This window comes from Mustela erminea, chromosome 6, assembly GCF_009829155.1.
Source record: "Mustela erminea isolate mMusErm1 chromosome 6, mMusErm1.Pri, whole genome shotgun sequence".
Lineage (NCBI taxonomy): Eukaryota > Metazoa > Chordata > Mammalia > Carnivora > Mustelidae > Mustela > Mustela erminea.
In genome coordinates this window covers 89,414,535-89,473,194 of record NC_045619.1, presented here as the reverse complement: position 1 = coordinate 89,473,194, position 58,660 = coordinate 89,414,535, and the positions used below count along the sequence as shown (strand labels likewise).

Here is a 58,660-nt window from a genome sequence, read left to right as displayed (position 1 = left end):
AATTAGCGAACTGAAATTTGAATTCAAGACTTTGTAACAGGGCTAGCCTCCTCCATCCGGCTGAATCCTACCTAGGATTCTGGCAGGAACCACCTTAGGATCCCTTAGAATTGTTCTCTTCCTTGATAACCACCTACCTTAGTGTTGTGGGGAAATCCTATGTAAACAGAAAGTGGAGCTGTATTCACTAACAGCCAGATCCCGAACAGGCCACTAATCCAGAATCCCAGAATGTGAGTTTTCATTTCAAGAACTCTGGAGGTTGGAAGGAGGGATGATCAGGAGAAGATATTTACTCCATTCTCAATATTGGGGTGAGGCTCCCCACCCCCTTCCCAGGCAATGGAGGAGAAAAGAGCAGAAGGGAAGTGGAAGGGTAGAGACTTCCAGCGCAAAAGAATGGCCTTTCAGGTAATGAGGTTAGGTCGGTCCTTGAGACCTGGCTGGACAGAGAGGTATCAGCAGAACCAGCTCCCAGCAAGCACCCAGGAAGAAGGAGACAGCAGAGTCAGAGATGGACAGAAAGCGGAAAGAGTGTGGGACCCCCCTGTCTCTGTCCACCTAGCTTCTGCTTCCCCTTCCCCTCCATGCCTAAGGAAGAACCCCAGCCAAGACAAAGCTGCAGCCAGACCCCAATCAGACTCCTACACAATCCCAGGTCTCAAACTCTTGAGAGCAACCACCTCCCTTAACAACTGAGAAAGAAAGGGCTGGAAACTACAAAAGAATTGCAAATTAGAATCAGAGCTAAGGAGCTGCCCAAATTAGGTAGGCATTTAAACAAAAAGAGGTGGAAAAGAGGCGGGAGCTGTACTTCCAGAGGGATCTCGACAGGTCTTGTCAACACGGTGGCATATCCCACCCTAATCTCCCAGGCCCCCAACTCCTTACCCATTTTAAGGGAAGGAAAATTCACCAAAACAAAAGTTATTCATGAATGATACTTCGGAGTCCCTCTAGTCTGACCCTCTCCATTTAACGAGTGGGAAAACTAAGCCCAGAAAAACGATGTGGTCCCCGCAGAGAATAAGCAGCAAAGCCAGAGCCAAGCCTCCTAACCTTTTTCTTGTGCTTTTCCATCCTGTGGCTCTCTTTCTCCTTCTTTAGTCACCAGTCCTGGTGTTTAACCTCAACCTCATCCTTCTTGCGGCAATTTAATCCCGTGTCTGCCTTTCCCTACCTCTACACAGATAAAAACCAGATATGTCTGCTCCATCCATAGGCTCAAAAGACCGCAATTTTTCTCTCCCTGTCCTCTGGTCCCAACCCCCACCCCTCTTCCAGGCAGCTTCTGCCAGCCTCGTTGGTCTCCTTTTCGCCTTCCAAACTGCCCCTACCCCTTGGAGACCCTTCCGTCTTCACTCCCCCAACCCCACAATTCCTCCCAACTAGCTTTTGAGTTTGATAGGGACCAAAAATGATGCTTTGGCAGCAGTGACGGATGGATGTGATGTGCCTCCCACGGGAATGCTATTTAAAGGGGCGGCCTCACAATCCTCTCCTTCCAAAGTGACAAGAGAAAAAGCCTGCTCCTCAATCTCTCCAGAGCTGCAAACTCAGCTCAAGTTAACTTCTGACTTCCTCAACCCGCAGCCTGGCCTGTGCTCCCGCTTCCTATTCAGGTGGGAGGGAGAGGACTTGACAACTCACTGAGGTGTGGGGGCTGAGGGGGGATTCATCTTCGTTTCTTTTGATGACAGGTACTTAGGAAGAGCAGGAGGCCCTGTGGGGGGAGAACTGGAAGAACACTCCTCCCCCAACCTCGTGAGTGCTTTTCAGCCATGTGCCTGCTGCTTCTCAGAGTCGAACTTTGTTGGAGAAGAACAGAGAGGCACAAGGACCTACGTGAGGGAAGTCTTAGCCCTAGCTGGGACCTCCTTCCCTCTTGGGCCCCAGGGCTCAATTTGTAGCTGTTCTAGTCCTCCCAGGCAAAGGGTCACCGGGTAAGATCCCCTGGGCGCTGCCCAGCCCGACCTGCCCACGGAACTGAACACCATCCTAAGAGGAGCAGACTTTGCATTGCCTGAAGGAAAGGGAGCTCCTGGGCAAGCATCTCACCCCAGGCCTGGTGGGAGGGATAATTCCAGCTCATTGCCGCAAACAAGTTAATGGAGATTTTAATGAAAACACTGCACTAATGAAAATGCTGAGGCTAGAACTTACTCTCTGCCTGCAAGACAAAACAATTGGAGTCAGAATTTCTCCCTGATAGTCATTCCTCATTTCCTTTTAAGGCCTGAATTAAACAAGCTGGGGATCTGAGAGCCTGTTTATGGGTGATTGTGTCCCCAGCTCTCAGGGGTCAGAGATCAGGGAAGCCTACTGCTGAAAATCCTGATGGGTCCCATCACCACATCTGTCCCTTCAGCTGGAGACATTCACCTTTTATTTCAGGTGGTAATGAAGCAGGAGAACTAAGGTTCTTGTCTCACGGAGTTGAAAAATGAGTTGAAAAATGAATCTCGCCTGACCAAGGAGAGGGAGTAAAGTGATAGGTTTTATTGAGTGAGGATACAGAGAGCTCTCAGGAGTGAGAAGTGTCCAGACCCGGGGCCGCTGAGGGCTTTTAGGGTTGATCTTTTATTGAAGGCTAACCAGGGAACTTCAATCCTTTTAACATCTCTACTGATAGCACCACCAAGTAAGGATTAGTGATAACACCTTCAATGGCTTACTTCCTTTTTAGGGTCTGGTAATTCTTTGTTGGTCACAAGTAGTTGTTATAAGAAGACCCCACCTCTGACACCTGGGACAGGATGGTCTGGTTTGTTCCCTTTAGTTTCCTTACAACTTCCACATTTGGGGGATTTTTTTGTAAGCCTGATTCCGTAGACTGCTACCTATCTCTCCCTGCCTAGCCCTGCCTGTCCCTTACTCAGTGAAGCCACCATGCCCTCACCTTCTGTTTGCTCATTTTAGAGTCTCTGGATTCTAACGACCAAGTCTTCCCAGATGAAGAGGCAGTCTGGTCAGGTAGAAAATGTATAGGATTGAAATCAGGCTTCAGTCCCGGTTCTCGATGTACTGCTAAACATGTGACCTTCATTAAATCATTAAACATCTCTGAATCTATTTACTGGCCTAAAATAGGGAAGCCTTCCCCAGCTATCTTGCAGAATTGTCATAAAGGATGCGAGAGCACTTTGAAAAAGTATACATAACAGAAATGTGTGTGTGATTACATATTTGTAAAAAGGTATCAGGTCCAATGACAACATCTTAGAAAAGGAGAACAGATTTCTACTGCCAAGAGTTAGGGAAGGGGAAGAGGAAGTGATTGTAAAAAAGCAACATGAGGGATCCTTGTGGATCTTGACCGTGTTAATGACAGATGCACAAACCTACATGGGAAAAGCTGTACAGGGATACCTGGGTGGCTAAGCCAGTTAAGCATCTGTTTTCGGCTTGGGTCATGATCTCCGGGTCCTGGGATCGAACCCCACAATCAAGTCCCATATCCCCCACACATTGGTGTCCCTGCTCTACCTCTCTCTCCCTCTCTGTCCCTCTCACTCTGTGCTCTCGCTCTCACTCATTCTCTCTCAAATAAATAAATAAAATCTTTTTAAAAAGAGAAGAAAAAAAGAAAAAGCTGTACAGAACTAAATACATACACACAGAGGAATGAGTATAAGTAAAGCTGGGAAAATCTGGATTAGTTCATGAATTGTATCAAAGTCAATATCCTGTTTATGATAGTATACTATAGTTATCCAAGAGGTTAACTACAGGAGAAACTGGTAAAGGTACATAAGATCTCTCTGTGTTCTTTTTCTTTTCTTTTCTTTTTATGTTGAAGTATGGTTGACAACACAGTGTTTCTGTGTTATTTCTTACAAGTGCCTGTGGGTTAGCCACCTCAATTTTAAAAAAATAAATGTTTTGAAGTAAGCTTTATGCCCAACGTGGGGCTTGAACTCACAACCTTGAGATCAAGAGTCACAGGCACTATCCACTGAGCCAGCCAGGTACCCCCTCTCGATAAAAATTTTAATTAAAAAAAAAGTATCTGGGGCACATGGGTGGCTCAGTGGGTTAAAGCCTCTGCCTTGGGCTCAGGTCATGGTCTCAGGGTCCTGGGATGGAGCCCCGCATCGCATCGGGCTCTCTGCTCAGCGGGGAGCCTGCTTCCTCCTCTCTCTCTCTCTCTCTCTCTCTCTCTGCCTGCCTCTCTGCCTTCTTGTGATCTCTATCTGTCAAATAAATAAATAAAAATCTTAAAAAAAAAAAAAAAAAGGATCATGTCTACCCTCTAGCCCCTGCAGAAACTTACGCTATCCCCTGGGAGGCTCCTCTCAAGTAGCTTTTCACATGCATGGAACAGAGGTCTCCATTTCCTCAAGAACAAGATCCCAGAAGAGAGGGGAGGGTCTAGGAGGAGTCATTCAGATGCTTCTGAGCCTTTCCTTGCTCATCAACTTTGCCCTCAGTCTCAAAAGGCCTGACCCTGAATCACTCCTTTAGAACATAACAGCCCTTCCATAGCAAAGAAGGCCAACCAGCTGATGTCATGAAGCTGGATGCTCTGTTGCTTCTATCCTAAAGAGCAGACAATCGTTGTTAAGAAAAGCTTGTGTATCAGTTATGAGTCCCAAGTTTAAAAAGTATTGACTGAGCCTGGGTCTTGAGAAATAAAGATCAAACATGCATACAAAGTCCCAAAACAGCTATCAAATGGCTTTAATGAGCCCCAGATGGTTTTGCTAAAAACCAACAATTGCTTCCTTTTTTATCATGCAAATATGGACATGACCCTAATTAATCAGCTAGTTAATTATATTTGCACACTTCAACAACTCTCAACCTGTGACACAAGATCTGTTGCTCCAGTCCTCCCTGGCCATGGGTGCACCAAAATGATGGATGGGGCCACTGTTTCCTGCCATGGAGTTAACTAAATCAGCTTTAGTGCTATCTTGAACGCCCCAGGCATTGTGACACTTGAAATTCTAATTAGTGCAGAAAAGGCCCAAGTTGAAACAGCTTGTACTCCCTCAAGTATACCCACTTTCAGGGCCCTATAATCTAATGAGGTCTATGAAGTTTAAGATCTAGAAGAGAAATCCCTGCCTGGAGCAACAGCTGTACCCAGGATGACAAGGGGATTTGGGTTAAATTAGTGGCTCCAGATAGGAGGGAGAGTACCCCCAAATGATCTGGGAGGGAGACCCACATGACTCTGATCCAATTAGTTGTCATGTGACCTCATATCAGCTAGACTGACCCTCTGCTCTGGGTTGTAGTGATGGCAAAGAAAAAGCAGGCGGGGTTCCAGCGAAACAGATGGAAGAACTTACTGGTTCCCCACAAGGTGTGGGAGAGCAGGTGAGGGGGGCTGGGGCCAGTGATAACCTCTCACTGCCCATGGACGCAGTAGAGCTGGGGGCAGAGGACAAGACCTACGACTCCTGAGAGAGCCCCACAAAGGAAAAAGGGAGTTCCTTTGCTGCTGCTTTGCAGTAGGAGCAAGCTGAATGTTTGCTGAACACATTTGGAAAAGGAAGAGAGGAGATAATCGTCCTAATGAATGTGCAGGAGACAATAGCAGCTCCAGTGGGAGGATTATAAGCTCATTATGGTTTAATATGATGATTGATCATCTCTGCCCGCCAGCATTAGCCTAGAATCATGATGAAGGTCGAGAGACCCATGCCAGTCAGAGCTCAAGTGCTAGTCACAAAAGAAAACATACTTGCGTGTCACTCGTGCTTTTCATGGTAAAAATTCACACACGTGGTCCCCAATTCCCTCACTTTTCCAATAAACTGTCCTTCACCCCCACCCCCAACCCCACCCCCAGCCAGCCTGACCCATTTCTCTATGATTTCTCAGCCCTGGACTATTCCTCCATATGTTTGTTCATCAGCTCTGACTCCTGAGCCCATCTCTTGAGAAAACAGCTGTAGCTTCATGGGTCTAGGTAGGTCCAAAGGGTCCTTCAGTGGGTACTGGCTGCCACTCGGTTCAGGTGGAAGGCCCGGGATACTTCCCGGTAGGCATTTCGAAGCAGGACATAAGGGAAACAGGACTCCAACATGTCCAGGGTCAGGAAGGAGGACTCCTCCACTACCTGGAAAAGAACAGGTCAAGAGATGAGAACCACAGCTAGCATATAACTCTGTGATACCCTGTTCCTTCACTCAGTTCCCTAGGCCCTTGGAGGCCCTTAGAGTTATGAGTGAACAACGTTCCAAATCATACACCCCCTTCTTCCCACACTTGGTTTAGCTTTAGGAAAGCAATGTGGCCTCTTCGGCTTCATTATAATGGTCCCTGGGCCCCTTATCAGGGTTATATGAAGGACTCAGGAGCAGAAGGAAGGAAAGAATCACTTCTCTGCTGGCAGAAAGACTCCCATTCTCTCCCATTCTGGATGCCAAACCAAATGTGGCGGGCAGCATGGAAGCAAGTAAGGTTGGATTAAAGTGCTAATGACAAAGCTTTGCAGAGAAGGAAACAATCACCATGGCAGGCCAAGAAAGAAGGGCCTGGAATCCACATGGGTCCTCTTGTGCTGGGTCTCAGTATCCTCCCTCCCTCAGTACAGTGCTTGGGGAGCAGTAAGGATGCTGCATAAAGGAGCAGGCATGATTAATTAGTTTAATTAGAAGCCTGTGTGCTGTGGTAATCCCAGCAGCCCCCACAGCCAAGCAGAAAGATAGCTCGAGATGCCTGGATAAGACTGAGGGTAGCAGTGGAGGGCAGGGGGCAGGGGGCATATTAGCAAAGAGCCCCACAACCTAGCATTGTGCTAGAGGGTCCCATCCCTGAGGAAGGAACAGGGCGTGGTGCTTCCCTCAGTGCCCTCCTCATCCACGCAGTTGTGGGACTAAAAAACACACACTGGAGAGAAGTGTCCCATATCCTCTGGCAATTCACACAGATGGGCCCTCCCCAAAATGTCTGGTGTTTCAAATCCTGAAAATTCACTCAAGAAAGAGAATTAACCTTATGGACTCTAACATGGTTGTCTCTCTTTCAAGTTTTAAAATGTCGGAGATTCTGTTATTCTCAAATACAGGCACACACGATACACACATCAGCCTCAGAGGAACAGGCACTGCAGGCTGAAGGAAAAGTCGGCCAGGATGGGTAGCTCGGATCTTAGGCTGGTTAACAGAAGGAATTTCTGGCCAGGCAAGACTTTCAAACCTTAAGCCAGGAGAGAAATAAGGTCTCTTTTCTGGGATATGACCCTCAGGTACAAGGAAATGAGTGATAGCTTCAAGAAGGATCCACAGGCCCAAGACTTCCTAGTGTTTGCTCCATTAAGCACGGAAAATCACAAGGCTCCTAACTGGAGGAAATTCAAGGCAGTGGAAACAGCCCTACAGCAAAGGCTGAGCAACTTAGGTTCTCGGCCCAAATCTGCCCACAGATTTTGGGGGAGACCTTGAATGTCGTCTTTCCTTCCCTCTCCTCAGTTCCTTCACCTATCAGTTGTAAGGACTGGACTAACAGCCAGGATCTGATCTCATCCTGACATCTAGGATTCCACAATTCTCAGAGAATCATCTCCTCTCCCGATGTAACCATGCCAAGAAGTAGCCGGCTGCCCGGGGGGCATGGGCACTGCCCAGGCTTCACAGCCAAGACAGAAAGACCCCAGGGAGAGAAGGGCCTGGCCAGGAGCTGGTACTACATGAGTCGCCTCTTAACTCAAAATACAGTTCCTTCTCCTGTATTTCTGTAAGAAAATATTTGCATTTAAATTGCTTTACAGCAGCTAGTCCCCTGGTCTCTCCCTTTCACAGAAAGTGCCTGGTCCTAGCTCTGTCCCAGCTACTCTGCAGCCTCACCATGATGCCACCAGGGGCAGAAACCTTCCCACATGGGAGGGTGGAGGAGAGCGACAAAGCAGGAGGAGGCACGCCTGAGCGGCAACACAGAATCGCCACCTCCAACCTTACAGAGGTGAAAACTGCCCAAGGATAGGAAGGAGCACAACTAAATCATCCAGAAACTAAAACAAGCAGCAGAGAGAGAGGACTAACATTCACTGAGCATCTATTACATCCTAGGCACTTTCACATATATTTTCTTATGAATCCTAACCACTTCGTCAAAAGGATTATTGCCCACTTTGATGGATAAAAAACCAGAGTCTCAGGAAAGTTAATTAGATTGCCCAAGGCCATGCTGCTCCAAAGATTGTGCCCTTTCTAGCATACTCCTGGCATTTGGCCTCATCTGTCTCTACTGAGCTCTCTCCCCTCACCGCACACCCCCACACAGCCCTCACATCCGTTCTCCTCTTGTTTCCATCATAATCCTTAGTCCAATCGAGGCCTTTCTCCAGCTGTGTCTAGCTGAGACAGCTCCTACTTGATGCCTGTGCACTTACAGGAGACCCAGAGGGAGGCCCAGGCTTGTCTGCGCCTAACATCTGTGGGCCTGGCAGAGAGTGCAAAAGGAAGCCTACGTAGCATGGGACTAAATAAATCAAACAAACTAGTTTGTTCTTTTTCTTCACAATCTCCCTTTATAATTTCATGAAAGGCCAGGTTTGAATTCAGAATTCTTAGGACTCTTCAGAGTTCTCCGAGAACAAGGTGGAGTGGACCAGCCCGGTTTGCGGGGCATTTGTGGACACATTCGGAATTCCCATCTGTGCCTCTGAACTCCAGCCATAGGTCCCTTGGCACTAGGGGTACAGGCACCAGCAGCACTGCCTGCCTTGGCAGGATGGACTCGGGGAAGAAGCTCGGCACCAACTCTGCGTAAGCCCTGCAGATAGGCTGCAGCCACTTAGTGGAGAATTCCGAGGTCCTAGAAATCTTTAGCGTGGACTTCCGGGTGGAGCACTGGCCTGTCCCCGCAGGCCGGAGGCCTCTGAAACACAAGGGCGGGAGTCCTCCTGACTGTATCTCAGTGCCGCACGAACCTGGAGACTCAGACTTTTAGAGCGAAAGAGTGAGTAAGCATGTTGAAGAGGAAAACAGGGTCATGAGGAAAAGATTTTTTTAAGTTAACTGAGTCAGAGTTCCCAGAACTTTCTGCCAAAGTAGCGAAAAGCCCACAGCTTGGGAGGAAAGAGATAGGAGCTGCCTGATTCACGGCCCACCTGGCTCTCTGTCTTGCAGCTCTTCATTGAAAATTCCTTCCCTCTTCTGAGCCCCCATCTCCCCTCCCCCCATTCCTCTCTGTGTTATTCAGCACCCTCTCTCCACAGTACTTTTTAAGGACAAGACATGCAGCAGTAGGGAGTGGTCAAGTAAAATCAAACAGGAAGTGAACCAGCAGTAACCAATGAGGGACACAGCTGCCCCAGCAGGTCAGATTTGAGAAAAAAGGGCCCAGTCAGCCAGCGGCCAGGAAGGCCCTGTGCTACAGAGGAAGTCATCGAAGACTCTACCTTGGGAGTACAGGACAAGTCTGGAATGTTAACCAGAATGTGAGGCCTAGATCCAGAGAGTCAGGTAGATTTCAGTTCTGAGTTCGTGCTTTTGAGTGATGACAATGGCAGAGACCCAGAAACCCTCAAAAGGGGTCCCCCGTCTGGCCTTTGCTCTCTCTGTGCCCAGACCAACTTAAACCAGATACATACCAAGCGCATGAGCAGAGAAATGGATTCCCGATTTCGTGTTTTAAGCTTGTCAGTCTCCTGGCCAAGCTGCAAGAGGCTGACAGAGGCCACCTGTAGGGGAAGAATTTGTAAGAAAGCAGATTTTTATGGAGGTCAGAGTAGGATAGCCTCGGGCTACAGGAAGTTAAGAAAAGATCAAGGAGGGGAGTTAAGAAGTGCTGGGATGTTCCTGGAGACTCCCAGTGGAAAAGGAGCAAACCCCTTGGCTTGAGAGCCACACATTGCCTGTAAACCAGGCAGGGCAGACAGCAGCAGGCTGCTTGGGGAGAGATCGAAAGGGCTGAGCACAGAACCTAGAGCAAAGGCAGGAGCTTAATCTCTTTTCCTAGGCAGCCTTCAGACAGCAGTGTCACCAAGCTGTTTACAGCTGACTCCCCACAGGACTAGAGACAGGGCTGGGCCTCTGATTCAGATGCAGAGCTCTTCGAATTCTCCTCCTGTCAACTCCCAAGTGGCTGTTCCCCTCCCGTTCACCTCCAGGCCCCCAACAGATCAAATAAGGAGGAGGAAGAGACATGATTAACTGTACCCCAGGCCCAGGTTACTCTCATTTTGCAAACAAACAGGGCAAATGGGAAAAAGGAGAAGCAGGTCCCTTCTCACCCCATCTTAGAGATCTGCTGTGAATATTCTTCATATCTAAGAGGCTCAGAACCCATTCAGATTGGCTGGCTGACCCCATTTAAATGGAGACCCTCTAACTCAGCTTCCAGCATAATGGTATGATTCCAGAGAGAATATGATCTAGTGTGTTTGCTCCTAAAAGGAGACAAAGGAGGCCCTAGTTCTTAAGTCAGTCCCATGCCTTGCAAAGGCGTAAGCTCCCCATTCTGAGAATGCTCAAGCTGGCAGTGGGTAATGGACCATGTATCAAAAGTATATGGATGGAATTCCTCCATGGAGGACTAAGATGGAAAACTCCAGGGCCTCTTTCAACAATGGAAAGAGATTACTTATTCTGTGTTTTTCCAGAGGCAAAACTAAGATCAATGGTGATAGCTACAGGGAGTCAAACTTTGGCTAAAAATGTTTTCTAAAACAATTTTTTTCTTGAATAAATTGGATGTGACCTGCTGTAGAATCAGCTGCCTGGTTAAAAGCTCCAGTCCTAGAAATGGAGACCAGGGATTCTCAAAGTGAAATCCCAGGATGAACAGTATCAGCATCCCCTGGGAACTTGGAAATGCAAATTTTCCAGCCCCACCTCAAGTCTACTGAATCAGAAATTCAGTAGTGATTCTTATTTATGCTCCAATTTGAGAATGTGGAAAAAATTTGACTTTTCTGTCAAGATTAGAGTTAGAAAGGGCCTTAAAGGCTCTAAAACTCAGCATCTCCAACTTGATCGTGCAGCTGATCTCTGGGAGACTTTATTAAAAACAGAGGCCTGGGGCACCTGGGTGGCTCAGTCGGTTAAGCCTCCGACTCTTCATCTTGGCTCAGGATCATGAGCTCGGGTCACGAATTTATTAATAAAAGTAAACAATTATCTATTTTTATTTAAAAATCAATTTATTAATTTTTTAAAAAACAGAGGCCTGGACTCCTTACCCTGGGATATTCTAATTCAGTACATCTGGCATAAGGATCAGGAATCTCTATTTCAACAAGCTCCCTGTGATAGTCTAAGGCACCCCAACGTAGTGAATCATAGATTCAGTTTAACCTCCCTATTTAATAAATGGGCAAAATGAGATCCCAAAAGTTTGGTTCTTCAGAGGTCACACGCATCTTAGTGGCAGATCCGGAACTAGAACTCAGATTCGCTGGCTCAGTCCAATGCTCTTTCCAAGTAGTCCGGCAGAGGCTGAAACACCAGCTCTCAGGGAATTTAGAAGAAACTCCTGCCTTTCACCGAGTGGCCACTCACTCACTGAATGAATTAGGGGAGAGGTTAGACTCCCAAGACCCGCTCAACAAGGACTATCTATGGACTGAAGTCACACCAGTTCCCGCTGGACTTTGCAATCTTCCATTTCATCCCCAAAGACTTTAGAACCTCCCATGCCTTATAGCCTAGGGCCACTTACCACCAGAAACTCCTTGAGGTGAGTTTCAATGTTCTTGTTGTAGAGTGTGAAGAGGGCAGCAGACACCTGGATGATGGCTTTGGTCAAGCAGTGAATATTGTTGTTGTAACCTAGGTTATGATTGACAGGAGAGAGAAACAAAAGGGAATACAGTGAGCTGCCCCAGGTTGAGCCCAGCTGGTCGTCTCTCTGTTTTCCAGGCTAGGCCACCCCTGTTTGACACCAAAAGCACTAGGAGGAGTGTGGGGAATGATATACCTAAGAAATATGAGGACATGGTTAGGATATTAGGAGAAAGATATTCCTAAAAATTTCCACTGGAATTGAATTTTACGGATAGTTCATTCTCATGTATTTCTTGAAACAGAACTTTTTTTTTTTAAAGATTTTATTTATTTATTTGACAGAGAGAAATCACAAGTAGATGGAGAGGCAGGCAGAGAGAGAGAGAGGGAAGCAGGCTCCCTGCTGAGCAGAGAGCCCGATGCGGGACTCGATCCCAGGACCCTGAGATCATGACCTGAGCAGAAGGCAGCGGCTTAACCCACTGAGCCACCCAGGCGCCCGAAACAGAACTTTTTATACCCGAGTCAGAAGCCTGGATTCTCCAGGTAAATGTATCCATCTTCATCTCCCTACCCCAGGAGACTGACCTAAATAGTACTGGTTGCTCAAACTACTCAGAGTAGTCCTTACTTACCATCCGTCTCAATACTGTAGAAGGAAGAGGGGTCAGTGGCCAGGAGTGGGAGGGAAACTGCAAGAAAGATCAAGAGCAGGCAGGCCACCTTATATTCTTCCTCAGGGGATGAAGTATCTGGTAAGATGGAAAATAGTAAAGAGAGAAGTAAGGTCAGCAAACAGGAGTTATCTTCTACAGAGACCCTATTCACAGAACTGTGGGGGTCACATAAGGAAACATCTATGAAACACTTTCAAAAGCACTCCAGGCAAGTCATTGCTGAAGGGGACAGGATTAGCCCCCCACTTGCCATGAGGGGCCCAATCCTAGAGGCCTCCTCTGGTGACTGGAGCAGAGCTCTTAGCGAAGGGCTCTGCAGACAAGTGGTCAGAGTTCACTGTCAGCTGCCAGATGGAATGGAGGGAGAGGCAGGAAGGAGAGGAAAGAGGCTCATGAAACCAAGAGAGAAGGGCTAGTCTAGCAGTTTGGAAAGGGCTTAATGCCAGCCCCTTGGTTTCATCCCATTCTGAGTGCGCGTAAGAAATGTGAAATGTCAGAGACAATGGGAGACCAGGGGAAGAAGTGAGTAGGGTCAGGGTGATTCTGTGGGAAGGGAGGGTACCAGATCACTCTGGGGAACCTAGATGTATACCACACAGCTCAGCCTGAAATCTTATGTGACTGCGGATGGCTTTCTCTTGGTTTCATTTGAATTAACCTGATTTCCCCTACTAGATTATAAGTTCCTCTGAGGCCTTGTCAAGCATCAAAGAGACCCTCATTTAATATTTTTTAGTCAACTGACAGGTCCATTGGTTGGAACCTGGCTAGGGGTCTAAATTGCCTAAGTATTTTCTGGGGGTTAGGGACTACATTTTCAGTCTTTCTTTAGCTCCCAGCTTATGTGCTCAGAATTCAGAATCCTAAATAAAGGCTTCTTTGACATTGACATTTGCCCACCTAGAAATACAGCCCAAGCCCTCCCTTGCCCAGTTCCCCCAATTTTACCAGCTTTCAGATTGGCGATAGCAGCCACCAGGGCTGGGTCAATGTCACAGCCCACTCCTGCAGCAGAAGCCAGCTCAAAGACACTCAGGGTCACCTAGTAGAGAAGAAAACAACATTCTGGACAGGATTCCCAGGAGAGAAGTGTTTGACAGAAGCTAGAGGGAGCTGGGGATTCCTGGATCACAGATCCTAGACTTCTGGTGTGCTATCATTTTATCTAGGTATTCCTTTCATGGCTTTCCATAACCTACAGGGGAAAGGCACAAATGCTTTTGTTCAGCATTGAGATACCCCATAGTACCCATCGACTTGCTATTTTTCCCTCAGGTGCTTCCTACAATCCACCTGGCCCGGGTTACCGATGCACTGTCTTCAAACTACACCTCACTTCCTGACTTCCAGACTTTGGTTCATGTGCGTCCCTCTTCCACAGTGTCCCTTCCTGTCCTCTACTTATAGCTAGGTGACACCTGTCCTTTGAGGCTTAACTCAAATCTCATAGGGTCTGTGAAGCCCTCCTCAAACACCTCAGCCCAAACCCATCTCTCCCTCCTTTAGTAACACCACTGGCTTAGCGTGGCTCACACAGCGGCCTGGTGTGAGCAGTTAGTTTTTCAGAGGGGAGCGAAGACCTATGGCTCGTCTCACCACCTAGAAAACAATCCTTTAAAACCTCATGGCCGGGGCGCCTGGATGGCTCAGTGGGTTAAAGCCTCTGCCTTCCGCTCAGGTCATGATCCCAGGGTCCTGGGATCGAGCCCCACATCGGGCTCTCTGCTCAGCAGGGAGCCTGCTTCCTTCTCTCTCTCTCTCTGCCTGCCTTTCTGCCTACTTGTGATCTGTATTTGTCAAATAAATAAATAAAATCTTAAAAAAAAACAAAAAAACCTCATGGCCTCCAAGGGGAGAAAAAGGCCTTGGAGTGAGAAGCTCTGGGTTCAAATCCCAGAAGGACCACTTTATAAATGTGTGACCTTGACTAAAAATTACTTCACCTCTTTGAGTCTCAATTTTCTCATCTGTAAAACTGGGTTGATAATCCCTCACAGAGTTGTTGTAGAGATTAAACTAGACCACTTGTATAAAACATCTACCCTACACACTCAGAGTCACTAATAGATCAATAAACCTTATTCCTTTCCTCCATCTACACATAGAAGGCAAAGCTTTGCCACGTTCCACACTGCCCTTTATTTTAAATTCCCTTTAGCTAAATGACCGTGCTCATGGTAACCGTGGCTGGGGAGATCAGGGATCTGATCCACAACCTGTGTGATGTTCTGAGAAAGAAAGGGATGACTGAAGGGGCTCCTGTTTTCTCTTTCCCTAATCTTCACATTCCTCTCAGGCATAACAGAATCTCTGATGGACAGGCCACCGTCCCCCCCCTTCTCTGCTCCAACCTGCTTATTTTCACAAGCAGGCAGAGCCTAAAACTCAGTGCTGCCCAGGAGATACGGGTAGACAAGCTCTTGACAGTCTAGATCATTCGTTCCCAGCATCGGCAGCTGCCAGAAAGCCAGGTTCATCATGAAAGAACGGTCAGAAGGAGCAGCCATTCAAACCCACACGGCTCCCATGACTGCTTCACCCTTAACATCGGGCAGAGAGAGGGGGAGATTTCACAGATTTTTTTATCTCAACGTAAGGAAGTTTTCCCCAAATACCTAATTTTTTTAAAAGATTTTATTTCTTTATTTGACAGAGAGATTGAGAGAGAGCACAAGCAGGCAGAGCAGAAGGCAGAGGGAGAGGGAAAAGCAGGCCCTCCACTGAGCAGGGGGCCCAATGTGGGGCTCAATCCCAGGACCCTAGGGTCATGACCTAAGCCAAAGGCAGTCACTTAACCGACTGAGCCACCCAGGCACCCCTCTCAATATCTAATTTTAATTTTTTCTGCTAACCAGTTCCCTCTTAATCATAGGCCTCTCTCTGTTAAAGGAATCAGTTGTAAGAGAAGTGCCCTGTTCTATGCCTTTGAATGCTCTTGTTCCCAGCCTTTGGCTATATATCCTACCTAAGAGACTTGTTTGTTTGAGGTGATTCAAAAGACAAAAAGATGCAGCAGACATGTGGGAGGTGCAGAAAAATGGTTGTTTACTCAGTGTGCCTGCAGAAGCCCTTCCTTCTTACATTTCTGTAGTAAATGGGGGCCTGAGCCAGGTGACCCTGATGTAGAGGAACCAAAAGGTTTTAGAGCAAAGAAAAAGGAAGGGCCAGGAAAAAAGGCAACTCTGAGCGCAGGCAGGGTGGGTGGGGATGGAAGCAATAAATCTTTTTACAAAGAAGTACCTAAGCTCCTGACTGAAGAGGGTATCTAATTTGCACACTTTAGGGGGAAACCTACAGATACTATCCTAGATCTTAGCTTTCCCCAGCAATGTTTCCCCACCTCCCACAGGTCAGCCAGGCTTCCACATTTCACCAACCCCTCATGTGTCCCCAGCTCTGGCCTCTCTCTCCAAGAATATTGTCCGACCAGTGCTCCTCACTCCACAAAATCTCTTCCAGTGCTTTCATATTCAAATGCTGCCTCGTCTCCCTACAGTATTCCTCAGAGCCGCCCCATGCCCTTACAAAAGCCCTGGCTACATCCTTTTCAACAACAAAATCTCCTAAGTGGATCCTACCTCGCACTGTCCCGTACCTTGATGTCTGTGTCTGGAGTGACAAACTCCTTCAGGCACTCGATGGGACCCATAAGAAATGGGCAGTGGGAGGAGAACACCTGGAAGAGAGAGAAGATAAATGAGTCCCCAGGACAGGGCCCATACCTTCAGAGATAGATGGAAACTAACAAAAAAAGGGCCGAGACTTAGGCGAGGACCCCACCAGCCTCCCACACTGTCCCTTTCAGTCTGCCCCTAGGTTTCTGCACTCGTGTATCCCCAGAGATCTTCTAGGACCTCTACCAAATTAAGTTCCTCCTTTCTCCTCAATGCTCACCATACGTTTCCACGACTTGTCATACCAACCCCTCCCTCAGAGGTCCCAGCTCACCTCCCGAAGTCCCTCTTGGGCCATGGCCCTAAAAGTGAGGATAACTCCAATGATGGTCATGCGCTTCAGCACGTTATCAGCCCCTGAGGAGAATGGAGAGCGTTGGAAATGTAGAACTTAGAAGAACAATGATAGCTTTGCTTCTGCGGACCCAGCCCAGCCCCCAGATCTCCTCCCCAGACCCCTGTCATCTAGCAATGCCATTCCACAGTTCCTTCTCCCGTCAGGAAGGTGCTCACCTGTCAGCTGGGGCAGCAGAGAAGCCATCAAATCAGTCTTGCTGAAGTTGGATCTGATCTGAACAAGTACATCCATGTTTTCCACCACCAGCTTCTGCAGCCAGGACACAGGGACATTAAGCAGGGAAAGATGAAACCGTGGTATCTCTTCCCACCCACCACCCACCTCCATCTCCTACTCCTATCCCTTGCCCCAGGCCTGGCTTCCAGAGTACCTTCAGTTCCACAATCTGAGAGGTCACATGCCACATCAGGTTTTCACTCAGGAACTTCATGCCATAGGGGCCCAGGAGTTCAGCCAAGGCCCGCATCTCTGCAAGAGAGTTATAGAGGTCCAGGAGGGGGGCTTTAGGGGGCACTGGGATGTGGACAACACAGGTAGAGAGTATTCTGAACATTGACAATGACTTTCATCCAGGAAAGGAAGTGGGAAGTTGGGGAGCAAAAGTGGCCTGAAGTCCTGCGAAATTATTCTGGTGACAGGTCTGGTCTGCCTGTGAGACGAATCAGCTTCTCCCCTCTGGTACCTCACACAAAGATTTACCACAAGTGATATTTACTTTATATTCTTCCAGAAATCTACACTTTTCCAAGTCCCTTCCTGTGGTACCTGGGTTGCTCTTGCTGGGCTAGCTGTACTAACTTTATGAGCTGTAAGACCTTAAACAAGTCACTGATCCTATCTGAGCCTCAGTTTACTTCTCTGTAAAATGAAGAAGTTAGTATTTGCCCTGAATATTTCACAGAGTTGATATGAGAGTAAATAAGATACCATTATAAAAACCTTAGAAACTTATAGATAGGGTGCCTGGGTGGCTCAGTGGGTTAAGCCGCTGCCATTGGCTCAGGTCATAATCTCAGGGTCCTGGGATCGAGTCCCACATTGGGCTCTCCGCTCAGTGGGGAGCCTGCTTCCTCCTCTCTCTCTGCCTGCCTCTCTGCCTACTTGTGATCTCTCTCTCTGTCAAATAAATAAATAAAATCTTTTTAAAAAAAGAAACATAAATATTTATGATTAAAGGACTGCCATTATGATAATTATTGACAGCCCTCTGAAGTATATGACACATCCTTCTGGTTTAACAGACATGGGAGAGTTAATTAAGTGCTTGTCGAAGGTCACTTACCCAGGTTAAGGGCTGGTACCTGAAACCTACCGTGATGTCCTACTGCCCCTTACTGTAGATACCACAACCAGTTCCTTATCTAAGGTCTGGGGTCTTCGATGTTCCCCACCTCTGCTTCCCTCACTGTCCAGATTTTTCTATCCTTGAGCTACCTTTTCTTTTTTGTAATCAACACACATCCCCAGAATCCCAGTTGTTTCTTCCTCTGAATCCCTCCTCCTCTAGTCTGCCCAGATGCGTTATCTATCCCTACCCACCCTGTCTCTGGCTGTTTGTGAATTAAATGAAACCTGGCTGGGGAAATCCCCTGTTAGAAACACTAGAGGGGCACCTGGATGGCTCAATGGGTTAAGCCTCTGCCTTCGGCTCAGGTCATGATCTCAGAGTCCTGGGATAGAGCCCCGCATTGGGCTTTCTGCTCAGCAGAGAACCTACTTCCCCTTCTCTCCCTGTCTGTCTCTCTGCCTACCTGTGATTTCTCTGTCTCTGTCAAGTAAATAAATAAAATCTTAAAAAAAAGAAAGAAAGAAACACTAGAGACAAATCCAAATAGGAAGGAGCTCGTGGATGATCTTTGGCCGTGGGCCATCCCAGGAGAGAAAACCGTGAGAGACCAAAAGTAACCTCAAGAGACCAGTAGCAGAAAATTGAGTTTAATATAGTTAATAAGAGGTCAGAGGGGAAGACATCAAGGCTCACCCTCTAGTCCTTGAAGTCAGGCCCAGTTGATCTTGGGGTCTACCAAGGACAGAGGAAGTGGAACTGGTGAGAGCCCCTATCTGGATGAAATACTACCCATAGGCCTCTCCTATTTACAGTAGGAAGAACTGAGTTGAGAACTAGAAAAAACACTTCCTACCTGGTCAACTTGCTAATGCTAAAATGGCTGGCAGAGAGAAAGAGGAGCAGAACTGCCTGCTCTAGAGAGAAGACACACCCATCCCCCATCTCAGATCCACCAGTGTTCCTTACTCTAGTCTTCTCAACTCCAGGCTCGCAACCCTGGGGCATCCTTCTCTTTCCATCTATCTATTTTTACAGTAGCATTGCCCCATCACCATGGTAACTCAGGGAAATTGGGGTGGGGGTGGTAGAAGGGGGAACCAGCCTTACCTCCTGCTGCTCATCAGTTGTCAGCAAGACCTAAAGCTGATTTTAGATGCTGCCTACAGTTTGTGGGTGGAGCTGATGAGAGGGGACATCTGAAACCTCCAACGGGCAAAGAGTAGGGTCTGCTTACTGATGGAGTATGACTGAGGGTAAGAAGGGGACGGAGTTGGACAACAGAGCTGTGTGCTCTTCCATAACACCTCCCCTCAACCAAGGAAGGGAAGAATGGAGAAGGCAGGATCATGGAAAGATCCCCCACATGCCCCAGACAACATGCAGGATCCATGATTTATACGGAGGTGAGAGGAAGGTGGAAGCAGTACAATAGTTCATCAATCAGTCGGTAAAACAAATCCATTGAAAGGATCTGTATGGCTGCCAGCCCTCTTTAAAAAAGAGAACTCATTCAGTCCACAATTGTTTCCCACTGGCCTGGAGACACCAAAGCACATCTACACGTTGGGAGGCAGCACTACATATAACTAAGCACCCAGGTTGTAGAACTTGACTGCCTTGAGTTGAAATCCCAGTTCTACCATTTATGAATGGGTGACTTTAAGCAAGCTCCTTCAGCTCTCTGGGTCTCCGTGTCCTCGTCTGTAAAATGACGGTAATGAGAGTACCTATCTCAAAGCCATTGTGAGGATTAAAGGAACTAATACATGTGAACCGTTCAGAACTTAGCCCACAATGAACATCATCTGTTATTTTATCATCATTGTTACACATTAGCAATCCAAGCTCTGGCTAAGTAAGGCCCTAAAATTTATCCCTAAGATAGAAGATGCCATGACATCAGAACTCTATTTAATAATTCCAAATATCAGAATGTCCGCCTTACATTTATCCTTTACACCTCATTATATGCCCCACTCTTTATTCTGTGTAGAAATGGAAAATATTCACCACTCTTCTAAAATTAAACCCTTTCACTGACTTGAGTGCCCTGTCTAGCTCCTACATCTCCCCCCATTTTCCCTCTCCACCTGCCACCCCCAGGCCACTCCTCAATTCTGGGTCTCACTTAGGATTCTCTTTATTGTCCCTAACATGTAATCTCACAGAGATGCCGAGGAGCATACAGAATGAGCCTCTGGGAAGGTAGGAGAATTTAGATGAGTTCTGTAGGCTGAGGTCCTGTACTGAGGGGAAAGGCTCAGCTCCTTGCAAGGAGACCAGGCCCTGGACTCACCAGAGATGTCAGAGAACTCCTCTGCGCTGAAGTTCTGCTCCCCCTCTCTGGGAAGGCTGATGAAGGCCTGCATGGCTGGGGAGAGGATGATGGTCCCACTGCTCGCCTGTCGAAGCAGACTTTCTAGGTACCTACAAGATTGGCCAAGAAAACACACAAGATTAGCATTCAATCCTTTCTCCATTGCTCCCTACCACTGCCACTGGGCTCAGGAAGAGAAACTCTGCCAAAGGCTGGGGTGGGGAGAAGAGACTCAAAGAAGACAGTAAAACACTCTAATTATCACCCCAAGCTATTGGCTCAAAAACAACTGGCAGTAATGTAATTCCGCTTCTCCTCCAATCTACAGGGTATTTCACTGGGCTGTCAAATGTAACAGTGGGCACTCCCTCCCTCAGCCCCTGCTCTTTTTCCAACTGTTCTCGCCCCTCACCCTTGGCCTTTCTCTGTCAGGTAAGACAAGCCCAAACTGACAAGAAAAAAATTCCTACTAATTGGGATCCTTTGAAACATACTTAGCCTCAACCTCCCCAGTGAGAACATTGGACCGATAACCTAGGATTCTGGAAGCAGATCCTAAGTCAGACCTCCCGCACAGACAGAAGCCTCGTGAACACTGGATATCCGGTCTCCAGATATTTCCCCCGACCTCCAGGCAAGCTGGAAAACCCCCCAGGGGCTTGGGGTCATGATCCCAGGGTACTGGGCTCGAGCTCCATATTGGCCTCCCTGCTTCTGCTTCTCCCTCTCCCACTCTCACTGCTTGTGTTCCTCTCTCACTGTGTCTCTCTCTGTCAAATAAATAAATAAAATCTTTAAAAGAAAAAAAAAAAAAAAAAGGAAAGGCCTCCAGCCACTATCAGCAAAGGAGGGCACGGACGCCACTCACCCAGCCACTGGTTTTGGGCCCAGGTCCTACATAAGTCACAAGCTAACCACGGGTGGGCCAAACCCAGCCATCAAAGGTGAGTTTATTTTTTCTTTTAATTTGAATTTGTTGTCAAAATTTTGAACCTGGGAGATTTTACATTACAAATAAGATTTTATTGGGGCAGTGATCAGGTGGAAGTAGGGGGTGGCCACCTGCCAGTCTTTCCCCAGCTCAGGGGGTTATTAGCTGCCAGGCTCCTGCTGAACTGATATTGGAATCAGAGCGCCACCCAGTGGCTTGGGGAGGTAGGACTCCAGCTCCTTTCCATCCTTACAGCCTCAAGGAAATATTGCTAATTCCTACCTCCTCTCATTTTGGAGAGGAGGGTCCCTTCCTATTCAAAGCAATCTGTTAGACTTGACATGCTCATGTCAGAGGTGAGGCAACAGTATTCTGGAGATACGGTGTTAGATAGTTTTCAGGGAAAGAAGCTGAACAAAAAGAGAAATAAAAGAACTTCAGAAAGAGGAAGAGAGAGCATTTGAAATTAAAACAGTGAGAATCCAGAAAAGGAAGATTAAGAACTGGAGCTTAAGAGGAAAAGGGTCAGGGGCGTCTGGGTGGCTCCGTCAGTTAAGCGTCCAGCTGTTGATTTCAGCTCAGGTCTTGATCTCAGGGTCATGTTCTCAGGTCAAGGGATCCAACACTGGATTGGGCCACATGTTCAATGGGGAGTCTGCTTGGGACCCTCTCCCTCTCCCTGAGCCCCTCCCCCCACTTGCACCAAAGTACTAGTGCACGTGCTCTCTCTCTCTCTCTTTCTCTCTCTGTCTGAAATAAATAAATAAATCTTAAAAAAGAGTGGGGGAGGACAAAGTTCAAATTTCTGCAGAGTAGATGAATGGATGTTACACGGAAGGTCCCCTGTGGACAGAAGGGGATCTGGGTTTGCCCTCCCGCTTATGGCTCTAGTCCTCAAGCAGAAAGAAGCCTATATTTGGGGGTCTGTGACCCTGGGAGCTAAAATGCCTGGACCGAGTTCTGACCATGTAATGAAAAAAGTCCTAACAAAGAGGTAAGGAGGTGGAAGAGGATAAGCAACACTGACCAATTTGTGTAGAGAGTGGTAATCGTCTGTTCCCCACAAGAATCCAGTGGCTGTGTCTGCTGGAGGAGGGCATTGCGGATGACTCGGGAAACATCAACACCCACAAACTGGGCCAGTGTCTGTATGAAACTGATATATGCTTTGACTCCTGCCAGCAGCTCAGAAGGCCTTGCGATCTCCTGGGTCGTGGCGTTGTAGCCCGCCAGCCACACAATGGCTCTGGGTGACAAAAATCATAATCACAGTCACAATATCAAACACAGTAATGGCACATTTCTACTGCTTCCAGGCACGGTGCTGTGATTTAACTACAAATAGGATCTCCTTTAAATCTCATAGCAACCCAATAAGGTAGGTACTTTATCATTCCTGCTCTGCTCAAACCCTGCCCAGGTCCCCCCTCCCACTCAGAATAAAAGTCAAAGTGCTTACGATGACACAGAAACACCTACACAGTGTGCCACTCTCCCAACCTCTTTAACCTCACATACGACCCATTTGCCCTGGCTGCTTCTGCTCCAGGCCTGCTGGCCTCCCCTGTGTCCCTGGAACATTCCAGGTAGGCTCCCACCTCAGAGCCTTTGCATTGGCTAGTTCCTCTATCTAGAATGCTCTTTTCCCAGATCGTCACACACTTGGCTTCCTCACTTCCTTCAGGAGTTTACTCAAATGTCACTTTCTCAAGTGGGCATTCCCTGGCAACTTGAGGGAATATACTACATATTTCAAAACAAAACATAGAAGACTAGGGGATTATTCAAAATAATTCTTCCACTCATTTCCCTAATTGCTAACTGTAGTGCTCAAATCCAGTATCAGAAATGTTCCTCCTACCTCACGGGGTAGTGAAAAGAGAGGCACAGTGGAAGGAAGGGAATCTATTTTATCAAAATCTATATATGTCAGGAAATTTATACTCATTATGTATTACCTTTAATTTTATACCAATGCTCAATTACAAGGTAATTCTCATCATAAGGTAAATATCATTATCCTTATTTAAAAGGTTGGAAACTAAGGCTCAAAAAGTCAGAATCCTTGCTCCAGTGTATTTCCCGAGGGCCAGGATGTCAACACAGGTCTGCTGACTGCAAAAACCCCTCTCACTCTACTAAGCCAGTGGTGATCAGTTCTGGTTGTCCCCCAAAACTGCCTGTAGAAAGTCTCAGACGCTTTTCGTTAGTTCGATTTTAATAAAGATACTTGAGGCCTATGCCAGATCAGCCACATCAGAATGACCACCAAGATGAATCGAACAGAATCCAGCTTTCAGAATAATCCTACTAGGCCAGCATAGAAGACAAGGAAAGAATGGTACCTGTTGAGTCTGGCCTCCAGATGGCTGCTGAGATACTCAGAAGGGAAGATGGTATGTTCAAACACAGAGAAGCTGTGTACATGATTCATTGTCAGTGCCAATTCTGTCAAGTTTAAGTGTAGCTTGTCCATGCTGGGAAATTGAGAAAGTAAAATGAGCCTTGATTACCAATCAAAGGCCCGTCAAAATGAGCCTTGATGAGCACCAGGGTCTGGCGCTACCTGCTCATATCTGGGAAGGATATGTGACCCTCAGACCCTTTCATCTTCTAGGACTCCTAGACCAGTACACACTGATGCTGCCTTCAAAGGCAAAGGAGAAAATTCACATGTAAATACTTTCCCCACTCTCTGTCGTTCCTCACCACCATTTCCATGTTCCCTTGCTATACCTCCTTCCCTCTTCCTTGCTCTCCCTTCTTTGAGGAGTGCCACCTTGGCCCTCAAGGGCCCAGATCCTCACTTGGTGACAATGCAGCGATTCTTCCGGTGACTCTCAGCTCCAGGCTTGTCCCTCTCAGGCTCTCCTTTCCTGGGGGTCTGCTTCTGCTTCACTGTTTTCTTATTCTTGGCCTTGCTGATGGTAGTAGCACAGTGCTTAGGCAGGAGCTATAGGAACAGGCACAAGTGAGTAGAGAAATGAGATTCCTTCCTAGAACTGTCAAGAAGCTCATCTAACAGGCCCTCCACTAAGCTCTCTTTTTTCATTTTCTGCCTTTCTCTTTCTTTGCTTCTAGCATCTCTTCCTCCAAGGGGGGCCCACTTGAACTGCACACTCTTCTTTCAGTTTTTCCTAAATATCCCTCATGGTTAGGGCTCAACGGCTCAAAATGGCAGTGTCTTTTATGGATCAGATCATCAAGTCCCTGCCCACATCCTGAGAAAGAGTCCTTCCTTATGAAAAAATTCAAGTAAAAGAATAGGATCTAAGAGCTCCACTCAACTGCACTTTCTTGAATCTTCCAACCTGAGGAGAGAGTTGTTTTTTGCTTGTATGGAATGACCATCTACATTTCCATATATTCCATCCCATGGAGTCAGCTACCCATGCTACCGCAGTTCTCCAGAGACTCAGAGCTCACAACATGACCAGAACTCTTTTTCCATTTTTTTTTTTTTTAACAAGATAGCATATTTCTTGCTAGGTAGTTTTTTTTTTTTTTTAAAGATTTTATTTATTTATTTGACAGAGAAAGAGAGACCACAAGTAGGCAGAGAGGCAGGCAGAGAGAGGGGGGAAACAGGCTCCCTGCTGAGCAGAGAGCCCAATGCGGGGCTCAATTCCAGGACCCTGAGACCATGACCTGAGCCAAAGGCAGAGGCTTAACCTACTGAACCATCCAGGCGCCCCTCTTGCTGGATAGTTTAAACACCAATTCTGTATCCCTTCTCTCAACCAAGATACCCAGTCAGCTGCACAGAAAATGTAAGACAGCATTATATATTCCAGTATCTTCTTCAAGGTAATCATCTTAGAACCCTCTCCATTTAACCCAATGCTGCTGAGCATGTGCAGAACATGTCTGGAAACTCCCCACTCAGGATTACTCTCAGAACAACATAAGAGCCATGAGAAAACTGGTTTTGTTACTTCACAGTCACACTAAAAGATGCGACACTAAAGATATGTCAACCCTGAAATGGTGCCAAAATATCTGCAGTCATTTCTGAATGTAGTAAAAGACATAACCCCATTAGTAATGGCAACATCACCAATTACTTATTGGAAACGATAATTACGGAGGGAGCAACACTCACTTGGTTGCAAAAGTTCTGGTGTGTGAGAAAACAATGACTCATATCATGTTTTCGTCATCCTTGATGGAGCACTGAGCAAATCTCTTTAAGTGTGTCCCTTGCATGTAGTAGGTATTCAAATTGAGTGATGAATATACTCATAATCTTACTTACTTGCCTATCTTCTTTGCATTCCTTATTTAAATTTCTTTCTAATATGTATTTGTATTCCTTTTTCCCTTAAATCAGGACATTCCCCCAAGGGCAGGGATTGTGTCACCTCCTTCTGGGGCCCATCCTAAAACCCAGCACAGAGTTTAGAGCCCAGTAAGTACCAAATAATATTGCAGCTAACATCTACTGAGAGCCGTGTACTAAATATTTAACATGCTCAACTTCATTTCATCGCTAGGATATCTCTATGAAGGAACTATTTTTATGCACATTTTACATATGAGAAGATGGAAAGGTTATGTAAGTAATAATATTAACTGTCCATATGTATACACAACATGCACGCACATGCACACACACACACACACACACACACACACACACACACACACACATCCTGGCTCATCCTTCTCCCAAAGTTGCTACAAAACCTGACTCAAACCCAGGAAGGGTGGGTAGTCTAGGAAACCTAGAAGACTCCAGGGCAACAGCAGAAGAAGCTCCTCATTTTCAAATTTTCTGAGATTTAGATTGAGTTCAGCATGACCAGGTGCTATGTATGAGTCAGTCAAGGAAAGGGAGAGAGGGGAAAACAAGCAGATAAGGACCAGAAAGTAGTCCTGAGGATAAACACAGAGGAGGGGCCTGGAAATGTTCACAGGGCCCCAGATTAGGGTGCAGATGGACAGAAAGGGGAGACAAGATGTGATGTCAGGGACCACTGTCCTAACTATGTGTACACAGAGCAGAGAGAGGAGAGGAACGAAGTCAGAACGTTAACTCATCTCCCAGAAGTCTTCAAATGAGAGCACAGATTTTGCTGGTGTGCAGCTGTTCAAATAAGAGTATTTTTAGACACCTCTATCTAGTCCTGAGGGAGTAAAGGAGTAAAGACTGAAGGGTTACACCAAGAAAAGAAACCTGCCATAAACTCAAGTACACAAAAGCCCTAGCCCTACTTGGGAGACAGGGCTAGAGAACTTGGGTGTTTGAGAGGAAGACAAGGGAAACAGAGGGAAACTGAAATAGAGACAGAACTCTGAGCCTACCTGCTCACTCAGGTTTCGTTGTTCAGCACAGATCTCTAGGACGCAGTTGCTGGTCTGCTTGGCCAGCTCTTCCAGGAAGGAGTTGCAGTGATGAAGGCCGTGGTTCTTCAGGTGGGGGTACTTTGGGGAAAAGGAAGCGAGGAAGAAACTGTCATCACCAAAACAGCCACTTCTTCCTCATAATCTGCTCTGATCCCCTGGCCTGAGCTGCCACTCCTTCTACAGAAGAAGAAACTCAGACCCAGAGATAGGACACATTCTACATCAAGCTGAGATATTTAGGGACACATGTCACATACCTATGTGCCCTTCTTATGACCAAAACCAGCGTTTGGAATTATGTTTTGGGGAATAAGGTTGAGATGTGATTAGAGGAATGGTAGAGCTTGGAGTCCAGGGAACCCACCTCCTCTGGGCACATCTCATGTGTGCAGTGGACAAAATGAGCGCAAATCAGGGGGAAAGCAATGGCATAACGCAACATGGTAGGCTCCTCCAGGGTCATGGCAAACATCTTCTCAAAGGTGCGGAGATGGAAGCTGAAGAGAAAGGGGAAGGAGACTTAGAACCAGGGTTAGGTGCTGATTCCTTCCAGGCAGAAAGAATATTCATTCTTTCAGCAAATATTTACTGAGCTTTACCCCTCCCTCCTTCATTTCCATACTCTTTTTTGTTTTTTCTAAGTGAGGTCTATGCCCAACATGGGACTTGAACTCATGAACCGGAGAACAAGTCATATGCTCTACTGACTGAGCCAGCCAGGTGCCCTACAATTTCCCTACTCTTAACATAGACAGGAAACCAAGAAACCTAACAGTTTTAGACCTTTATTCTGGACCCCATGGCAGTTTAGAGCGGATCTTCGCTCCCCTATACAAAATTTGCTATTCTTCCCTCAGAACCTCTGTACAATTTGGGCCATTCTTCCAGTAATATTAATCCACATCCCTCCCAAAAATTGCCCAATCAGGCTTCAGGAAATTTTCTCAGGTTAATTCGGTGATACTAATCTTTCCTCAACCCTATATCCTCTCAACGTCATGCACTCTTTATACACTTTCTTATGTTTGCAATTAATATGTTGATGTCCTTTTCACATTTGAGTGTTTATATCTCCACCTACACGGAATGCAGAAAGCAGAGTCAACATATTGTGCTGCTTGTTTGATCTGCCAAAGGACACAGTTATGTACAACAGTGGGCACTTGATAAATGCTGAATGATACCTAGGAAGACAAACTAAGTTTCATCCTCCAAAGACCCTGTTCTCCAGCTCTCTCAATTATTTTCAGCTCTCTTTACTAAAATTCCACATTTTCCATGTCTCTTTTAAATCACAATGTCCCAAGAATAAAAAGAAGCTGAAGAAGTTTCCAAAGATAATAATGTGGGAAAAGCCACACTAATGATTTATCCCAAGTAATTATCCTAAAGAAAGCCAAAACAAAAAGAAGCCATCCTCAAATTCCTATCACTTAGTAGAAGCTGGAATGAGAGAGTTGGAGCATCTGTCTGTAAGGAGGCCCCAAAGATAAAAGGTTTTCCCATCTATAGGAAGGAACTGCTATTCTCCACAGAGGCCAGGGAAGAGATCAGGTCAAACGATAAAGAGCTTGGAGGAAGGACATACCAGAAAGTAGACAAGTCAGAAGTTTCCACCAGTATGTTCTCTACTGAGTCCAGCATTCGGGAGTGAAAGACGATGAGGTTCATCACCTTGGCTAAGTCAGCGTTCTCGTGCAGGTGCAAGGGAGCCTTAGCCACACTGGTATATGCCTATGGTTGGTGTTGGGAAAAGAATGAAGAAGAACAAGATCAATGAAAAGAACTGTCCACCTTGGAACTACAGTTTGGCTAGGGTTTGTCCTGCCAATCAGCAGTTTTCTTTCTTTCTTTCTTACTTTTTTTTTTTTTTTTAGATTTTATTTATTTATTTGAAATGGAGAGAGAGAGAGAGTGAAGGAGAGCATAAACAGGGTTAGTGGCAGGCAGAGGAAGAGGGAAAAGCAGGCTCCCCACTGAGCCGAGAGCCTGATGTAGGGCTTGATCCTGGGACCCTAAGATCATGACCCGAGCCAAACGCAGATGCTTAACCAACTGAGCCAAGGTGCCCTTCAACCAGCAGTTTTCAATGTTGAAACACTCTATACAGTAGAGATTAGGAAATAAAACAGAAGGGATTGTTGGGGAGGGAGAACTCTCAGAATGGAGAACCATTAGCAGGAATAGACCTACCTGTAGACGGAACCAGTCCAGCCTCAAACCAGAGAATTCAAATTTTTCTCCACTCTCAACTGCAAGAAAAACAGAAGTTCAAAAGAAAATAAGAAAACAGCACCCTATATCCAACTCCACAGAATGGTAGGTCCTTTTCAAAGTCTTATTGTCCCATTCCCTGGCTTGGGATCAATATTTCTAGAACAATAGATGTTTGCTCTTATATAGACCTCTCCTCCTCCACGACCCTCCAGTTACCTTGTTTGAGATTCAGGGAGGAGAGAGTACTGACGAATGAGGACATTATAATGGACTCCTCCTCAGGACACACAGACAGGTTCTAAAAGAGAAGTTGGAGTTGCCATCAAGCAGGTAGAGTTTCCACCAGGATAGAATCAAGAACCAGAATTCTCACTCCGTGCATAAAGATACAAGAGCTGCTAAGCACCACAGAGAAAGAGCTAAGCAAGAGGCTTCCCTGTCTTGCTAAACCCAATTTCTCTTTATTTTTCTCTGCTATTTCTATGTAGCTTCATGTAGGAGGGGGAAAAAAAAAGACTGTGGAGATTATTCGTGGTTTTTCTTTCCTCTTTTACCAAATGTAGAGAAGAAAATCGGGCTTTTTGACACACAATCTACAGAGCATGAGACTCAGCCAGGGTGGCCCCCAAGGGGAAATGACTGGGCATCACCCTGACCTTTCCAAAGTAGAGGCAACTGAACTTACTTGAATGACGTCACTCAGCACAAGAGCATCAAATCTAGCCAGGTACTGAAGGTGGTATTGCTGTATCACTTTGATGTGTCTTCGGACCAGAGCCCTGATCTCCTCCAACAGGAAAAGCAGTTCTGCAATGCTTCTACGAAGTCAAGGGTGAGAACAGGGAGATTTAGAGACTAGAAATATCAACTGAGACAAAGGCAATGCAGACACTGAGACCTCCCAGGTCATTTGATGTCTCCCTGTCCCTTTCCCTGGGCCATCTAAGGTCAAGATTCTTAACCATGTTGAGTACTAACGAGTCAGCATAGTCCTCAGGGGTCTTTGTCTTGGTGACGTTTTCTGTGTGGCGAACTAGCCAGGTTACCTCATCACGGATGAAGGACAGGGCCATGAAAACATAAAGGGCCTAAGGAGAGGACAGGGTCTATGAGAATTTTCAACCTGGAAAACAGATTTCAAAGCACAAAGAACTATCATGACAAAACATGGATGGATACCATTGTGTAGCCAACCCCAGCAATAGTGTCCAATAATGAACACAGAGACCCGCAAAAAAAAACCCATAGGAAACAGAATCAGATATGGTCATATGTTGACATTAGCGCACAGCCGATTCTTTTTCATCCTATTAAATCTTAGAAATATTTACTAGGCATTTATGTGATTTGAAAAAAAAAAAAGCAGCAAGCTGTGTCTTCAATTAGTTCATGTTCAAATAGAGGATAAGACAAGTACACAAATAGCTATGATATACTACCCCCTGATGGTGCCCCAAAAAGAGATTCAAGAACTTTTGGGGGACTCCCAGAAGATTCAAAGGAATCAGCATATACATATACAAACAGATCACGAAAGCCTCAGAAATACAAAAACTCCTGAATGCCAAGTCATTCCACACCGCCACCCCCCCACACACACACAGAGAGACTTTTATCATTGGCCGTTATCCCCCAGTCAACATTTCTCTTTCTTGCCTTGGGACCCAGCAGTCCTGGCTCATCGGTTAACACACTCTCCAGCTCCTTCACGGCCATCCGCAGAAACTGGCGTCGTTGACAGTGGAACTGGCCACTAAGAAAAGAAAGTGGAAGCTAGAGACTAATGCCTCTCCCATCCTTAAAAATCCTCCTAAGGCATTTAGGAAGGGGGGTCAGGTAGGAAGAACGTTCAGTGCCACAGTTAGACTTCGTAAGAAAACATAAGAATCCGTGGGGCAGCAGCAAGTTCTTGGGTTGAAGCAATAAAGCTGTACAGAACCTGGGGGTGGCTTAAGTGAGAACAAAAGTCCAGAGAGATTCCTATTCCATCCCCTCTTGGAGGGCCCATTCCCCACCTTTACCTGTTCGCAATTACATGTTCCTTGCTTTCCTTGATGTCTGCCACTCTCTTGCCATACCTGAGGATTGACACAAACACAGCAGCGTGGGCCACACCACTGATTAGAGGCCTTGTCTCACCTTCCCAGTCCTGAGAGATTCCAAATCACAGCCTATGTAGGGCAAGCAAGGGCAGCCCTCACTGACAGGATCTGTGCAAACCCAGCTGCGCCCCCCGGCCCCTTGATAAGAGACTCACAGAGCTTAGAGATTATCCTGTTCTCTTCACTGTTTTGCAGATGAAGAAAATCACCTCTAGGAAAGAGAAATGACTTGCCAGGAGTTACACAGGGTTTTAGTGGCAAAGCTGGGACTGGACTTCTCGGCCCGTGCTCCTGCCTTATTGTCAGGCCAAAGCCCTCTTCCAGGTTTGAGGGAAATAAAAGAGGCCGAGCATAAATATGACATGGGCCCTGCCCTTAAGTAAGAACAGTTACTCCAGCTCTCCGCTGGGTCCCACCCATGTCCTCTTAGAATTTTCCTTTATCAGTGATCTCTTTGTCACTTTAATCTCTCTGTCTTGGCTGGTTGATCCTCTTCTTCCAACACAGGAGTTCAAAGCCTCCCTCATCCTGAAAGACCCTCACTTGACCCCAACCATCTCCTGAACTTTGCCATTTTCCCACACTACCAAACTCCTCCAAAGAGATCCTTAAATGCTTTTTACTTCGTCAACCTTCACTGACCCCTGAATCCCACAAGGCCTTTGACACTAAAAAACTGCTCTCTTTAAAGTCCATGTGAACAGCGGAATCACTAAATGGCCTTTTCGTTGTTCGCTGTTTGTCTGTTATGTTTGACTCTCCTGACCATGTCTCTTTTTTCTCCTAGTGATCCATGCTCAAAACTCCCACATTACCTTAGGCTCTGTGTTTTCCCTATGTTCCTTCTATCTGTCTCCTCTTGTGGGCATCACTGTTGCCACTGCATTAGTCAAACTTCATAACCTGTCTTTTCCCTTCTCCAAACAGCTCTCTATTGACCTTGGCACAGAATCAAAGAAATGTAGGGTTGGAAAGTATCTTAATTAAATCAGGATTCAACTCCGTGGCATTCCTGGGGGATAGTTATTTCAACCTCTACATGGTATGATGGAAAGCAACAGGATTAAGAGTAAAAAAATCTGGAGTTATTTCGTAATTCCGTATTAACTGAGTGACATTGAGACTGAGCTCCATTGTCTCATCTACTAAATAAAATTTAATACTTATACCTGAATATAAGTAACATGAACATCAAATTAGATCATTTATGCCAAACAACTCCCTATGCTATGAATCTTAACATTTTAGTTGCTGTTCTTCAAACATGTCTTCCATTCCTTAAAAGCAATAATCATTAGAAAGTTTTATAGGTATGGGGGCACCTGGGTGGCTCAGTGGGTTAAGCCTCTGCCTTTGGCTCAGGTCATGATCTCAGGGTCCTGGGATCGAGCCCCACATCGGGCTCTCTGCTCAGTGGGGAGCCTGCCTCCCCCTCTCTGCCTGCCTCTCTGCCTACTTGTCATCTGTCTCTCTCTCTCTGTCAAATAAATAAATAAAATCTTTAAAAAAAAGTTTTATAGGTATGTAGATATGGATGCAGATACAAACCCAAAACCACTCCTGTAACTTCTAATTATTAATCCTAGATTTACTATCTTTTAACGCTGACAATGGTTTATTTAATGATTATACCATCTGTTGAGTGTATGAGGAATAAGTATTCTCACAGACTGTAGATAATACATCTGTTTGGAAGGCAATTTGGTAGGAGCTATTAGAATTTGAAATATAACTGGGTGGCTCAGTAGGTTAAGTGTCTGACTTCAGCTCAGGTCATGATGTTGAGGTTCTAGATTGAGCCCCACTCCAGACTCCCTGCTCAGCGGGGAGTCTGCTTGTCCCTCTGCCCCTCCTCCTGCTTACATGCACTCTCTCTCTTTCAAATAAATGGAATATTTTTTAAAAAATAAAATAAAATAAAATTTGAAATATGCATACCCTTTACCCTAGCAATTCCACTTCTGAGAATCTACCTAATAGAAATGTTCACAAAGATACATGTCTAAGAATGTTCATTACAGCATTTTTTGTAACGATATTTTTAAAAAAGGAAACAGTCTCAACTATGTCTCAATTAAAAAACAAAGAAAGAACAGTGGAAACAGTTCAAATGTGCATCATAGGGGATTAGGTAAATAAATTATGCTTCAACCTCATAACAGAATACTATGCAACTGTTAAAAAGAATAAGATAATTGTCTACAGCCTGATATGCGCAGATACCCAAAATAGAGTAAGTGAAAAAAATCAAACTGCAGAATGTAACACAGAGTGTGGATCCTCTGCTCTTTAAATATTGCTTCTATAAGGTTGAAAACACATGCACAGCTTTACATGTTTATATATACACAGAAGCATCTGGAGGACATATGCCAAACTATTCTGGGAGATGAGACTATAGACAACTTCCACTTTGTATTTTGTACACGTTTGAATTTTAGTTTACAACTGTAAAAAAACAATAAAGGTATTTGACCCCTTCCTCAATCCAACACCTCTTTCTCTTTATAGTTCCCTATTCTTCCTTATACAAACTTCTTCAAAGAGTTATTTGCTGGGCGGCTCAGTGGGTTAAGCCGCTGCCTTCGGCTCGGGTCATGATCTCAGGGTCCTGGGATCGAGTCCCGCATCGGGCTCTCTGCTCAGCGGGGAGCTTGCTTCCCTTCCTCCCTCTCTGCCTGCCTCTCTGTCTACTTGTGATCTCTCTCTGTCAAATAAATAAATAAAATCTAAAAAATAAATAAATAAATAAGAGCTATTTGCTAAATTTGTTATCTCCCATTTGCTTCTAAACCCATCACAACCCAGCTTTCAGCCCTCTTTTTCTTTTTTTCTGACCTGTCAATGTTATGTAACGTAAATAACTGATCCTTCCTCCTAAGAATGCTTTCTTCCCTTAATTTCTGTCTTCCTTCTTCCCAAGACCCCTAAAAAATCTTAAAATAAGATTAGTTGGCTCCCACATCTCACCCTTTCCAGCTGCTAAACAAGTCCTCGGTGACCTTGTGCACCTGGAGCACGTCCTCCCGGATGAGGGTGATGTACAGGGAGCCCTGTAGGCACAGCTTCCACAGCTTCTGGCACTGGCTGTTGGAGTTGAGGCAGCCATTACAAAGAAGAAACCCAACTGCAGGTGGGTAGAACAGTACAGAGGAAGACTTTTAGAATTTTCTATCCATGTAATGTGCTGCTACATTGATTCCCAACTCATCCCATAAAACTTACTGATAATCCAGCGCTCCATTACTTCCACAGACAGGTACTCACAGGCCATCTATAAGAAGAGAGGCAGAGATGGTCAAGCCATTATTGAACTCGGTCTTCCCCTAAAGACTGAGGCTGTCAAGATAAGGGCGTCAAACTAAATTTAAGTACCAAAACCAACTTTTATTTTACCAGCCTGGATCAGGGTACTTTGATAAGCCAAAAGCTGGGGAACCTCCCAATAATTGAAGTGAGGCAACCAGAAGCAAAAACAAATACAGTTGAGAAAAAAAAAGAGGAGGTTGGGCTGGAAGTCAGGACAAATAAAAGGTTTAACATAACTTCTCTTCAACAGTTCATAAAAGCAATACTCAAAACGTTCACATGATTTCTCCCTCTTATGGATTCTTTTACCACTTCAAGTAGAAATCACTCATTTGACATTTCTCATTCATCTTGTACCATCCCTTGTCTTTTTATGACTGTATGGCATATGTTCCCCTACAAGACACTAAGTTCTTTAAGCACGGCTGTTGAGCCCATAGTAATTGAACAAAACTATGTGTTAATTGATGCCTATGTTCAAGTTCCTGCTAGGCTGAATAGTGTCTAATGACTCACTTTCATCTACCCATTCACTCTATGATTAGGTATTAAATTCTTTCTATGGGCAAGCACACACTAATCCCTGTCCAAACAAAAGCTCCAACCCAACCATGAGTTTTAGCTACAAGAGGTGATCAACTTAGATACACATCCTAGAAGAGGTTTAAAGTACTCTTAGAGGTGATATTTCCTGAAAGAAGCACCCTCTACAGAGATGGCGTTGGCAAAAAGAATGCCGTCCCTGACAAGAGGAGAAGGGAACCTACCGTGTCTGAATTAGCAGGGTTGATCATGGCCGGGGGGGTGCTGATAAGACTCAGAAGCTGGGCACTGCGCCATTGCTCAGCCCCCTGGCTCCTCCGGACAAAAAGGAAATGCAAAGAGAGGAGGGCTTCACTCACAGCCTGTGGGGAGAAACAAATGAATCCTTAGTGTCAATGATGAGGACGATATACTTCCACCGGAGGAATTCCCCACTCTCTTAGGGAACTTGCCTTTGTGTGAGGCCCAAACTCCTCTGTCAGCTTCTTCAGAGGTTGGTCATACTCTAAGACCATCTGCCCCAGACGGGCAAAACTGGGGTCACTGGAAGAAAGCATAGGAAAGAAGAGTTACAGGTCTCCTTTAACCATGATATAAACTCTCGTGTTTGCATGTAGGATAAAGATGCATACCTGGGCTAACATTCCCCTCTACCTCCAAAGATACATATACTGAACTGTGAATTACATACATAGATAACCCATTCCGGGCCCAGGTGCATTAAGCTATTCGAGAGAACTATATAATTTGGGACAGGTCCTTGAAAGTTTCTTGTAAGCACCCAAAATGGTGTTGAACATAGGATAGATACTCTATAAATTCATGTTGATTAGTTGTAATTCAAGTGATATGCCTAGACCCAAATTTGTATACAACCCCAAAAGATATATATTCATTCAAGCTAATGGGTAAGGCATGTGCCTAGGTATTCATGTAGACAAATAGGAATACACATCATACATAGAACAATGTGTCACAGCCTCCTCTGATCCCTCTAGTTTTCATTTTTTCAGCCCTCAAGTACTTTTATTTGCACTAATGGAGGGGCACAGAATTTCAGATAATCCAAAATCCATTTATACTTGGCTTCAAATGTATTATCATATATTACTTACCTCTAATGGCCTTACCTTGCTGATATTATTCCTACCAATACTAAAAACAAAAAACAAAACAACAAAAAAACAACTTTCATTTCCTTTTGCAATAACCTGAAAAGCATGGTGGAAGCCAGACCAGGATTAAAAACTGATCAGAGACAATGCAAATTGGATAATCCACTAACAGATATTCAAGAGTTAACTATATGTAAACGGGCAGTACACTTGTTGAAGTATGCCATTAAAAGTATTTTTTAAGTGTGGGGTTTTTTTTTGTTTGTTTTTTTGGTGTTTTTTTTTTTTTTTTTTTTTTGGCCTGGGTCATCACGTAGATTACAGGTTCTCAAATGAGAAAACATGGCTTCTATTTCCTTTACATCCTTGTACCTCATACCACCATGTACGAGATTCTTCATCTCCTGTACCCCCTTCACTCACCTGTGCCCATGCAGCATCTCGTGGGCACAGTTGTACATGCCAATGAGGACTCGGCGGTCTTCAATCCGTGACAGAAGTAAAATAACTGAGGTGTAAGTCACAATCAAGTCCAGGTAACTCCGAGTGAAGTCAAAGTTGAGATTCTACAAGGAAAATACATAGGAACCCAAGAACAGCAATGCCAATTAATCCCTAATTCGCCAACCATTCCAGATAGTGCCAAAGAGACTCTGAGAAGGTCTCTTTAGAAGGAAGACTGGCAGGATGAGAAGGAGAAAATCAGAACAATAGTCAAGGGTTAAAAGTGAGCTCAAGACACAAAAAGGCCAGGAGATATGGTAGCATTTGGAGGTTAGAAGAAGGGCAATAAGAATATTTTTGTCATTTTTATATTAAATCATATGGCTGATTTACTTAATATACACAAATATACTTTAGCTTTAACACTTGATATAAAAGAATTACAATCCTAGTATGAATAATACAGTATATTAAATTATAATCCTGAAGGAATAGCCATTCCTCCAGTCCCTTCCAAACCCACACTGTCCCAACTAAGACCTTTTCTATGGCTCTGAGGATAGGAGAGAATTAAAAGAATCTTACAATATCAAAATGGCACTGGCAGGCATCAATGGTGTTGAGAAGTTCATATACATGATCCTGGAGGTAGAATTGGAGAAGAGAATGAATAAAGAATACAGAGAAGATGACTTGTAATACTAGAATTTTAAGGGAAAGTTTCTTCCCTTATATTGGTCCTAAACAGCCACCAAATAACGTAAGGAAGCATTGCTGAATAGAAGGAGCTCCTTCTCAGAAAGTCAGCAGTAGACCCCTATCAAACTTACCCTACCAAATGCTCATCTTTCAACAGGCACAGTTCATCACTAGATTATGGACACTCTGACTTTATCATCCCAGTGTCCCCTTCCTCCACAAAAGAGGATTACAAAATGAAGATCATCTGATAGGCTCTTTTATTTAAATTCAGTTAATTAACATACACTGTATTCTTAGTCTCAGAGGTAGAGATCAGTGATTCATCAGTTGTATATAACACCCAGTGCTCATTACATCACAAGCCCTCTTTAAAGTTCATCACCTGGTTCCCCATCCACCCACGCTTCTCCCCTCCAGCAACCCTCAGTTTGTTTCCTATGGTTAAGAGTCACATATGGTTTGTCTCCCTCCCTGATTTCATCTTGCTTTATTTTTCCATCCCTTCCTCTATGCTCCTCTGTTTTGTTTCTTAAATTCCACATATGAGTGAAATCTTTGATAACTGTCTTTCTCTGATGGACTTATTTCACTTAACATAATACCCTCTAGTTCCATCCACATTGTTGCAAGTGGCAAGATTTCATTTTTTTGGTGGCTGCAAAATATTCCACCATTCATTCATATATATATATATACATATATATATCGTACCTTCTTTATCCATTCACCTGTCAATGGACAGCTGGGTTCTTTCCATAGTTTGGCTATTGTGGACATTGCTGCTATAAACATTGGGGTGCAGGTGTCCCTTCAGATCACTACATTTATATCTTTGGGGCAAATTCCTAGTAGTGCAATTGCTGGGTCATAGGGTAGCTCTATTTTTTACTTTTTGAGGAACCTCCACATTACTTTCAAGAGTGGCTGCACCAGCTTCATTCCCACCAGCCGGGTAAGAGGGTTCCCGTTTCTCCCCATTCTCTGATAGGCTCTTTCTAAGATACCAGAAATCAGACCCAGTTTTTTCTTGGATTCCATCTCCTATTCTCATTAATCATTAACAAATGGAACTACTACCCAATTCTCTATATGTTTCTATTTATAGACCACCTACTATATGCTAAGTACTTAATAGGTAATTTATTCTTACGCATGATCACAAACTAGTGAGGGATAGTATCAGAATTAGAACATGGAGCCCATGATCTCCCCTCTATACTACGTGACTTCTGAACCTGTCTAGCTCTATGTGGCCTCAGTTACTAGGAGGGCCTTTCTGCAACTTCTTGCAGCTCAATTCCCACAAGTTAATGTTAATGGAATTAACATTTGTTGGCCTCTAACCTTATTATATGCTCAATACTGAGCTAGATGTTTTCCATGCATTATCTCATTTAATTCTCACAAATACCTCACATAGTAAATCTTAATCCAATTTACAAAGAAACTGAGATTCAAAGAGTTTCTTGTCTAAGATCATATATCTGGTAAGTGTTTTGTTTTGTTTTGTTTTTTCAAGATTTTACTTATTTATTTGACAGAGAAAAAGAGAGAACAAGCAGCAGGAACAGCACACAGAGGGAGAGGGAAAGGCAGGCTCCCTCAGCAGGGAGCCCAACACAGAGCTTGATCCCAGGACCCCGGGATCATGACTTGAGCTGAAGGCAAAGGCTTAACCTACTGAGCCACCCAGGCACCCCCTAGTAAGTATTAAAGCTAAAATTCAAAACTGGGTCTGTCTGATAATTCAGAGCCTATCTACTTTACAATGCACAACATCTCAGTGTCTCTATTATCCCTCTTGCCCTAAATGAGCCATACCATACACCTTGGGCTCAGAACTTTACCAATGCAACAGTGTCCTGAAATCCCCTCTGGACTCCAGCTTTTCCTAGTGAGAGACTTCTTCATATGAATCCAGCCTTCTTTCAACCACCCCCCACCAATGCCTACCTTCTTCCTAACCACTACTCTCAATTCCAAGATTAATAACCTCTGAACTGGGGTACATGGGTGGCTCAGTGAGTTAAGCCTTTGCCTTTGGTTCAGGTCATGGTCTCAGGGTCTGGAATTGACCCCCACATCAGGCTCTCTGATCAGCGGGGAGTTTGCTTCCCCCTCTCTCTCTGCCTACTTGTGATCTCTCTCTCTCTACCTACTTGTGATCTCTCTCTCTCTCTCTCTCTCTCTGTCAAATAAATAAATAAATAAATAACTTCTGACCTGAATTTCCTTCAGGTTTTACAGTTTTCTGTGGCCCCACTTCTCTTTTCATTATGTGTTGAGTGGCTTGGATTAGCCCCTTCAGGTAGATATAGGGCATCCAAAGCAGGGTTCCATACTCTTGCATCATTGAAGAAATACTATGATACCATCACAAACTTGGATTGCTCAAATGGCTAAAATTTATGTCATTTCTTTTTTTTCTTAAGATTTTATTCATTTATTTGACAGAGAGAAATCACAAGTAGATGGAGAGGCAGGCAGAGAGAGAGAGAGAAGCAGGCTCCCTGCTGAGCAGAGAGCCTGATGTAGGACTCGATCCCAGGACCCTGAGATCATGACCTGAGCCGAAGGCAGAGGCTTAACCCACTGAGCCACCCAGGCGCCCCTGTGTCATTTCTTAAATGCAGAAATAATACATGCTCACAGAAAAATTAGAAAATACAAACGGGCATAATTTTAATTAATGTTTAAAACCATTCAAAATTCCATCAATTAGAAGTTCAAATTTCTTTATATGCATGTTTATCCAGGTAAATATACATATGAGGGACATCTTATGTCTTACTGTATTATAATTTGCTTTTACATTAAAGAACATATGAAGAATAAAAAACGAATATACAAAGAACATTTTTCTATGCCAATTGACATAAATATATATTATCATCTTTCACAGCTGTATATTCATTTGTAGGCATATACTCTATATATTGGATACATCAATTATCAACTTGTCATTTTTTTTTAAGATTTATTTATTAGTGAGAGAGAGATAATGTGTGTGTGCGTATGCATGCATGCACATGTACAAGTGCGGGGAGGGGCAGAGGGAGAGAATTCCCAAGCTGACTCCCTACTGAACCAAAGCCATACTCAATCCCAGGGCCCATGAGATCAAGACCTGAGCCAAAATCAGGAGTCAGAAGCCCAACCAACCATGCTACCCAGGTACCCCTCAACTTGTCCCTATTGTAACATAGCAGAATACATTCTTTTTTTAAAGAGTATATTCTTTTACATATCTTTGCACTTCTGATTGTTTCTCTAAAAATAATTTCTAGAAAAAAAAGAATTTCTAGAAGTAAAATTAGTACATCAAAAGTATGTTTTGGGGCACCTAGGTGGCTCAGTGGGTTAAGCCTCTGCCTTTGGTTCAGGTTATGATCTCCGGGTCCTGGGATCGAGCCCCACACTGGGCTCTCTGCTCAGCAGGGAGCCTGCTTGCCTCCCTCTCTCTGCCTGCCTCTCTGCCTACTTGTGATCACTCTCTGTCAAATAAATAAATAAAATATTAATAAAAAAATGAACATTTACTAAAGAAGGAGTAACCTCTGAAGGATAATGCCTACACTGGGGACCTGGAGTGGTAGAGCTCACCCGAAATTCCATGACATCCACAAATGACTGGTAGTAGTTGGTAAGGAATCTAATTATCTCAGCTTTTTCCCGATGTACTGGTCCTAAATGTTGCTGAGAGAAACACAAAACAAAAATTTTGAAACACAAAATAAGAAGACAATTGATCAAAGTAACCCAAGAAGAATAGGAGTTATACCTAAAACACTTTTTTAAAAAGATTTTATTTATTTGTTCGACAGAAAGAGAGAGAGCACAAGCAGGGGAAATGGCAGAAGGAGAGGGAGAAGCAGATTCCCTGCTGAGCAGGGAGCCTGATTCAGGGCTCAATCCCAGGATCCAGAATCGAGACCTGAGTGAAAGGCAGATGCTCAATCGACTTGAGCCACCAAGGCGTCCCTACAGAAAGCGTCTTGAAGAGGCTTGAAATACACTGACAGACAAAGTTGGAAAATACCCGATGCTCTGAAGGTTTTGAACAGGGGAGATTCTCTAGAAAGAATGATGCATGTGATCCTGACTAGATACAGAGTGCTAAAAGAGAGGAAATTTTAAGGTCTCTTTTAGTCAAAGAGGCTTACCATTTATATTAAAGTCAAAAGAGGCAGAGTGAGAAAATGCTACAAGTACAATGATAAGAAATCTAGAGCTTTTAGTAAGGGAGAAGTAAGGGATATTTCAAGAGAGGCATAACTCTAAGGTAATTAGCAAAGAAACACTGAGCTGGAAAGAGAAACAGCAGAAAATATATGCACCCTGCTGGGTTGATCAAACTGTCTTCTTCTATAAGAACAGAGTGTTCTCATGAAGCTTGCAATGGAGAAAGGGGAAATGCTTTGCTCTAGCTTACTCTGCAAGGATCCCAACTTATCTCAGAATTCTTAAGACTACAAGAACCTGAAGCTCTGTGACTGAGCCCAAGAAAACTGAAAGAAGGCTACTCCATCCCTTGCCAACTTCTAAGAAAGGCAGTCAAAGAGGCAAGTTTAAGCCACCCAAGTGTAGAGTTATTTCAGAGAAAGGGACAGGGGGAACCAGGTTCTCACCGTGCTGTTTCGGACATCTATGTTGGGAAATTTCTTGTTGATGTACTTGAGAGAAGATTCCATGGACTTTTCCAGTAAGAAAGGTGGCTTGGATTTGGGGTCTGAACAAGTCTGTACCAATAAAACACACCATATTTTTACTCTTTCTCCCTCCCCTCCAAACATACTTCTTCCTGATGCATTCATTTTCACACAGTCTTTCTTATGGAAAGAGAATCTGGGAATTCATTACAAAAGCATAACAGTAGAGGAGAAACAAGTGTCAGGGCATGAAGCCAACTATCAGTAGAGCTAAACAACCTGGGTATCTTGTCTTACCAAGAGGAGTTCAGTGTCTGCTCGGCCCCAGTGCTAAGAGGAAACTCTCTCCCCGCCCCCCAGCTAAAGCCGGAAGGAGTGAGAAAAGCAGCTGCTTGGGAGTTAGACTTCATGGGTGAATGTGTCACAATGTCCATATGTAAGTGTCTCATCCCAAATGGCATTTGTGGGGGACGTTGTGTCACAGAAACCAAGTTCCTGGTGATTTTTATTACAAAATGCATGAAAGTTCCCTCTCTCTATTTTCTCTTCCAGAAACTGCCTGTTCTTGCCCATCTTTATCTCTTTACTTCCCTAGGCCAGTCCCTTGCCCCCTAGCCTGAGCCTGTCCCCAGCATCTCTCAATTCCAGAATTCCTATCCTAAGCACACACACACACTACAGCATGAACTCTCAGACACTGTGTACCTCAGAAGGCACCAACCCATATTTTATTGAAATACTGTATCTATTTTTTCCTTGTAGGAAAGTCCATGGAAAAGTTTTTGCCATAGAACAACTTTGGATATCTTCAGAGTATGGGGCATCAGCAATAAACAATGAGACCCAGACTTCTAGACCCCAAACATTTATTAAGTGACTCAGAACAAAATTATTTCCTATCCCTGTATACCCAGCAGAAAGCAGACTCTCACTGGGGCAAGAATTATACCTAGAAAAAGCCTCCCTTCTGCCTCATAGGCTGGCCTACATAATCCAAGTGACTGAAAGCCAGTTAAACCAGTGGGGAAAGAAGACGGTGTCTAACCCCTGGAACTGCCAGCCCCAGAGTCCCCTGCCCTACTATTGCTGGAATAAATGGCACTAGTCCAGTTGCTCATGCTTACCTTCTTGATGTTATACATGCGGATGAGAACCCCCTGACCTCGATCATTCAGGATAGTGAGCTTCTCAGCTAATTTATGCTGGTAGGCAGAGGTCAAAGACATGATGGCCTCCGAGAGAGAGGAGTATCCAGACAGCAATGTCGAATCTCCCCAAACACTTTCAGCTTGGGTGGTGACACCCCCTGGGCGGAGGGACACAGCCTGGTTGGTGCGCTGGTCTTCCTGTTGCCTCTACAATTGGCTCATGGGTAAAAGCAGTCATTACAGCTCACAGACCTTCAGAATCTTCTTGTGCTTCCTCTTGCACACTCAGCAGCAGACATTTCCTCTTTTTAGCGGTGCAGCACTTTTGGTAAGACTATGAAGCGGGTGGAGGCAAGGGAAAGGAACAGGCTTTGAAGGCTCTTCCACAGCCTGGTATGAACCTTTTTGGCCTTAACCCTTCACTAGCATCCTATAAAAAGCTCAATCAGACAAAAAAACTATCGACCACCCCACGCCCATACACCTTTATACTACTTCCTCTTTTATATACCCCCATTGAAATTGCCTGTTATTCTCAGCTGAACCTTAGGCCTAACCATCTTTTAAGGCCCAGATTAAATCCTAACTCTTCCTCATTGCCCCATCTAGTGTCAATTATTATACAGAACACCATATTCTTCGCTATATTCTCAAGTATATATCTTAACTCCCCCTACTACATCATAAGCTCCTTAATGATAGGAATTGTATCTAATACTTCTTCATATCTTTCACAATACTCTAGTACAGTGATTCTTAAAGTGTAGTCATATCAGCATCACCTTGAAACTTGTTAGACATGCACATTCTCAGGACCCACCCCAAACCAACTGAATCCCAAACTCCAGCACTCTGTGTTTCAGAAAGCCTTCCAGGTAATTCCAATGCATTCTCAAGTTTGAGAACCATTGCTCTAATACAATAGTTTGTTGTGTTTTTTTTTTTTTAATTTGAGAGAGAGCATGAGCAGGGGTGGGGGGGCAGAGGGAGAGGGAGAAGCAGACTGCCCGCTGAGCAGGGAGCCTGATGCAGGGCTCAATCCCAGGACCCTGAGATCATTACTTGAGCCTAAGCCGAAGGCAGACACTTAACTAACTGAACCACCCAGACACCCATCTGACAAATGGGTGCCTGACCTTCTTAAAGGTGCTTAAGAAACTGAGATCAATCCCTATCCTCTGAGATTCAGAATTGGGAGGTTTGCAGTGGGGCCTAGAAATCTGCATTTGTAAGTACCCTGGAAAGTTTTGAGACAAATGTTCTATCAGAAACATGCTGAGAAACACTTACCTCCTGGAGCCAGTAACCACTCAGTAAATATGCTGATTTATTTGTTAAATTATTAAGACTAACTTGGGAAATAGGCCCCATGAAGAACCAAATTAACTGAGATTAACAAGGGGATTTTAATAGCAGACTTTAAATGTTAGGAGACTGAATGAATTTTAACACTAAAATATTCTTGCCATTCCAACCGGGCCTTAACTCCCTAACTCAAGAAAATAGACTCACTTTCGAGTTTCTTTCAAGGCAAAAAGCAGAAGGTCTTCAGAAAAATTCTATATTGAGTTGTCATCATGTCTTCTTCCTTTCCAATACTTTTTCCGCTTTTCAATCACTCTCATTTGCCATATCCGGGGCTCTTACATTGTCCCAGTAAATCCTGGGGTGGAGAGATGGGGGAGAGCTGATTAGTATTATTATATACAGAAACCTAAATAAACTTATACATAAACTTTTTTTTTTTTAAGATTTTATTTATTTATTTGACAGTCAGAGATCACAAGTAGGCAGAGAGGCAGGCAGAGAGAGAAAGATGGGGAAGCAGTCTCCCTGCTGAGCAGAGAGCCCGATGTGGGGCTCGATCCCAGGACCCTGGGATCATGACCTGAGCTGAAGGCAGAGGCTTAACCCACTGAGCCACCCAGCTGCCCCAAAAATATATTTTTTAAAGAAGCAAAAAGACAGCAGTGCTTAACACATGAAATTTCAAACATCTCTAATGGAAACTTTACACTTTTGGAAAACAGAATCTGCCTTTCACTTTATTGACTGGTTAGAGTCCCTAGAAGGCTAGAGACCCGGCATAAGGTACTACTGACCCCCAGAAGATTTGAATCACCTGCTGCTATCAAAGAAACCCAGGATCTACTAGAGTCATTTGCAGGATTTCTATTGGTCTTTCACCTTGATGGGGGAGATTAAGAGCAGGCGGTGGGGTACCAAAGCATAGGAAGCTGAGCCCTAGGACAGCAGCAGCCTTCTTACAGGTTAGTATAGTTCTACTGGATCTTTTTCACTCGTATGCCTTACCCTCTTGAAAATATGTTGAAGAGTCTCCTTACAAAGTTGATCTAGTTTTCTCCTGTTCCCTACTATATACTTCCCAACCTAGCAGGGACCAACCCAGTAGTCTACTGTGCATGTGCCATGTTCATTTCTACCTTTCACACATATGTATGTTTTCCCTCTTGCTGACCCAAATCCTAGTCAATCTTCTGAAGCTGGCTCAAAGAGTCCTAAGTTGAGCCCTTGCTAAACTCCAACTTGGTCTCTATAGTGTATTTCACATCTAAATTAGGTCCCACCTTTATATGCCTGTTTCATATTACCCTGCCACTTCAGCTAACTCAGATTGCTGGAGCCTGGAAATCACTTGTACTTGGAGAAAAGCCTACATTTTGGCATCAGACAGAATTTTGGGCTTGAATATTGTTGAGTCCAGTGGCCTAAGCCTTATGACTTACAGGCAGAGACCCCAGGTCTGGAGCCAGAAAGCTTGAGTCCACATCTCAACTCTATCACTCAGCAGCTTCAGTCTCCCTGCCTGCCAAGTGGAGAGGATATTAAGAATCATTCATATCACATGTAGATATTTTGTGTATTAAAGAAGTTACTACATGTGAAGTGATAACCTCATTCTTTAATATGTACCAGGTACTTTAAGGGCTTTACATGTATTACCTCAAAAATATTAATTATATCAACCAAACATGCACTAGCTTTGTAACTTTAGGATATCTATCACCACTGAGTTGGTTTCCTGATCTATAAAACAGTGGTCATCCCTCATAGACCCATAGAAGTGGTTAGTTATATGATATGGTGGTGTTTGTAAACATTTGGCTCAAGACCTTGTACACTGGATTAAGAAGGCCAGAAAGAAAGTAAAACTTAGGGATTTTTAAGATATAGTGAGCTTATGTACTTTCTGTGAAATTCTACTTGGCACCCCATAAAGAAAAAGGCCAGGTTTGTTTTTGTTTTTGTTTTTGTTTTAAGAATTTATTTATTTGACAGAGAGAGCTCACAAGTAGACAGAAAGGCAGGCAGGTGGGGGGTGGGGGGAAGCAGGCTCCCTGCTGAGCAGAGAGCCTGACGTAGGGCTCGATCCCAGGACCCGATCCCAGGACCCTGGGATCATGACCCAAGCCGAAAGCAGAGGCTTTAACCCACTGAGCCACCCAGGTGCCCCAAAAAAGGCCAGGTTTAAAGATGGGACCAATCATTCCAACTGGTAGTCCTGAGAGAAACTTCACTGGAAAAGCTATGCAGCAGCTCCCCCTGGAAACTGGAAGAACCCTCCTGTGGACAGCTTAGTTACCCCAGAGCACAGCCTGGTAACCCTGGCTACAAATCAGAATCCCCTGTGGAACTCTTTTAAAGCCACAGTTAGCCAGACTCCATTTGTGAAGATTCTGGTCCAAGAGTTCTGGCAGCTCTGTCACTTTAAAACTACTCTGATTCTCTTGCACAACCAAGATGGAAAACCACTTCTTCAAGACTTAACTATGACATCAAAAACTTCCAAACCAACTATATATGATCTCCTTGATATGAGGAAGTGGTGATGCAACATGGGGGCTTAAGTGGGTAGGAGAAGAATAAAGGAAACAAGATGGGATTGGGAGGGAGACAAACCATAAGTGACTTTTAATCTCACAAAACAAACTGAGGGTTGCTGGGGGGAGGGGGTTTGGGAGAAGGGGGTGGGATTATGGACATTGGGGAGGGTATGTGCTTTGGTGAGTGCTGTGAAGTGTGTAAACCTGGTGATTCACAGACCTGTACCCCTGGGAATAGAGTATTATGCCTCCATCAGAAAGGATGAATACCCAACTTTTGTAGCAACATGGATGGGACTGGAAGAGATTATGCTGAGTGAAATAAGTCAAGCAGAGAGAGTCAATTATCATATGGTTTCACTTATTTGTGGAGCATAACAAATAGCATGGAGGACATGGGGACTTAGAGTGGAGAAGGGAGTTGGGGGAAATTGGAAGGGGAGGTGAACCATGAGAGACTATGGACTCTGAAAAACAATCTGAGGGTTTTGAAGGGACGGGGGGTGGGAGGTTGGGGTACCAGGTGGTGGGTATTATAGAGGGCACGGATTGCATGGAGCATGGGGTGTGGTGCAAAAATAATGAATACTGTTATGCTGGAAATAAATAAATAAATAAATAAATAAATAACAAACTTCCAAACCTCTGAGAAACCATCGACCATATGGTGGGAGAAGAGGAGTTGAGTAGCTTGAACAGAAAGTTGATTCACATCACTTGACAAAGGTATTCACTCTGCTTTCCTTCTCCCCAAACTTCACCTGTTTGCCTTGTTTTGACCTCCAGAAGGACTGTTTGCCTCTTCAGATTCAGACAGCTCCCTTCAGATTCTTGAGAGTCACTGCTTCGAGAATAAGGTAGGACTCAAGAGCGTTTAGACTCGGCTTAACTGTCAAGGTAGCATCGAGGCTGGAATCCTCTTGCAAATCCAACATGTATTAAACCAAATTGGCCTCCATTATAATCTTGGCCTCCCAACATGAGATATTCAGCTATCAATAGTTAGGTATCAGGATTAAAGCTCTTCTTCCACTATCTTTAAGAATCTAAAGATAACTACACAATATTGGATTATACTGCAACCTTTATTTCCCAGAAAGCCAGTTTACTTTACAGTAAGTGTTCATGGCTCTAATATTATCATTAATATGCAGTGTAAGCTTTAAAGGGCCACCCTGGCTTGCGTTCCTGAAAGGTACTGAGTCTAAATACCTAGACTTAATCATCTAAATGCCCTCAGGAAAATCTGACATTTAACAGTCTATCTCTGTGCCCTTTGTCTATGCCCTAGGCATGATACAAAGCAGAATTGAAATGGGCTCTTCCAGGCACTTTTCTATCCTTACTGCTTCTGCCAGTCTGCCTTGATCTCCCTCCCCCATCAGACTAGTCTGTCCCTGCTTTGCAGAAATCTCAGCTGTAGCTGTTGCCTGGAAACTTGGGAGTCCTTGAAGTGAATGTCTGCTGGATAGCTAAAGACAGCTAGCCATAAGGGAAAGTAGGCCTCCTATTGGCAGTGAAATGTGGCAGATTCGAGATGGTATATTCTTAGTTTTCTTCTAAGAGTCTTCATATGTTAATACCTACAACTTTAGAGATTTCAGACTGGCATTCTCAGATAATTATAAAGTAGCCTGAACTTGAACATGGTACTATTCATTCTTCCAAGCCCCGCTCCCCCAAAGTGGCTACGCTGATCTGACAAGTAGCATCCTTGCCTAACAAAGAGCTTAATTTAGATAGATTTGGCAAAGAGATGTGAGGGAGCAGTGCTGAACAGTAAAAGAACCAGCTGCCCCAGGCTTGCTTTCTCAACACTCAAGTTGATCGTGTTAAACTTCATCATACCCCAGTACTCTGAGCTTTCCAAGGAGCCCTGCCTGTATAATACTCTCTTTGAGGGCAAAGGATTCTATTCAAAACAACCTAGAAGACTAAAATATTTGTGCAAACATTAATTTTTGGTTTTCCAAGGCATGTAAGAAGTAAAGTTCTCCTATTATCTAACTGTTGAGGCTATTGTTTTAGTCATCCCAAACTTTCATAGCAAGATACCCACATCTCTCTCACTCTTCTGAGAACAGAAAGTAGGCCTATGTCAAAATTACCTGATCTTAAATGTCAATATTTTCTTTTCCAACCCTTAGTTCTTACTATTTAGGCCTCATGGAGCCAGAAGACTTAGAAATATGTCCTTATGACCCAAACCACAGGATGCCAGCCAGCAGGTTACAGTACCACCTGGCATCATGTAGAAAGGTAAGTTTTCCTGATTTTAAAAAAAAAAAAAAAAAAGTTAAGTCAGTGGAGGGAGAAAAATAAGCTCAGAATATAAAATTTAAAGTTTTTGTTTGTTTGTTTGTTCATTTGGTTTCAAGAACAAGCTTCTGACTATATGTAGCACTTAGCAGTTCTTTTTTTTTTTAAGATTTTATTTATTCATTTGACAGACAGAGATCACAACTAGGCAGAGAGGCAGGCAGAGAGAGAAAAGGAAGCAGGCTCCCTGCTGAGCAGAGAGCCCGATGTGGGGCTCCATCCCAGGACCCTGAGATCATGACCTGAGCCAGAAGGCGTTAACCCACAGAGGCTTTAACCCACTGAGCCACCCAGGCACCCCAGCACTAGCAGTTCTTAGTGTTGGAAATTGTATGTCTTAAGTATTTCCAGAAGGGAATGGAGGGTGGAATACAGGCATTGTATAATAGGCATTTAACAAGAGCTTTTTTTCTTTTAGAAAAATCCAAAGATAGCTAAAAAAATGGCTAACTGCAAATATAATGCTTGCCATGTGGTCCCAATCAAAAGGCTCAAGGAACATGAGGCTAACTGTGTCAATAGAACTGCTGTAGATGATGGTAAGTTTTGTTTTTAATTTGAGGGGCAGATAAGTTACATCAAGTGCTATTGCCCCTTGCCCCCCATATTTCATATGTACAGAAGTCTTAGCCAAATGAGAGGAAGGAAAAACAAAAGGAAGTTTCTACTCTGTTTCTGTAACTTCTGGTCTGTTTTATTTCAGAGCCGTTTAATCTTCCAAAGGTTATTTCTCCAAGTTTGGAACCAAATGAAAAACTTTCTAATGCTGCCAATCAGATTCTTGACCCTGATGTCTGGAACATAGGTGAGCATGAGTGAATCAGTGAACCCAGTTTTAAAATGAAGGCTTGGATCCTAAGTTCTTCGTAGCTAAGTACTATAGTCCTGGGTAAATTAAGTCTTAATACTCCTCCCACAAGATCCTTCAGAACAATCAAATAAATCTGAGAATTTCCTCTGTCTCTAAAGAGGCAACCCAGCAAAAAGGGAGTCTAATTAAACCTGAGATCACTTATAACAGTTTAAAGAATCTTATCTTACTACTATCTGGCCACTTGCCACAGAAAAAAAGTATTGGTATAAATTGAAACTTGTAGTCTGAAAGGTTTGGATTTATCCTATCTCAAGTGATATATTTTCTCTAAAATGTAGCATGTTATAACAAACAGAAAATTCAATAGTTCTTCTGTCAGATCGAGGTTCAACTATATGCTCAGTCCTTAAGGAAAGTTACTTCTTAAATACCTCTTCCTCACCTATAAAAGGAATAATACCTACCTCATAAGATAGATTAATATTAAATAAAGATGTATATGTGTACTAGGGTAATGCAAGTTCCTTTAACAAAGTTCAAATTGTGTTGATATCATGGTTTAACATAACAGATGTTTCCTTATATATAAGCCCAGAGCAAGAATCCCATGGAGATTGTGCCTTGAGAACACAGGCTTTTTTCACCCTGTGGCTGTCACCTTCCACACTTGGCTTCCCAAACTGCCACAAAAAGAGAACAGAGGTCCAGGTCCCCCTTAAGCATCTTGGCCCAGAAGAAAATACTTCCAGTCACATTCCATTGGCCAAAACCAGTCATATGACCATACTCAGACAAGTTGATAAGAATGCAGTCCTTGCAAAGCAGCTAATTCCCAGCAACAACTATGGATGGGAGATTCAAATCTCTACTGCCGATGGCTTTCTCTGCAGCAATATAAAAATGCTATAGTACTGGTATCACATCTCCATCATCTCTCTTTCTTTCTAGATAACACACATCATTCTCCTTCATTTGTTCTTAAGACATTTGCTCCAAAAACGCTGGTCTGTGAAAGGTAAGATAAATCATCTTATAGAAGTTATCGGAATAGAGAGCAAAATACCTTTAAGTTTGACTCTTAAAGTGAAATGGCCACTAGGCCATAGCCGTGGCAAATGCCTAAACTTCAGTCTTGAATTTCGAAAGATCTGCATTCATGGGATCTGAGTACTTCCATTCCCTCCATAAGACTCTCTTCGGACTTTAATCCATTAAGGACTTGATTACATAAGATTCTCAATTCTATGTAAGAGTTTCAATTCCTAAAACTTTGAAGGGAAAATAATTACTACACTCTACATGAAATAACCTAACAAGATTGAAGGGTACATCTAAGGGTTAGAGAAGCCATCAGTGGAGTTTCCCACCACATACATAGGGGGACAGGAAGTACAAAGGAACTATATAAAACAGAAGCTTGCACAAAATCAATAATTCTTACTCTGACCTTTAATAATGTCAACTATTTCTTTAAGATTTTATTTATTTATTTGACAGAGAGAGATCACAAGTAGGCAGAGAGGCAGGCAGAGAGAGAGAGAGAGAGAGAGAGGGAAACAGGCTCCCTGCTGAGCAGAGAGCCCGATGTGGGACTCGATCCCAGGACCCTGAGATCATGACCTGAGCCGAAGGCAGCGGCCTAACCCACTGAGCCACCCAGGCGCCCCAATGTCAACTATTTTTGATAAAGTAATTTAAATCTCCTAGATAGAATGGTTATCTAGACTAAATCTCTAGTTCTGGTCTCCAACTAACTTTTCTTTTTTGATCATCTCCTACAGTGACTCAAGAGACATAAAAAAACAGTCTATGGATGGCAAACATCCTAACAACTATAATTCCTGGAGAAAAGGTAGAGTAACTTTTTAAAACGAATATCCTAGTTTTACAATGTTAACATAGCTTTAACTAATACCACTAATGTATTCTAAATCTTCAAAGATTCTTTTTTTTTTAATAATTTATTTGACAGAGAGTGAGAGAAGGAGAGAGAGCACAAGTGGGGGGAGCAGCAGAGGGAGAGGGGGAAGCAGGCTCCCTGCCGAGCAGGGAGCCCGATGCGGGACTCGATCCCAGGATCCCGAGATCATGACCTGAGCCAAAGGCAGAGGCTTAACCCACTGAGCCACCCAGGTGCCCCCTAAATCTTCAAAGATTCTTAGACAAACTTTTATTCTTTAAGAAATTAAAGCTATTTAGGGGCACCTGGGTGGCTCAGTGAGTTAAGCCTCTGCCTTTGGCTCAGGTCATGGTCTCGGGGTACTGGGATGGAGCCCCGCATCGAGCTCTCTGCTTGGTGGAGAGCCTGCTTCCCGCTCTCTCTCTGTCTGCCTCTCTGCCTACTTGTGACCTCTGTCTGCCAAATAAATAAAATCTTAAAAAAAAAAAAAAAGAAAAGAAAAAAGAAAAAGAAAAGAAACCTATTTAATGGGTGCCAGGTGGCTCAGGCGATTGAGCAACTGTCTGTGGCTCAGGTCAGGATCCTAGAGTCCCGGGATTGAGTCCCGCATTGGGCTCCCAGCTCCATGGGGAGTCTACTTCTCCCTCTCACTTTCTCCCCTCTCATGCTCTTTCTCTCTCAAATAAATAAAATCTTTAAAAATAAATAAATAAGTCTATTTTCTATTCTAAGTCCTTCTTCCCCATAATGGAAAGCAGGGAAAGTCCCGGAGGCTTTAAGTCAGACTGTGGAGAAAAAGCTATCTAGAGCTCTATTTCAAATGCAACTAATGTTCATCAAGCTTAGGCCTTCCAATAAAACACTTACAAAATGACATTACCTTAATGTTCTTTTTCTACCCATAGGTCAGAAAAACTGATGGAGAAGCTGTGGATTAAAGAGCCAGCAGGCGGAAAATTAATTGTCTTTTTTTAAACTTTGGGGAAATCTTAACTGTCATGTTTTAGGTAACAACTCCAGTCATTGTTGGCATCTTAAAATGTTTTTATTTATTTAAATAAAGAATATTTTTCCTATGACAAGCTTCACTGGATTTTTTTAATTCTTCCTTGTTTTCATATCCCCATTTGTCAACCAAAAGCCTAGAGGGATTATTTGCCTATTTCCCTTATTAGTAGAGGAAATACAGGTATCAATGTAAGCTATGTTATTCCTTAATCAGGTTCTTCATCCTCCAATTATTTTTCTCCTACTCCAAGTCACGTACTATGTGACCATCAGATCAACCTTCTTCAAACAGTTTTGTACAAATCTCCCATGCTTAAAAGGTACAGTTCTGGGGGATGCCTGGGTGGCTCAGTTGGTTAAGCCGCTGCCTTCGGTGCAGGTCATGATCCCAGCGTCCTGGGATCGAGTCCCACATTGGGCTCCTTGCTCAGTGGGAGCCTGCTTCTCCGTCTGCCTCTGCCTGCCACTCTGTCTGCCTGTGCTCACTCTGGCAAATAAATAAATAAAATCTTTAAAAAAAAAAAAGATACAGTTTTGGGGGGCACCTGGCTGGATCAGTCAATAGAACATGTGACTCTTGATTTCAGGGTTGTGAGTTCAAGCCCCACGTTGGGTGGGGAGTCTACTTTAAAAAACAAACAAACAAACAAAAAATGGAACAAAAGCTATAGTTTTTATGACAAGCTGAGTTTGGAGCCTGTCTCCAAATCTCCCTTCTTAATTCTGCAGCAGTCAGTTTATTCCGATCGTAAATACACTTTTTTTTTTTCATTCCGTTCATTTAAAAATGTCATCCCTTGCCCTTCAACCATTAAAATCCCTTTCTAGGGATTTCACAAACCTTCCCAAGAAAAGCTGGAATCACATGCTACTTCATATTTGCTATACCATATACCACTAGCCCGGTGCTATGCATATAGTAGATACTCACATACGTGATATTTAAACTGAACCAAGACCCAACTTACAACAGGCCAAAATTTGTTCCACTTTAGCTGTAATTTTTTTTCAGCTAGCTAATTTTAATGACCTTGGTTTTTTGCTAGTTTACTGACTGGTTCAGGTATATATAGACTTAAAAGTAGAAGTTATAACCAAATGGATATTTTCTGCCCTTAGAAGTCTTATCCCTAAGTATTTTCTAGATCCTTTTCAAATCATCTTTTTTCCCTCCTTCAGTTAAAGCAGAAAACAGAAGGGAGAAAAACTAGATACTTTTAGTGTCTAACACATTCTAGTATACTTTTACAAAGGAGGGCTACTGACTTGTTCCCTTATATTTACATAATATAAAAAAGATTTTTATCTCCTAACTAAGGCCTTACATATATTTTGAATTTTTTAAATTAACTTTTGTATATTAATACCAAACGATATGAAAATCAAAAGGTGTCCAAGTAAAAATGGCCCAAAAAGATAAAGATGTCTTCCATACTCATATTTTCAGGATATGGAATCTTCCCCTCAAAAAGTCTTAATTGGGGTGACTACATAATTTTTCCTTCAAACCAGGATACTCTTGACCATGAAAGGATAATAATAATTATCCTGAGAAAAACAAAAAACCAGGTTGGCCATCCTAGTCTTAAGGGATAAAACATCACTAATTAGGCAGTTGTCATTCAAAATACGTGTGCCAGATCTATTCATAACTCACTTTAAGAAGTTTTAAGGGATCCCTGGGAGACGGAGTTGGTTAAACATCCAATTCTTTGTTTCGACTCAAGTCCTGGTCTCAGGGAGGTGAGATCAAGAAAAAAAAGTTTTGAGCCTCTTAGAAGAAGGCACAATAATAACTAAAATATCACCTTTTTTTTGGCCTTCAACATAACGTTTGGTCAAAGCTTCAAAAACAAAAACAAACAAACAAAAAAAAACTTACAGAAAATACTTAATTAAAAAAAACAAAAACAAAAACAAAGTTTCAAAGTTACTGCCTCAAAGCCTGCCTAGATTCCCCAAAGTCTTAACTATTCCTCCCATATTCCCATAACAGGTAGTTTATGTCTCCATTTAACATCCCTTCATTGTGATTTACTATTAATAAACTATAAGATGTTTTAGGAAAGGCATGATCTTGACTATGTTAGAGTCCTGTGCCCACAAAAAAAAAAAAAAAAAAATCAAAGTTGCTAAATGTGAAGAATCTACATAGACATAGGGTAAAAAGAACCTCTGTGGGCGCCTGGGTGGCTCAGTTGGTTAAGCAACTGCTTTCGACTTAGGTCATGATCCTGGAGTCCCGGGATCGAGTCCCACATCAGGCTTCCTGCTCAATAGGGAATCTGCTTCTCCCTCTGACCTCTCCCTTCTCATGCTCTCTCTCTCTCAAATAAATAAATAAAATCTTTTTTAAAAAGGATAATTAAGACAAATAAAAAAAAAAAGAAAGAAAGAAACTCAGTGACCTGGCTTAAATATTTATACTGAATTAATCAACCTTTCAAAAACCTTGGTAACCAAATTCACTGATCTTCACCAAAAAGTCCTATCAAAGCAATTTAAACTATATTTGTGTAGTAGTAATAAGACTTTGTAGCTATAAAGGTTATTCCTTATGATCAAGTTTAAGATTTCCACTTTTACATTCACAATATGATGAACCATGGGGAAAAAATCACTAGGGCTCATTACTCATATCATAAATAACATACCAGGGCACCTGGGTGGCTCAGTGGGTTAAGCCGCTGCCTTCGGCTCGGGTCATGGTCTCAGGGTCCTGGGATCGAGTCCCACATCGGGCTCTCTGCTCAGCAGGGAGCCTGCTTCCTCCTCTCTCTCTCTCTCTGCCTGCCTCTCTGCCTACTTGTGATCTCTCTCTGTCAAGTAAATAAATAAAATCTTTTAAAAATAAATAAATAAATAAATAAATAACATACCAAAGCATAACTCATTGGTTCCCCAGATTTATCCTATTGTTGTTCCATACTACATGGCATTTTTGTGCAGGTTTCCCAAGCAGCTGTAGTATAAAATGAGAAAAGGAAAAAACTTCCAATATTTTAGTCTCTTTAAAGATTGTAGCAGCTCTGGTCCATTATAAAGGAGGAGTGTTGACAACTATAGTATAAGGCAATGGTTTTCAAACTTCAGTGGGTATTAAAATCACTTGAAGGCTGGGATGCCTGGGTGGTTTAGTCAGTTAAGGTCTGCCTTTGACTCAGGTCATGATCCCAGGATCCTGGGATCAAGTCACATCAGGCTTCTTGCTCAGCGGGGAGTCTGTTTCTCCATCTGCCTGCCATTCTCTCTGCTTGGGCACTCGTGCTCTCTCTCTCTCTCTCTGACAAATAAATAAAATATTTTTAAAAAATTAAAATCACTTGGGGGTGCCTGGGTGGCTCAGTCATTAAGCGTCTGCCTTTGGCTCAGGCCGTGATGCCAGGGACCTGGGTTTGAGCCCTGCATGGGGCTACCAGCTCTGCAGGAGGCCTGCTTCTCCTTCTCCCATTCTGTCTGCTTGTGTTCCCTCTCTCACTGTGTTTCTCTCTGTCAAATAAAATCTTTAAAAAAAAAAAATTTTTTTTTTTTTAATTAAAATCACTTGAAGGCCTTGTTAAAATAGATGATAGGACATCTCACCGCTGAGTCTCTGATTCAACAGGACTGTGGTAAGGCCTAAGAATTGACATTTTCTCAAGTTCCCAAGTGATGCTGTGGTCTGTGACCACAATTTGAGAACCACTGGCCTGAACACAGTTTAAGCGCCAGGAGGGAAGGAGGATGAAAAGAGATTACAAGAAAACATAAGAACCTAATCTCAGACAGAGGTTAGAAAACTTTTTTTTTTTTAAGATTTTATTTATTTATTTGACAGACAGAGAGCACAAGTAGGCAGAGGGGCAGGCAAAGAGAGAGGGGGAAGCAAGCTCCCCACCAAGCAGAGAGCCTGATGTGGGGCTCAATCCCTGGACCCTGGGATCATTACCTGAGCCAACGGCAGAGGCCCAACCCACTGAGCCACCTAGGTGCCCCTTGAGGTTAGAAAACTTTACAGAAAAAAATGACCCTTGGGTTTAAACATTTGACATTTTTTTAATTTTTGCTTTGTTGTTGTTGCTGTTGTTCTCTCTTTTTTAAGTAGGCTCCACACCCAGGGTGGAGCCTAAAGCAGGGCTTGAATTCAGGACCCTGAGATCAAGATCTGAGCTGAGACTGAGTTGGAGGCCTAAACCACTGAGCCACCCAAGCACCCATTAACATTTTTTTTAAATAACAGAAGAATGGCAGTTTTATAATTTTAGAACTGTTCTGTGCAAGACAAGTCTTTGGCATAACTTTTAGTAGGTAAAATTTCTTTAGTATTATTCTGCCATTCTACCATCTTTTCAACGATCTTTTTTCAATAAATTTCATTTCTTCATCTATTTGTTCATAAAAGCCTTGCCAACATGATACTAACAATGATTTGAAAACTCTGACTTAACAATTTACATTTTAGATATCAACACCAGAAAGAGAGTGAAGGGTTGTTTGTTGCTGACTTCTTGGAAAAAGAAACTAGCTAGAAGGCAAGGAAAAACACAGAGAACAGATTTCTCAAACCCACTCATAACTGTTACAGGCGATATGGATTACACAGGTATATAACATTTATATATTAAGACACAGAAATAATTTAAAGTATAAATTTTTAAAAATCACTATTAGTTTTTTCATTCATCTTGTATTAGCCTGTGTTTCTAGAGCTAAATGTTGGCTATTTATTCCAAACTCCCATTAAGGACTCTTTCTTCAAACATAAATTTATTTTCTTTGGTTTCCTGGTAGCAGCACCTATCCCTGCTACTTTGCCTGAAAAATTACAACCAGCACCAACCTTTCACCCTCCTCTAAAGCAGTACTTCCCAATCTATCCTCATCAGTAACACTATCCATTACGATCCCCTAGATCTTTCAATTTGAAATATTTTGCAACTGTGTTTATTGAATAATTTTCCTATTTTTAATTATGCATTTAACTACCGATCAGAATTTATAATTAGGTGAGAGAATCAGAACTTTGCTGATGACATTCAAACCAAAAATAAAGAAATTTAACATTTTAGTCTTCTGGTGAGCAAAGTTTAAGTTTTATTGGCTATCTAAAACATTGAAAATCCCTAAGGAATCTCAAAGACTATGGAATTCCTTCAATCCTAAAAGCTGGGAAAACCCACTTTCTAGCAAAGATCTTTGAGGGGGCACGGGGTTGGGGGATATGCCTGAGGCCTCAGTTGCTTAAGCACCAGACTCTTGGTTTTGACTCAGATCACGATTTCATGGGTCAGCAGGGAATCTGCTTGAAGATTCTCTTCCTCTGCCCCTCTCCACACATTGTCCCTCTCAAGTAAATAAACCATTTTTTTTTTTAAGTTTTTTTTTAAGGGTGCCTAGGTGGCTCAGTCATTAAGTGTCTGCCTTTGGCTCGGGTCATGATCTCAGGGTCTTGGGATATCAGGCTCCCGGCTCCACAGGAAGCCTGCTTCCTCCTCTCCCACTTCCCCTGCTTGTGTTCCCTCTCTATGTCTCTCTCTGTCAAATAAATAAGTAAAATCTTTAAAAAAAAAAAAAAAAAAAAAGGTGTTTGTTTTTAATCACTAGGGCACTGGTCTGTCTTTTTACTCGTTAGTCCAGAGTCTCTGTTTTTAACTTACAATTATTAATTCAAATATACAATCTATAATTTAGGGATAAATGCTAGCATATCCTCAGATAGAGCCAGCAAGGATCAGATTCAGTCCAGGGTATTAATCCTGGCTAGCACCTAGATTGACTCTTTATAAATGCCTTGGTCTCTCATTGTTTTTTCCCTTTTCAAATATATTCAACCTGGCTGAAAAGCCAGGCTGAAAGAAAGCTCAGCAGGGATCTTAGATAAAGCAGGAACTTTCCTGGTTGGAGATGAACGAACAAAGCATTTAAGCATAGAAAGAATAGATGTGTGGTGCGTTTTTCTTTTTTTTGCACATTTTAATTTTAAAGTCTCCACTGAAAGACAGTTTGGGGTTTTTGTTTTGTTTGTTTACTTATTTAAAAGCTGGTGGGCATGGGGTGCCTGGGTGGCTCAGTCAGTCAAGCATCTACCTTCCTTCCGCTCAGGTCATGATCCCAGAATCCTGGGATGGTGCCCAACATCAGAATTCCCTGCCCAGTTGGGGGGATGTCTGCTTGTCCCTCTCTCTCTGTGTCCCATCCCTCCACTCATGCTATCTCTCCCAAATAAATAAAATCTTAAATAAAATAAAATAAAAGTTGGTGGGCTTGTTCCCTCATGCTAAATGGAACGGATCC

At 43.7% G+C, this 58,660-nt stretch overlaps 2 protein-coding genes across 4 annotated transcripts; one reads left to right on the top strand and one right to left on the bottom strand.

Moving 5' to 3' along the window:
• Positions 1-4,605: 4,605 nt before the first annotated feature.
• NCKAP1L (NCK associated protein 1 like) lies at positions 4,606-42,657 on the bottom strand. Its single transcript, XM_032348484.1, has 31 exons — positions 42,478-42,657; positions 41,333-41,443; positions 40,308-40,400; positions 36,588-36,644; positions 35,982-36,124; positions 34,896-34,986; positions 34,668-34,805; positions 33,817-33,865; positions 33,562-33,718; positions 30,511-30,567; positions 30,146-30,242; positions 29,468-29,577; positions 29,175-29,307; positions 28,706-28,787; positions 28,466-28,524; positions 27,861-28,006; positions 26,637-26,769; positions 26,231-26,350; positions 23,734-23,879; positions 23,272-23,403; positions 21,954-22,172; positions 19,975-20,105; positions 16,761-16,858; positions 16,546-16,639; positions 16,307-16,389; positions 15,954-16,034; positions 13,307-13,400; positions 12,317-12,433; positions 11,617-11,726; positions 9,548-9,637; positions 4,606-6,070 (listed from the first exon to the last, which is right to left on the bottom strand). Exons 1-31 carry the CDS (start codon positions 42,577-42,579, stop codon positions 5,939-5,941), a joined length of 3,405 nt encoding a protein of 1,134 aa, XP_032204375.1. The 5' UTR covers positions 42,580-42,657; the 3' UTR covers positions 4,606-5,938.
• A 4,326-nt stretch (positions 42,658-46,983) lies between these two features.
• LOC116593879 (gametocyte-specific factor 1-like) lies at positions 46,984-52,436 on the top strand. 3 transcript variants are annotated; one of them, XM_032348495.1, is made up of 8 exons: positions 46,984-47,072; positions 47,154-47,203; positions 48,494-48,605; positions 49,084-49,204; positions 49,369-49,470; positions 50,428-50,494; positions 51,261-51,331; positions 52,285-52,436. In XM_032348495.1, the coding sequence occupies exons 3-8, from the start codon at positions 48,513-48,515 to the stop codon at positions 52,296-52,298; spliced, it is 468 nt and encodes a 155-aa protein (XP_032204386.1). In that variant the 5' UTR covers positions 46,984-47,072; positions 47,154-47,203; positions 48,494-48,512; the 3' UTR covers positions 52,299-52,436. The 3 variants fall into 3 exon arrangements, with proteins under 3 accessions (XP_032204386.1, XP_032204385.1, XP_032204384.1); XM_032348494.1 differs by lacking the exon at positions 47,154-47,203; XM_032348493.1 differs by having other exon boundaries at positions 46,984-47,203.
• Positions 52,437-58,660: the final 6,224 nt, after the last annotated feature.

Bases quoted from the DNA above. Each gene is read 5' to 3' on its own strand.
- NCKAP1L (XM_032348484.1), bottom strand. From the start codon at position 42,579: ATGTCTTTGACCTCTGCCTACCAGCATAAATTAGCTGAGAAGCTCACT. The intron at 36,125-36,587 runs GTAAGATTCTTT...TTTTCCTTGTAG, and splicing joins GCCAGTGCCATTTTGATATT to AATCTCAACTTTGACTTCAC. The intron at 16,035-16,306 runs GTGAGCTGGGAC...TCTCTCTTCCAG, and splicing joins CCCAAGAGGGACTTCGGGAG to GTGTTCTCCTCCCACTGCCC.
- LOC116593879 (XM_032348494.1), top strand. From the start codon at position 48,513: ATGGAGCCAGAAGACTTAGAAATATGTCCTTATGACCCAAACCACAGG. The intron at 49,471-50,427 runs GTGAGCATGAGT...CTTTCTTTCTAG, and splicing joins CCCTGATGTCTGGAACATAG to ATAACACACATCATTCTCCT. The intron at 50,495-51,260 runs GTAAGATAAATC...CATCTCCTACAG, and splicing joins AAAACGCTGGTCTGTGAAAG to TGACTCAAGAGACATAAAAA.